Source organism: Canis lupus, unplaced genomic scaffold (genome assembly GCF_011100685.1).
Source record: "Canis lupus familiaris isolate Mischka breed German Shepherd unplaced genomic scaffold, alternate assembly UU_Cfam_GSD_1.0 chrUn_S2201H2401, whole genome shotgun sequence".
NCBI lineage: Eukaryota > Metazoa > Chordata > Mammalia > Carnivora > Canidae > Canis > Canis lupus.
Window position 1 is genome coordinate 1 of NW_023331084.1, and position 51,395 is coordinate 51,395.

Genomic DNA, 51,395 nt, shown 5'->3' on the forward strand with positions numbered 1-51,395 from the left:
ACAGCAGTCCCCCGGCCCGACTCGGAGCGTCGCGCCCCCGGACCCGCCCCGCCCCCGCCCCCGCCCCGCGGGGATGGCGGCGGGAGAAGACGCCCGACACGGCAAGCAGGGCTGCGCGAGCGAGCCGGAGGCCCCGCGCCGGGGATGGGCCGCGGCGGGCGGCGGGGGCGGGGGCGGCGGGGCCGGACGCCGGCAGCAGGGTGCGCGCCCCGGGAAGGGGGAGGGGGCGGCGGCGAGGACCGCGGCGAGGGCGGCGGCGCCAGCAGAGTCAGTCGGCGGGCCGTTGGCCTCGTCGACCGGGACGCGAGTCCCGTCCGTCCGTCCGTCCGTCCGTCCGTCGCGCACCCACACGGCCGCCAGCCAGCTCCGGGGTCGGCGCCGGGTCCCAGCCAGGCGAGCGGCGGCGCGCCCAGGCCCGCCGTCAGGATGGCCGAGCGGTCTAAGGCGCTGCGTTCAGGTCGCAGTCTCCCCTGGAGGCGTGGGTTCGAATCCCACTCCTGACACGCCCACCTTTTGGCCCGCCCAACGCGGGCTCTCCGCACCCGGGCCTGGACGACGCCCTGTCTGTCCCGCCTTACACGCCGCTGCGGGCTGCGGGCTGCGGCTGGGGCTGCGGGCTGGCGGCGCCCTGGCACACGTGGCCCGGGACCCACGCAGCTGCAGCGCCTCGGCCCTCCCGGCCACAGGCTTGGCGCCCCCGCCCTCCCTCCCCCGCCACCTCCCGCGCCTCTCCCTCCTCCTCATCCCACGGCGGCCGCGGGCCTCGGCAACTCGGCAAGTCGGCGGCACGGCTCTCCGGGGGCTCCGTTTGCCCTCTTCCTTCCCGCCGCCGCCCCCTGCAGGCCAGCCGCGGGCCGAAATGCCGGCAGCCCCCGCGGGCCGGGCCACGCTCCCACTGAGGGGCGCGCCTCGCTCGCCTCCTCGCTCTCCCAGCCCCGCCCTACACCTCCCCCCGCCCGCCCGCCGGGAGCGCGGGGTCCCCACGGCCTGTCCTTTCCGCCGGCCCCCATTCATTCCGTGGTCTCCACCCCCTCCGTCCCCGGGGCGCCCACGAGGCGTGGCCACCCGGAGGCCTCACCACGGCCACACGCCCGCCAGGCGGGCAGCCGAGCCCTCCGCGCGCCAGCCAGAGACGGGACCCCCGCCCCGTTCGCTGGGCCTGGCCCGGGGGGCGGGGTGGGGTCCACCCCGCCGTGGTGGCTCCGGGGAGCCCTGAGCGCAAGGCAGCCCTGCCTCCCCGGGCCCCCTCCGCGCCGGAAGCCGCTGCGGGGCCGGGGCTCCAGGACGCCAGCGCGCTCCCTCACCGCGCCGCCCGCCAGCCAGCCAGCCGGCGGCCGCTCCGCCCAAGCGCACCTGCCGGCCTCACCCCCACCGCAGCCCAGCCGGCCCCGACGGAGAGCTGCGGGCAGAGCTCACACGCCTTTCTTTGGCCTCTTGGCTTGGGCGCTACTCGGCGGCCCCCATCTCCGACGACGACACCGACGCCGACACGCACACACGCGCACCCACCTCCCCCCCCCCCCCCCCGCGGCACCCCGGGAGCGCACACAATCCGAGCTCCGGGCCCCAGCCGGCCCCCGCCGGCGCGCACTGCACGGGCCGGAGAGCCATCCGCCCATGGGCCTTCGGGGGGGCGCCGGGAGGGAAGGGAAGGTCCGCGCTGAGCTGCGCCGGCCACAGACGCCCCGCGCTGCCTGGGAATCGGGCGCGGGTCAGGCTTGGCCAGGCTGCTCCTCCCGGCAGGACAGTGTCTGGCGGCGGCCCCGCCCCAGGGAGAGGGCGCAGGGTGAGCCGAGTCCGCCTCGGGGCCTCGCTGGGACCGTGGGCGCCGCGCGCCGGCCCGAGCCCGAGCCCGAGCCCGAGCCCGAGCCCTCGGCGCATCTGCACGGGCGCGGAGCCTGTCTTGCAGACCGCGGGCCCGCCGCCCGCCCCCGCGCAGCGGGTGCTCACCACTGGCCGTGCCGGGACGACGACGAGCGCCGCTGGGGAAGCCGTCTGGTGGCCGCCGCCACCGGTGCATGGGTGGTTCAGTGGTAGAATTCTCGCCTGCCACGCGGGAGGCCCGGGTTCGATTCCCGGCCCATGCAGCGCGCCGCCCCCTTTTGGCCGCGCGCGCCCGGCTTCCTCGCGCACGCGCTCAAGCCACAGGGCCTGAGCCTGAACCAGCTGTGCTCACGCCGGGGGCCCTGCCCTCCTGCCCCGCCCCGCTTCCCCCTGCCGACTTGTCTGTTCTGGTCTCTCGCCCGTGGCCGCCAGCCCTGGCCGCCACGCTCCACCCGGCTGCCCGCCCCCTGCCGCCCGACGTGGCCCAGGTCCCTTGCCCGGCCCCACGTTGTCCTTGCCCTTTTTCTCTCCATGACCCTGACCCGGACGGCGCTTCGCTCACCCACGTCACTTCAAGCAATGCTTCCAAGCACCGCCCGCGCCCGCCCGGGCACAGCCCACCTGCATGCTTTTCACATTCCCTCCCTCAATGGCTCATTCTACCCACACTCCCCAAACCCTCCTCTCTTTGCACGTCGACCGACCACCAACCATCTTGCCACCCCTCCTCTGGAGGGGCCCTCAGCCACTCCTTGGAGCGCGCCAGGGAGCCCCGTTTCACGGCCCGACATCCTCCCGTTGGCAGCCCCGGGATGCTCTCTATGGCCACCTGGCCGCGGTCTCCTTCAAACACGGGCCACTCCCCACTGCTAAAGTCACCGCGAGCACCAGGTCCATGCAGCCTAGCCAGCACCGGCGCCAGCACACCCAGCCTCGAGGGACAGCGCCACCGCCACGGCTGTCACCAGCACGTCGGGTCCACGAACGGCGGCGCACCAGCATGGGCATCACGGCCAAGGGCACGGAGGTCACCTCCCCCCCTCGCCCGGCCTCCACGACCCCCGCAGCACTTGGTCCACCACCAACCCCCAGGACCACCATCCCCACACCAGCACCAGCACCAGCACCAGCACCAGGACTACCACCACCATGCCAGAAGCAGTTGTACCAGCAGCAGCAGCAGCAGCAGCAGCAGCAGCAGCAGCGGCGTGCCCACCGCCAGCAGGCCAGCGTAGGCATGATCGCCAACAGACTGAAGTCCTCCGCGGTCACCGCCACCACCGAGGCCACCATCAGCACACCGGCACGGGTAGCATGGCCCACGGCCCTGAAGTCCTCCACCCTCCCTCACCACCACCCCACCAGCACCGAGTCGCCACCAAGCCCCAGGACCACCAGCACACCACCACCGCGATAGCAGCAGCAGCAGGACCGAGGCCAGCGCACGGGCAAGGGCATCGCCGGCGGCGGCACCGAAGGCCTTCCCGGACCCCCGACCCCCATCGCTCACCGAGTCCACCGTTACACCGGGGCCCCGGGGGACGCCGTCACCAACAGCGCCAAAGTTCGCCACCACCATCACCGGCGGCGGCGGAGGCAGCGGCGGCAGCAGCAGCACACGAGTACCAGCGCCGCTGGCCCCTCCACCCCCACCAGCCCCTCTTGCCCGAACGACCCCACCCCTGTCACCCCCTCCCCGTGCCCTCCTTTCCCAGTCCTCATTTGTCGATGATCGTGCGTTGCGTCTGTCCCTTTGGCCTCCCTGAATCTCAAGCCCAGGACGACACCTGACACCTGAGACGTGGCTGGTGGTCCCCATGACGATGACGGGGAATGGTCATCTCCGGGGCGGTGGAATTCCTCACCCCGTGGGAACAGCTCCGACACCCGGTCCCTCCCTCCCTCCCTCTCTCTCTCTCTTTGCCTCGCCCGGCCGCCGCGCAGCTGCCTGCTTGCCACCCCCGCCCCCTGCACCTCGCTCGCTCGCTCGCTCGCTCGCTCACCCCTCTCGTCTGCCCGGCCACCCTGCAGCGCAGCCCAGCGCAGCCCGCAGCCCAGCGCAGCCCAGCGGCCTCCCGGCACCTCTCCCGCCGCCGTCCACCGCCACCACGGGGTCTCCCAGCCCTCTGGCACCGGGACCCACTCCCCACCGCCACCCACCCCCACGTGCCACGTGCCGCTCCTTCCAGCCTCCAGGCTCAAACCCTCCATCTACCACCGACCCCTTGGACCCCACACCCACGTCCTACACTCAAGGCCGGCAGTCCCGGTCTCCCACAGGCTCCTCAGGCACACGCCCAGCGTGTCCCGTCCCCTACCTCACAGCTCGCCCGCCCGCACAGGTGCACAGGTGCAGGAGAGGCGCCGGGCAGGGTGCCCTGCCGCACCCGAGCCCCCGCAGACACCCTGCCTCAGTGGCCAGCCCCACTCTCGGCCAGTGCCCGCCGGCGCCACACGTCCCGGGCCCTCACTCCACGCACACACCCGGTACTCCTTCTCCCACTGCCCGGCTCGGTCCGCTCCTGGCCCTCCCCTCTTTCCGGGACGCTTTGCGCCTGTGCCCTGACCCCCGTGGGAGGCGACGCGCGGGGGAGAACACCCTCGTCCCGCGCTATCCCCCACCGTCGCGGACTCCCCGCACCCCCACCCCCACCCATACAGCCAGAGGGAGAGGCGAGGGCGCTGAGGGAACTGCCCGTGCTGACGGGAAGCACCCGGAGGCCCACGGGCGCTCCTCTCCACCGCCGCCCGACCGTGGCCCAATCCAGCCAGCGAGCCGCGGAAGGCTCACGCAGAGCGCGGGCCGGCCTCTGCGCCTCCGACGGAGACAGACGGTCTCTGGACACACAGCAAAGCCTTGGAGGGCCGGCGTGCAAGCGTTGGCAGGAAGGAGGCCGGGCGCTGCGGTTCACCTGCAGGAGCAGCGGCGCCAGGAGACCCGCACCCGGGCGGAGACAGGGCTGCAGGCTCTCCTGCCTAGGTGGGCGCTAAGGCGCCAAGGGGAACGCCTTCCGAGCGGCATCCAGCTGGGGCGCCGGCCACGTGGGGCTGGGGCCGGGGCCGGGCCGGGGGCGTGGGGTGGAGGAAGCTGTGTCGGGGAACACGCCTGCCCCTCTGCCCCAGGATTCGGGGTAGCGGTCGTGCAGTTGGACTGACCCGGGGCCTCCAAGGGCACCCCGTCTGTCCCCCGGGTGCCTCCGCCCCCTCCCACCTGCCCGGCCCGCGGGTTAGCCCCACTGGCCTCCTGCATCTATCTCCCTGCTCTCTGGCCTCCACTGCCTGGTGGTCCGGCCACCGGGACACGCCCACAACCGCTTTCCAACCACCGCCTGCCCGGGCGGGGGCGGCGGGGGCCGGCGCTCTGCTCCCATCCCCGCCCAAGCCCAAGACCACCACCCACGTGCGCCGCCATCGCTGGCGGTTGCCGGGCCGACGGCCGAGAGAAGGCACCCCGGGGGCTCCAGCAAGTGACCCCCGACTCAGAGAGAGACAGGTGGCTCACCCTCCCCACACCCGGCCCCCTCTGCCTCGGCCCGCCGCCCCCACATGCCCCCAGCGCGGCCGCCGCCAAGTAGCACCTCACCAAGAGCCAGCGGGGGGCCGGGGGTGGGGGGCGCTGCGAGCCGCCACGACCTTTCTCCCGGCGGCAGGGGTGCTGCGGGAGAGTCCAAGCACCCACGGAGGCCCGAGGCGCCCGGCCTGTCGGTGGCCTCGGCTGGGGTCGGACGGCGTCCCGGACTGTCGGGCCTGGGGCGGAGCGAGACGGGGAGCCAGGCGAGCGTCCGGGGGAGGCGGCCGCGGAGACGCCGAGACCTCCAGTCGGCCCACCTGCCGGCCAGCCAGCCAGCGAGGCCAAAAGGCTTGGGCCGGCCCGACGGAGCCCGCCAGGCAAGCCAGCCTTGGGCTCGACGGGGCGGGTGGCCTCGTGCGCACGCGCAGCCTCGGTCAGCTCGGGGCCAGGGAGACGCACGAGCGAGCTTCGGCTAAAGGGGTGTGCGCGGCGGTCTTGCGAGAGGAAGAAGAAAGGCTTCCCTGACCTGGGAATCGAACCCGGGCCGCGGCGGTGAGAGCGCCGAATCCTAACCACTAGACCACCAGGGAGCGTCAGGCTGCGCGCCTGGCCCGTGCGCCCTGGACCCGGCGCCTCCCTCCCTACCGCCCACTCGCCTCTGCTTGGCCTCCAGGGCCCCCGCCGGGCCACGCGCAGCGCCCGCCGGCCCCGCCGAGCCACCTGGCCGGACCGCCCGCCCGCCGCGCCGTCAAAACGCTGCGCGCCTCCTCCTCCTCCTCCTCTCTCTCTCTCTCCTCTCACACACACACACACACACAACACACACACGCACTCAGCGTCGCGCCCGGCTCCGGCTCCCATCGGGCCTGAGCACCGGGGCCCTGGAGCCGCGCAAAACGTTGGCCAGCTGCGTTGGCCGGGAATCGAACCCGGGTCAACGCTTGGAAGGCCAGCTATGCTCACCACTATACCACCAACGCTGCACAGCCCGGGCCGCCCCCGGACGCCGGCCCAGGCTCCGCACCAGCGCCTCCTCGCCCTCTCGCCACCGCCTCCGCCGCCTGCCGCAGCCCTGCCCCGACGTGCCGGCCGGCCGCAGCTCTGCGCCGTCGCGGGCGCCACCAGCGGCCGCCCGGCGCCCCACCCGCGCCACCCCCACGCAGCCCTGGCTGCTCCGCAGGCCGCCTCCGCCGCCCAGCCTCTGGGGGCGCTCTCGCCGCCTGCGGCTCCCGGGCCCTCGGCTGCCCGCAGATGCGCCGAGGGCTCGGGCTCGGGCTCGGGCCGGCGCGCGGCGCCCCACGGTCCCCAGCGAGGCCCCGAGGCGGACTCGGCTCACCCTGCGCCCTCTCCCTGGGCTGGGCCGCCGCCAGACACTGTCCTGCCGGGAGGAGCAGCCTGGACAAGCCTGACCCGCGCCCGATTCCCAGGCAGCGCGGGGCGTCTGTGGCCGGCGCAGCTCAGCGCGGACCTTCCCTTCCCTCCCGGCGCCCCCCCGAAGGCCCATGGGCGGATGGCTCTCCGGCCCGTGCAGTGCGCGCCGGCGGGGGGCCGGCTGGGCCCGGAGCTCGGATTGTGTGCGCTCCCGGGGTGCCGCGGGGTGGGGGGGGGGGGGGGAGGTGGGTGCGCGTGTGTGCGTGTCGGCGTCGGTTTCGTCGTCGGAGATGGGGGCCGCCGAGTAGCGCCCAAAGCCAAGAGGCCAAAGAAAGGCGTGTGAGCTCTGCCCGCAGCTCTCCGTCGGGGCCGGCTGGCTGCGGTGGGGGGTGAGGCCGGCAGGTGCGCTTGGGCGGAGCGGCCGCCGGCTGGCTGGCTGGCGGGCGGCGCGGTGAGGGAGCGCGCTGGCGTCCTGGAAGCCCCGGCCCCGCAGCGGCTTCCGGCGCGGAGGGGGCCGCGGGGAGGCAGGGCTGCCTTGCGCTCAGGGCTCCCCGGAGCCACCACGGCGGGGTGGACCCCACCCCCGCCCCCCCCGGGCCAGGCCCAGCGAACGGGGCGGGGGTCCCGTCTCTGGCTGGCGCGCGGAGGGCTTCGGCTGCCCGCCTGGCGGGCGTGTGGCCGTGGTGAGGCCTCCGGGTGGCCACGCCTCGTGGGCGCCCCGGGGACGGAGGGGGTGGAGACCACGGAATGAATGGGGGCCGGCGGAAAGGACAGGCCGTGGGGACCCCGCGCTCCCGGCGGGCGGGCGGGGGGAGGTGTAGGGCGGGGCTGGGAGAGCCGAGGAGGCCGAGCGAGGCGCGCCCCTCAGCTGGGAGCGTGGCCCGGCCCGCGCGGGGCTGCCGGCATTTCGGCCCGCGGCTGGCCTGCAGGGGGCGGCGGCGGGAAGGAAGAGGGCAAACGGAGCCCCCGGAGAGCCGTGCCGCCGACTTGCCGAGTTGGCCGAGGCCCGCGGCCGCCGGGATGAAGGAGGAGGGAGAGGCGCGGGAAGGTGGCGGGGGAGGGAGGGCGCGGGGGCGCCAAAGCCTGTGGCCGGGAGGGCCGAGGCGCTGCAGCTGCGTGGGTCCCGGGCCCACGTGTGCCAGGCGCTCCGCCAGCACCGCAGCCCGCAGCCCGCAGCCCGCAGCCCGCAGCGGCGTGTAAGTGCGGGACAGACAGGGCGTCGTCCAGGCCCGGGTGCGGAGAGCCCGCGTTGGGCGGGCCAAAAGGTGGGCGTGTCAGGAGTGGGATTCGAACCCACGCCTCCAGGGGAGACTGCGACCTGAACGCAGCGCCTTAGACCGCTCGGCCATCCTGACGGCGGGCCTGGGCGCGCCGCCGCTCGCCTGGCTGGACCCGGCGCCGACCCCGGAGCTGGCTGGCGGCCGTGTGGGTGCGCGACGGACGGACGGACGGACGGACGGACGGGACTCGCGTCCCGGTCGACGAGGCCAACGGCCCGCCGACTGACTCTGCTGGCGCCGCCGCCCTCGCCGCGGTCCTCGCCGCCGCCCCCTCCCCCTTCCCGGGGCGCGCACCCTGCTGCCGGCGTCCGGCCCCCCGCCGCCCCCGCCGCCCCCCGCCGCCCGCGCGCCCCATCCCCGGCGCGGGGCCTCCGGCTCGCTCGCGCAGCCCTGCTTGCCGTGTCGGGCGTCTTCTCCCGCCGCCATCCCCGCGCGGCTGGGCGGGGGCGGGGGCGGCGGCGGGTCCGGGGCGCGACGCTCCGAGTCGGGCCGGGGGACTGCTGTGCGCGCTGACGCGGCGGCCGGGGGGTCGGGCCGGGTGGGCCGTGGCCCGGGGCACGTGGCGGGCGCACTGGCAGGACGGGCGCAGCGGGATCGTCGAGGGGCCCGGGTGGGCGTGGTGCGGCAGGCAGGAGGCCGGCGGGCCGGGCGGGCGGGCGGAGAGGGGTCGGGCGCCCGGGCCGGGCCGCCGCCGCCGTCCTCGTTAGTATAGTGGTGAGTATCCCCGCCTGTCACGCGGGAGACCGGGGTTCGATTCCCCGACGGGAGGCGAGACACGCCCTCTTTTGGTCGCGGGCGCCGCCGCCGCGCTGCCCAAACGTACGCCGGCCCCCAGGGCCCTCCTTGTCCTCCTTCTCCTCCTTCTTCCTCCTTGTCCTGCTTCTCCTCCCTCGTGCCTCCGCCCGGCCCCGTGCGGCCAGAGGCGCGGGGCGACCGCGGGGGACCCGTCCGCCCGCGTTCGACCCGACCCCCCGCACCCCCCTGCCCTTCCTCGTCGGCCCTGGCGCCCTGGCGCCCTGGCGCGTGCGGGCTCGGCCCAGCCCAGCCGGGACCTCCTGACGGGAGGCTGGGCCGCCACGGGCTCCTCGCTCACGCGACGGACAGCTGCCCGGCTGCCGGGCTGCCCGTGGAGGTGGCCGTGGGGGCCGGGCCGACTGTGCGGGGCGGGGCGGGGCGGGGGCGGGGCGGGGCGCGGGTGGCGGGAGGGAAGGGAAGGGAAGGGAAGCGCGCGCCGGGGGCAGGGGCAAGGGGCGGGGCTCCCGGCGGGCAGCCGAGGGCCCGGGAAGCCGCAGGGCGGCGAGAGCGCCCCCCAGAGGCGGGCGGCGGAGGCGGCGGGCGGTCGTGCCTGCGGAGCAGCCAGGGCTGCGTGGGGGTGGCGCGGGTGGGGCGCCGGGCGGCCGCTGGTGGCGCCCGCGACGGCGCAGAGCTGCGGCACGGCCGGCACGTCGGGGCAGGCTGCGCAGGCGGCGAGGCGGTGGAGAGAGGGCGAGGAGGTCGCTGGTGCGGAGCCTGGGCCGGCGTCCGGGGGCGGCCCGGGCTGTGCAGCGTTGGTGGTAAATAGTGGTGAGCATAGCTGCCTTCCAAGCAGTTGACCCGGGTTCGATTCCCGGCCAACGCAGCTGGCCAACGTTTTGCGCGGCTCCAGGGCCCCGGTGCTCAGGCCCGATGGGAGCCGGGAGCCGGGCGCGACGCTGAGTGCGTGTGTGTGTGTGTGTGAGAGAGAGAGAGAGAGAGAGAGGAGGAGGAGGAGGAGGCGCGCAGCGTTTTGACGGCGCGGCGGGGGGCGGTCCGGCCAGGTGGCTCGGCGGGGCCGGCGGGCGGCTGCGCGTGGCCCGGCGGGGGCCCTGGAGGCCAAGCAGAGGCGAGTGGGCGGTAGGGAGGGAGGCGCCGGGTCCAGGGCGCACGGGCCAGGCGCGCAGCCTGACGCTCCCTGGTGGTCTAGTGGTTAGGATTCGGCGCTCTCACCGCCGCGGCCCGGGTTCGATTCCCGGTCAGGGAAGCCTTTCTTCTTCCTCTCGCAAGACCGCCGCCGCACACCCCTTTTAGCCGAAGCTCGCTCGTGCGTCTCCCTGGCCCCGAGCTGACCGAGGCTGCGCGTGCGCACGAGGCCACCCGCCCGTCGAGCCCAAGGCTGGCTTGCCTGGCGGGCTCCGTCGGGCCGGCCCAAGCCTTTTGGCCTCGCTGGCTGGCTGGCCGGCAGGTGGGCCGACTGGAGGTCTCGGCGTCTCGCGGCCGCCTCCCCCGGACGCTCGCCTGGCTCCCCGTCTCGCTCCGCCCCAGGCCCGACAGTCCGGGACGTCCGACCCCAGCCGAGGCCACCGACAGGCCGGGCGCCTCGGGCCTCCGTGGGTGCTTGGACTCTCCCGCAGCACCCCTGCCGCCGGGAGAAAGGTCGTGGCGGCTCGCAGCGCCCCCACCCCCGGCCCCCCGCTGGCTCCTTGGTGAGGTGCTACTTGGCGGCGGCCGCGCTGGGGGCATGTGGGGGCGGCGGGCCGAGGCAGAGGGGGCCGGGTGTGGGGAGGGTGAGCCACCTGTCTCTCTCTGAGTCGGGGGTCACTTGCTGGAGCCCCCGGTGCCTTCTCTCGGCCGTCGGCCCGGCAACCGCCAGCGATGGCGGCGCACGTGGGTGGTGGTCTTGGGCTTGGGCGGGGATGGGAGCAGAGCGCCGGCCCCCGCCGCCCCCGCCCGGGCAGGCGGTGGTTGGAAAGCGGTTGTGGGCGTGTCCCGGTGGCCGGACCACCAGGCAGTGGAGGCCAGAGAGCAGGGAGATAGATGCAGGAGGCCAGTGGGGCTAACCCGCGGGCCGGGCAGGTGGGAGGGGGCGGAGGCACCCGGGGGACAGACGGGGTGCCCTTGGAGGCCCCGGGTCAGTCCAACTGCACGACCGCTACCCCGAATCCTGGGGCAGAGGGGCAGGCGTGTTCCCCGACACAGCTTCCTCCACCCCACGCCCCCGGCCCGGCCCCGGCCCCAGCCCCACGTGGCCGGCGCCCCAGCTGGATGCCGCTCGGAAGGCGTTCCCCTTGGCGCCTTAGCGCCCACCTAGGCAGGAGAGCCTGCAGCCCTGTCTCCGCCGGGTGCGGGTCTCCTGGCGCCGCTGCTCCTGCAGGTGAACCGCAGCGCCCCCTCCTTCCTGCCAACGCTTGCACGCCGGCCCTCCAAGGCTTTGCTGTGTGTCCAGAGACCGTCTGTCTCCGTCGGAGGCGCAGAGGCCGGCCCGCGCTCTGCGTGAGCCTTCCGCGGCTCGCTGGCTGGATTGGGCCACGGTCGGGCGGCGGTGGAGAGGAGCGCCCGTGGGCCTCCGGGTGCTTCCCGTCAGCACGGGCAGTTCCCTCAGCGCCCTCGCCTCTCCCTCTGGCTGTATGGGTGGGGGTGGGGGTGCGGGGAGTCCGCGACGGTGGGGGATAGCGCGGGACGAGGGTGTTCTCCCCGCGCGTCGCCTCCCACGGGGGTCAGGGCACAGGCGCAAAGCGTCCCGGAAAGAGGGGAGGGCCAGGAGCGGACCGAGCCGGGCAGTGGGAGAAGGAGTACCGGGTGTGTGCGTGGAGTGAGGGCCCGGGACGTGTGGCGCCGGCGGGCACTGGCCGAGAGTGGGGCTGGCCACTGAGGCAGGGTGTCTGCGGGGGCTCGGGTGCGGCAGGGCACCCTGCCCGGCGCCTCTCCTGCACCTGTGCACCTGTGCGGGCGGGCGAGCTGTGAGGTAGGGGACGGGACACGCTGGGCGTGTGCCTGAGGAGCCTGTGGGAGACCGGGACTGCCGGCCTTGAGTGTAGGACGTGGGTGTGGGGTCCAAGGGGTCGGTGGTAGATGGAGGGTTTGAGCCTGGAGGCTGGAAGGAGCGGCACGTGGCACGTGGGGGTGGGTGGCGGTGGGGAGTGGGTCCCGGTGCCAGAGGGCTGGGAGACCCCGTGGTGGCGGTGGACGGCGGCGGGAGAGGTGCCGGGAGGCCGCTGGGCTGCGCTGGGCGCTGGGCTGCGCTGGGCTGCGCTGCAGGGTGGCCGGGCAGACGAGAGCGGGTGAGCGAGCGAGCGAGCGAGCGAGCGAGGTGCAGGGGGCGGGGGTGGCAAGCAGGCAGCTGCGCGGCGGCCGGGCGAGGCAAAGAGAGAGAGAGAGGAGGGAGGGAGGGACCGGGTGTCGGAGCTGTTCCCACGGGGTGAGGAATTCCACCGCCCCGGAGATGACCATTCCCCGTCATCGTCATGGGGACCACCAGCCACGTCTCAGGTGTCAGGTGTCGTCCTGGGCTTGAGATTCAGGGAGGCCAAAGGGACAGACGCAACGCACGATCATCGACAAATGAGGACTGGGAAAGGAGGGCACGGGGAGGCGGGTGACAGGGGTGGGGTCGTTCGGGCAAGAGGGGCTGGTGGGGGTGGAGGGGCCAGCGGCGCTGGTACTCGTGTTGCTGCTGCTGCCGCCGCTGCCTCCGCCGCCGCCGGTGATGGTGGTGGCGAACTTTGGCGCTGTTGGTGACGGCGTCCCCCGGGGCCCCGGTGTAACGGTGGACTCGGTGAGCGATGGGGGTCGGGGGTCCGGGAAGGCCTTCGGTGCCGCCGCCGGCGATGCCCTTGCCCGTGCGCTGGCCTCGGTCCTGCTGCTGCTGCTGCTATCGCGGTGGTGGTGTGCTGGTGGTCCTGGGGCTTGGTGGCGACTCGGTGCTGGTGGGGTGGTGGTGAGGGAGGGTGGAGGACTTCAGGGCCGTGGGCCATGCTACCCGTGCCGGTGTGCTGATGGTGGCCTCGGTGGTGGCGGTGACCGCGGAGGACTTCAGTCTGTTGGCGATCATGCCTACGCTGGCCTGCTGGCGGTGGGCACGTCCCGCTGCTGCTGCTGCTGCTGCTGCTGCTGCTGCTGGTACAACTGCTTCTGGCATGGTGGTGGTAGTCCTGGTGCTGGTGCTGGTGCTGGTGCTGGTGTGGGGATGGTGGTCCTGGGGGTTGGTGGTGGACCAAGTGCTGCGGGGGTCGTGGAGGCCGGGCGAGGGGGGGAGGTGACCTCCGTGCCCTTGGCCGTGATGCCCATGCTGGTGCGCCGCCGTTCGTGGACCCGACGTGCTGGTGACAGCCGTGGCGGTGGCGCTGTCCCTCGAGGCTGGGTGTGCTGGCGCCGGTGCTGGCTAGGCTGCATGGACCTGGTGCTCGCGGTGACTTTAGCAGTGGGGAGTGGCCCGTGTTTGAAGGAGACCGCGGCCAGGTGGCCATAGAGAGCATCCCGGGGCTGCCAACGGGAGGATGTCGGGCCGTGAAACGGGGCTCCCTGGCGCGCTCCAAGGAGTGGCTGAGGGCCCCTCCAGAGGAGGGGTGGCAAGATGGTTGGTGGTCGGTCGACGTGCAAAGAGAGGAGGGTTTGGGGAGTGTGGGTAGAATGAGCCATTGAGGGAGGGAATGTGAAAAGCATGCAGGTGGGCTGTGCCCGGGCGGGCGCGGGCGGTGCTTGGAAGCATTGCTTGAAGTGACGTGGGTGAGCGAAGCGCCGTCCGGGTCAGGGTCATGGAGAGAAAAAGGGCAAGGACAACGTGGGGCCGGGCAAGGGACCTGGGCCACGTCGGGCGGCAGGGGGCGGGCAGCCGGGTGGAGCGTGGGCGGCCAGGGCTGGCGGCCACGGGCGAGAGACCAGAACAGACAAGTCCGGCAGGGGGAAGCGGGGCGGGGCAGGAGGGCAGGGCCCCCGGCGTGAGCACAGCTGGTTCAGGCCTCAGGCCCTGTGGCTTGAGCGCGTGCGCGAGGAAGCCGGGCGCGCGCGGCCACAAAGGGGGCGGCGCGCTGCATGGGCCGGGAATCGAACCCGGGCCTCCGCGTGGCAGGCGAGAATTCTACCACTGAACCACCCATGCACCGGTGGCGGCGGCCACCAGACGGCTTCCCCAGCGGCGCTCGTCGTCCGTCCCGGCACGGCCAGTGGTGAGCACCCGCTGCGCGGGGGCGGGCGGCGGGCCCGCGGTCTGCAAGACAGGCTCCGCGCCGTGCAGATGCGCCGAGGGCTCGGGCTCGGGCTCGGGCTCGGGCTCGGGCCGGCGCGCGGCGCCCACACGGTCCCAGCGAGGCCCCGAGGCGGACTCGGCTCACCTGCGCCCTCTCCCTGGGGCGGGGCCGCCGCCAGACACTGTCCTGCCGGGAGGAGCAGCCTGGCCAAGCCTGACCCGCGCCCGATTCCCAGGCAGCGCGGGGCGTCTGTGGCCGGCGCAGCTCAGCGCGGACCTTCCCTTCCCTCCCGGCGCCCCCCCGAAGGCCCATGGGCGGATGGCTCTCCGGCCCGTGCAGTGCGCGCCGGCGGGGGCCGGCTGGGGCCCGGAGCTCGGATTGTGTGCGCTCCCGGGGTGCCGCGGGGTGGGGGGGGGGGGGTGGGTGCGCGTGTGTGCGTGTCGGCGTCGGTGTCGTCGTCGGAGATGGGGGCCGCCGAGTAGCGCCCAAGCCAAGAGGCCAAAGAAAGGCGTGTGAGCTCTGCCCGCAGCTCTCCGTCGGGGCCGGCTGGGCTGCGGTGGGGGTGAGGCCGGCAGGTGCGCTTGGGCGGAGCGGCCGCCGGCTGGCTGGCTGGCGGGCGGCGCGGTGAGGGAGCGCGCTGGCGTCCTGGAGCCCCGGCCCCGCAGCGGCTTCCGGCGCGGAGGGGGCCCGGGGAGGCAGGGCTGCCTTGCGCTCAGGGCTCCCCGGAGCCACCACGGCGGGTGGACCCCCACCCCGCCCCCCGGGCCAGGCCCAGCGAACCGGGGCGGGGTCCCGTCTCTGGCTGGCGCGCGGAGGGCTCGGCTGCCCGCCTGGCGGGCGTGTGGCCGTGGTGAGGCCTCCGGGTGGCCACGCCTCGTGGGCGCCCCGGGGACGGAGGGGGTGGAGACCACGGAATGAATGGGGGCCGGCGGAAAAGGACAGGCCGTGTGGGACCCCGCGCTCCCGGCGGGCGGGCGGGGGGAGGTGTAGGGCGGGGCTGGGAGAGCGAGGAGGCGAGCGAGGCGCGCCCCTCAGTGGGAGCGTGGCCCGGCCCGCGCGGGGCTGCCGGCCATTTCGGCCCGCGGCTGGCCTGCAGGGGGCGGCGGCGGGAAGGAAAGAGGGCAAACGGAGCCCCCGGAGAGCCGTGCCGCCGACTTGCCGAGTTGCCGAGGCCCGCGGCCGCCGTGGGATGAGGAGGAGGGAGAGGCGCGGGAGGTGGCGGGGGAGGGAGGGCGCGGGGGCGCCAAGCCTGTGGCCGGGAGGGCCGAGGCGCTGCAGCTGCGTGGGTCCCGGGCCACGTGTGCCAGGGCGCCGCCAGCCCGCAGCCCGCAGCCCGCAGCCCGCAGCCCGCAGCGGCGTGTAAGGCGGGACAGACAGGGCGTCGTCCAGGCCCGGGTGCGGAGAGCCCGCGTTGGGCGGGCCAAAAGGTGGGCGTGTCAGGAGTGGGATTCGAACCCACGCCTCCAGGGGAGACTGCGACCTGAACGCAGCGCCTTAGACCGCTCGGCCATCCTGACGGCGGGCCTGGGCGCGCCGCCGCTCGCCTGGCTGGGACCCGGCGCCGACCCCGGAGCTGGCTGGCGGCCGTGTGGGTGCGCGACGGACGGACGGACGGACGGACGGACGGGACTCGCGTCCCGGTCGACGAGGCCAACGGCCCGCCGACTGACTCTGCTGGCGCCGCCGCCCTCGCCGCGGTCCTCGCCGCCGCCCCCTCCCCCTTCCCGGGGCGCGCACCCTGCTGCCGGCGTCCGGCCCCCCCCCGCCCCCCCCCCCCCCTCCTCCCCTCTTCCCCGCCGCTCCTCCTCTCTCTCTCTCGCCCCTGCTTCCTTCCTCTCCCGCCTCCCCCGCCCTCGGGCGGGGGCGGCGGCGGCGTCCTGGGGCGCGACGCTCCGAGTCGGGCCGGGGGACTGCTGTGCGCGCTGACGCGGCGGCCGGGGGGTCGGGCCGGGTGGGCCGTGGCCCGGGCACGTGGCGGGCGCCTGGCAGGACGGGCGCGCGGGACGTCGAGGGCCGGGTGGGCGTGGGCAGGCAGGCAGGCCGGCGGGCGGGCGGGCGGCGGAGGGGTCGGGCGCCCGGGCGGCCGCCGCCGCCGTCCTCGTTAGTATAGTGGTGAGTATCCCCGCCTGTCACGCGGGAGACCGGGGTTCGATTCCCCACGGGAGGCGAGCACGCCCTCTTTTGGTCGCGGGCGCCGCCGCCGCGCTGCCCAAACGTACGCCGGCCCCCAGGGCCCTCCTTCTCCTCCTTCTCCTCCTTGTCCTCCTTCTCCTCCCTCGTGCCTCCGCCCGGCCCCGTGCGGCCAGAGGCGCGGGGCGACCGCGGGGGCCCGTCCTGCCCGCCGTCGACCCGACCCCCCGCACCCCCTGCCCTTCCTCGTCGGCCCTGGCGCCCTGGCGCCCTGGCGCGTCGCTCGGCCCAGCCCAGCCGGGACCTCCTGACGGGAGGCTGGCCGCCACGGGCTCCTCGCTCACGCGACGGACAGCTGCCCGGCTGCCGGGCTGCCCGTGGAGGTGGCCGTGGGGGCCGGGCCGACTGTGCGGGGGCGGGCGGGGCGGGCGGGGCGGGGCGCGGGTGGCGGGAGGGAAGGGAAGGGAAGGGAAGCGCGCGCCGGGGGCAGGGGCAAGGGCGGGGCTCCCCGGCGGGCAGCCGAGGGCCCGGGAGCCGCAGGGCGGCGAGAGCGCCCCCCAGAGGCGGGCGGCGGAGCGGCGGGCGGTCGTGCCTGCGGAGCAGCCAGGGCTGCGTGGGGGTGGCGCGGGTGGGGCGCCGGGCGGCCGCTGGTGGCGCCCGCGACGGCGCAGAGCTGCGGCCGGCCGGCACGTCGGGGCAGGGCTGCGGCAGGCGGCGGAGGCGGTGGCGAGAGGGCGAGGAGGCGCTGGTGCGGAGCCTGGGCCGGCGTCCGGGGGCGGCCCGGGCTGTGCAGCGTTGGTGGTATAGTGGTGAGCATAGCTGCCTTCCAAGCAGTTGACCCGGGTTCGATTCCCGGCCAACGCAGCTGGCCAACGTTTTGCGCGGCTCCAGGGCCCCGGTGCTCAGGCCCGATGGGAGCCGGGAGCCGGGCGCGACGCTGAGTGCGTGTGTGTGTGTGTGTGTGTGAGTGTGAGGAGAGAGAGAGAGAGAGAGAGGAGGAGAGGCGCGCAGCGTTTTGACGGCGCGGCGGGCGGGCGGTCCGGCCAGGTGGCTCGGCGGGGCCGGCGGGCGGCTGCGCGTGGCCCGGCGGGGCCCTGGAGGCCAAGCAGAGGCGAGTGGGCGGTAGGGAGGGAGGCGCCGGGTCCAGGGCGCACGGGCCAGGCGCGCAGCCTGACGCTCCCTGGTGGTCTAGTGGTTAGGATTCGGCGCTCTCACCGCCGCGGCCCGGGTTCGATTCCCGGTCAGGGAAGCCTTTCTTCTTCCTCTCGCAAGACCGCCGCCGCACACCCCTTTTAGCCGAAGCTCGCTCGTGCGTCTCCCTGGCCCCGAGCTGACCGAGGCTGCGCGTGCGCACGAGGCCACCCGCCCCGTCGAGCCCAAGGCTGGCTTGCCTGGCGGGCTCCGTCGGGCCGGCCCAAGCCTTTTGGCCTCGCTGGCTGGCTGGCCGGCAGGTGGGCCGACTGGAGGTCTCGGCGTCTCGCGGCCGCCTCCCCCGGACGCTCGCCTGGCTCCCCGTCTCGCTCCGCCCCAGGCCCGACAGTCCGGGACGCCGTCCGACCCCAGCCAGGCCACCGACACCCGCCTCCGGCCTCTTTGCTTGGACTCTCCCGCAGCACCCCTGCCGCCGGGAGAAAGGTCGTGGCGGCTCGCAGCGCCCCCACCCCCGGCCCCCCGCTGGCTCCTTGGTGAGGTGCTACTTGGCGGCGGCCGCGCTGGGGGCATGTGGGGGCGGCGGGCCGAGGCAGAGGGGGCCGGGTGTGGGGAGGGTGAGCCACCTGTCTCTCTCTGAGTCGGGGGTCACTTGCTGGAGCCCCCGGTGCCTTCTCTCGGCCGTCGGCCCGGCAACCGCCAGCGATGGCGGCGCACGTGGGTGGTGGTCTTGGGCTTGGGCGGGGATGGGAGCAGAGCGCCGGCCCCCGCCGCCCCCGCCCGGGCAGGCGGTGGTTGGAAAGCGGTTGTGGGCGTGTCCCGGTGGCCGGACCACCAGGCAGTGGAGGCCAGAGAGCAGGGAGATAGATGCAGGAGGCCAGTGGGGCTAACCCGCGGGCCGGGCAGGTGGGAGGGGGCGGAGGCACCCGGGGGACAGACGGGGTGCCCTTGGAGGCCCCGGGTCAGTCCAACTGCACGACCGCTACCCCGAATCCTGGGGCAGAGGGGCAGGCGTGTTCCCCGACACAGCTTCCTCCACCCCACGCCCCCGGCCCGGCCCCGGCCCCAGCCCCACGTGGCCGGCGCCCCAGCTGGATGCCGCTCGGAAGGCGTTCCCCTTGGCGCCTTAGCGCCCACCTAGGCAGGAGAGCCTGCAGCCCTGTCTCCGCCGGGTGCGGGTCTCCTGGCGCCGCTGCTCCTGCAGGTGAACCGCAGCGCCCGGCCTCCTTCCTGCCAACGCTTGCACGCCGGCCCTCCAAGGCTTTGCTGTGTGTCCAGAGACCGTCTGTCTCCGTCGGAGGCGCAGAGGCCGGCCCGCGCTCTGCGTGAGCCTTCCGCGGCTCGCTGGCTGGATTGGGCCACGGTCGGGCGGCGGTGGAGAGGAGCGCCCGTGGGCCTCCGGGTGCTTCCCGTCAGCACGGGCAGTTCCCTCAGCGCCCTCGCCTCTCCCTCTGGCTGTATGGGTGGGGGTGGGGGTGCGGGGAGTCCGCGACGGTGGGGGATAGCGCGGGACGAGGGTGTTCTCCCCGCGCGTCGCCTCCCACGGGGGTCAGGGCACAGGCGCAAAGCGTCCCGGAAAGAGGGGAGGGCCAGGAGCGGACCGAGCCGGGCAGTGGGAGAAGGAGTACCGGGTGTGTGCGTGGAGTGAGGGCCCGGGACGTGTGGCGCCGGCGGGCACTGGCCGAGAGTGGGGCTGGCCACTGAGGCAGGGTGTCTGCGGGGGCTCGGGTGCGGCAGGGCACCCTGCCCGGCGCCTCTCCTGCACCTGTGCACCTGTGCGGGCGGGCGAGCTGTGAGGTAGGGGACGGGACACGCTGGGCGTGTGCCTGAGGAGCCTGTGGGAGACCGGGACTGCCGGCCTTGAGTGTAGGACGTGGGTGTGGGGTCCAAGGGGTCGGTGGTAGATGGAGGGTTTGAGCCTGGAGGCTGGAAGGAGCGGCACGTGGCACGTGGGGGTGGGTGGCGGTGGGGAGTGGGTCCCGGTGCCAGAGGGCTGGGAGACCCCGTGGTGGCGGTGGACGGCGGCGGGAGAGGTGCCGGGAGGCCGCTGGGCTGCGCTGGGCTGCGCTGGGCTGCGCTGGGCTGCGCTGCAGGGTGGCCGGGCAGACGAGAGCGGGTGAGCGAGCGAGCGAGCGAGCGAGCGAGCGAGGTGCAGGGGGCGGGGGTGGCAAGCAGGCAGCTGCGCGCGGCGGCCGGGCGAGGCAAAGAGAGAGAGAGAGGGAGGGAGGGAGGGACCGGGTGTCGGAGCTGTTCCCACGGGGTGAGGAATTCCACCGCCCCGGAGATGACCATTCCCCGTCATCGTCATGGGGACCACCAGCCACGTCTCAGGTGTCAGGTGTCGTCCTGGGCTTGAGATTCAGGGAGGCCAAAGGGACAGACGCAACGCACGATCATCGACAAATGAGGACTGGGAAAGGAGGGCACGGGGAGGCGGGTGACAGGGGTGGGGTCGTTCGGGCAAGAGGGGCTGGTGGGGGTGGAGGGGCCAGCGGCGCTGGTACTCGTGTTGCTGCTGCTGCCGCCGCTGCCCTCCGCCGTGATGGTGGTGGCGAACTTTGGCGCTGTTGGTGACGGCGTCCCCCGGGGCCCCGGTGTAACGGTGGACTCGGTGAGCGATGGGGGTCGGGGGTCCGGGAAGGCCTTCGGTGCCGCCGCCGGCGATGCCCTTGCCCGTGCGCTGGCCTCGGTCCTGCTGCTGCTGCTATCGCGGTGGTGGTGTGCTGGTGGTCCTGGGGCTTGGTGGCGACTCGGTGCTGGTGGGGTGGTGTGAGGGAGGGTGGAGGACTTCAGGGCCGTGGGCCATGCTACCCGTGCCGGTGTGCTGATGGTGGCCTCGGTGGTGGCGGTGACCGCGGAGGACTTCAGTCTGTTGGCGATCATGCCTACGCTGGCCTGCTGGCGGTGGGCACGTCCCGCTGCTGCTGCTGCTGCTGCTGCTGCTGCTGCTGGTACAACTGCTTCTGGCATGGTGGTGGTAGTCCTGGTGCTGGTGCTGGTGCTGGTGCTGGTGTGGGGATGGTGGTCCTGGGGGTTGGTGGTGGACCAAGTGCTGCGGGGGTCGTGGAGGCCGGGCGAGGGGGGGAGGTGACCTCCGTGCCCTTGGCCGTGATGCCCATGCTGGTGCGCCGCCGTTCGTGGACCCGACGTGCTGGTGACAGCCGTGGCGGTGGCGCTGTCCCTCGAGGCTGGGTGTGCTGGCGCCGGTGCTGGCTAGGCTGCATGGACCTGGTGCTCGCGGTGACTTTAGCAGTGGGGAGTGGCCCGTGTTTGAAGGAGACCGCGGCCAGGTGGCCATAGAGAGCATCCCGGGGCTGCCAACGGGAGGATGTCGGGCCGTGAAACGGGGCTCCCTGGCGCGCTCCAAGGAGTGGCTGAGGGCCCCTCCAGAGGAGGGGTGGCAAGATGGTTGGTGGTCGGTCGACGTGCAAAGAGAGGAGGGTTTGGGGAGTGTGGGTAGAATGAGCCATTGAGGGAGGGAATGTGAAAAGCATGCAGGTGGGCTGTGCCCGGGCGGGCGCGGGCGGTGCTTGGAAGCATTGCTTGAAGTGACGTGGGTGAGCGAAGCGCCGTCCGGGTCAGGGTCATGGAGAGAAAAAGGGCAAGGACAACGTGGGGCCGGGCAAGGGACCTGGGCCACGTCGGGCGGCAGGGGGCGGGCAGCCGGGTGGAGCGTGGCGGCCAGGGCTGGCGGCCACGGGCGAGAGACCAGAACAGACAAGTCGGCAGGGGGAAGCGGGGCGGGGCAGGAGGGCAGGGCCCCCGGCGTGAGCACAGCTGGTTCAGGCTCAGGCCCTGTGGCTTGAGCGCGTGCGCGAGGAAGCCGGGCGCGCGCGGCCAAAAGGGGGCGGCGCGCTGCATGGGCCGGGAATCGAACCCGGGCCTCCCGCGTGGCAGGCGAGAATTCTACCACTGAACCACCCATGCACCGGTGGCGGCGGCCACCAGACGGCTTCCCCAGCGGCGCTCGTCGTCGTCCCGGCACGGCCAGTGGTGAGCACCCGCTGCGCGGGGGCGGGCGGCGGGCCCGCGGTCTGCAAGACAGGCTCCGCGCCCGTGCAGATGCGCCGAGGGCTCGGGCTCGGGCTCGGGCTCGGGCTCGGGCCGGCGCGCGGCGCCCACGGTCCCAGCGAGGCCCCGAGGCGGACTCGGCTCACCCTGCGCCCTCTCCCTGGGCGGGCCGCCGCCAGACACTGTCCTGCCGGAGGAGCAGCCTGGCCAAGCCTGACCCGCGCCCGATTCCCAGGCAGCGCGGGGCGTCTGTGGCCGGCGCAGCTCAGCGCGGACCTTCCCTTCCCTCCCGGCGCCCCCCCGAAGGCCCATGGGCGGATGGCTCTCCGGCCCGTGCAGTGCGCGCCGGCGGGGGCCGGCTGGGGCCCGGAGCTCGGATTGTGTGCGCTCCCGGGGTGCCGCGGGGTGGGGGGGGGTGTGGGTGCGCGTGTGTGCGTGTCGGCGTCGGTGTCGTCGTCGGAGATGGGGGCCGCCGAGTAGCGCCCAAGCCAAGAGGCCAAAGAAAGGCGTGTGAGCTCTGCCCGCAGCTCTCCGTCGGGGCCGGCTGGGCTGCGGTGGGGGTGAGGCCGGCAGGTGCGCTTGGGCGGAGCGGCCGCCGGCTGGCTGGCTGGCGGGCGGCGCGGTGAGGGAGCGCGCTGGCGTCCTGGAGCCCCGGCCCCGCAGCGGCTTCCGGCGCGGAGGGGGCCCGGGGAGGCAGGGCTGCCTTGCGCTCAGGGCTCCCCGGAGCCACCACGGCGGGGTGGACCCCACCCCGCCCCCCCGGGCCAGGCCCAGCGAACGGGGCGGGGGTCCCGTCTCTGGCTGGCGCGCGGAGGGCTCGGCTGCCCGCCTGGCGGGCGTGTGGCCGTGGTGAGGCCTCCGGGTGGCCACGCCTCGTGGGCGCCCCGGGGACGGAGGGGGTGGAGACCACGGAATGAATGGGGGCCGGCGGAAAGGACAGGCCGTGGGGACCCCGCGCTCCCGGCGGGCGGGCGGGGGAGGTGTAGGGCGGGGCTGGGAGAGCGAGGAGGCGAGCGAGGCGCGCCCCTCAGTGGGAGCGTGGCCCGGCCCGCGCGGGGCTGCCGGCATTTCGGCCCGCGGCTGGCCTGCAGGGGGCGGCGGCGGGAAGGAAGAGGGCAAACGGAGCCCCCGGAGAGCCGTGCCGCCGACTTGCCGAGTTGCCGAGGCCCGCGGCCGCCGTGGATGAGAGGAGGGAGAGGCGCGGGAGGTGGCGGGGGAGGGAGGGCGCGGGGGCGCCAAGCCTGTGGCCGGGAGGGCCGAGGCGCTGCAGCTGCGTGGGTCCCGGGCCACGTGTGCCAGGGCGCCGCCAGCCCGCAGCCCGCAGCCCGCAGCCCGCAGCGGCGTGTAAGGCGGGACAGACAGGGCGTCGTCCAGGCCCGGGTGCGGAGAGCCCGCGTTGGGCGGGCCAAAAGGTGGGCGTGTCAGGAGTGGGATTCGAACCCACGCCTCCAGGGAGACTGCGACCTGAACGCAGCGCCTTAGACCGCTCGGCCATCCTGACGGCGGGCCTGGGCGCGCCGCCGCTCGCCTGGCTGGGACCCCGCCGACCCCGGAGCTGGCTGGCGGCCGTGTGGGTGCGCGACGGACGGACGACGGACGGACGGACGGACGGACTCGCGTCCCGGTCGACGAGGCCAACGGCCCCCGCTGACTCTGCTGGCGCCGCCGCCCTCGCCGCGGTCCTCGCCGCCGCCCCCTCCCCCTTCCCGCGCGCACCCTGCTGCCTCGCCTCCCCCCCCCCCCCCGCCGCCGCCCGCCGCGGCCCATCCCCGGCGCGGGGCCTCCGGCTCGCTCGCGCAGCCCTGCTTGCCGTGTCGGGCGTCTTCTCCCGCCGCCATCCCCGCGCGGCTGGGCGGGGGCGGCGGCGGGTCCGGGGGCGCGACGCTCCGAGTCGGGCCGGGGGACTGCTGTGCGCGCTGACGCGGCGGCCGGGGGGCGGGCCGGGTGGGCCGTGGCCCGGGGCACGTGGCGGGCGCCTGGCAGGACGGGCGCGCGGGACGTCGAGGGCCCGGGTGGGCGTGGGCAGGCAGGCAGGCCGGCGGGCGGGCGGGCGGGCGGAGAGGGGTCGGGCGCCCGGGCGGCCGCCGCCGCCGTCCTCGTTAGTATAGTGGTGAGTATCCCCGCCTGTCACGCGGGAGACCGGGGTTCGATTCCCCGACGGGGAGGCGAGACACGCCCTCTTTTGGTCGCGGGCGCCGCCGCCGCGCTGCCCAAACGTACGCCGGCCCCCAGGGCCCTCCTTCTCCTCCTTCTCCTCCTTGTCCTCCTTCTCCTCCCTCGTGCCTCCGCCCGGCCCCGTGCGGCCAGAGGCGCGGGGCGACCGCGGGGGCCCGTCCTGCCCGCCGTCGACCCGACCCCCCGCACCCCCTGCCCTTCCTCGTCGGCCCTGGCGCCCTGGCGCCCTGGCGCGTGCGGGCTCGGCCCAGCCCAGCCGGGACCTCCTGACGGGAGGCTGGCCGCCACGGGCTCCTCGCTCACGCGACGGACAGCTGCCCGGCTGCCGGGCTGCCCGTGGAGGTGGCCGTGGGGGCCGGGCCGACTGTGCGGGCGGGGCGGGGCGGGGCGGGGCGGGGCGCGGGTGGCGGGAGGGAAGGGAAGGGAAGGGAAGCGCGCGCCGGGGGCAGGGGGCAAGGGGCGGGCTCCCCGGCGGGCAGCCGAGGGCCCGGGAGCCGCAGGGCGGCGAGAGCGCCCCCCAGAGGCGGGCGGCGGAGGCGGCGGGCGGTCGTGCCTGCGGAGCAGCCAGGGCTGCGTGGGGGTGGCGCGGGTGGGGCGCCGGCGGCCGCTGGTGGCGCCGGCGCAGAGCTGCGGCCGGCCGGCACGTCGGGGCAGGGCTGCGGCAGGCGGCGGAGGCGGTGGCGAGAGGGCGAGGAGGCGCTGGTGCGGAGCCTGGGCCGGCGTCCGGGGGCGGCCCGGGCTGTGCAGCGTTGGTGGTATAGTGGTGAGCATAGCTGCCTTCCAAGCAGTTGACCCGGGTTCGATTCCCGGCCAACGCAGCTGGCCAACGTTTTGCGCGGCTCCAGGGCCCCGGTGCTCAGGCCCGATGGGAGCCGGGAGCCGGGCGCGACGCTGAGTGCGTGTGTGTGTGTGTGTGTGTGTGTGTGAGAGAGAGAGAGAGAGAGAGGAGGAGGAGGAGGCGCGCAGCGTTTTGACGGCGCGGCGGGCGGGCGGTCCGGCCAGGTGGCTCGGCGGGGCCGGCGGGCGGCTGCGCGTGGCCCGGCGGGGCCCTGGAGGCCAAGCAGAGGCGAGTGGGCGGTAGGGAGGGAGGCGCCGGGTCCAGGGCGCACGGGCCAGGCGCGCAGCCTGACGCTCCCTGGTGGTCTAGTGGTTAGGATTCGGCGCTCTCACCGCCGCGGCCCGGGTTCGATTCCCGGTCAGGGAAGCCTTTCTTCTTCCTCTCGCAAGACCGCCGCCGCACACCCCTTTTAGCCGAAGCTCGCTCGTGCGTCTCCCTGGCCCCGAGCTGACCGAGGCTGCGCGTGCGCACGAGGCCACCCGCCCGTCGAGCCCAAGGCTGGCTTGCCTGGCGGGCTCCGTCGGGCCGGCCCAAGCCTTTTGGCCTCGCTGGCTGGCTGGCCGGCAGGTGGGCCGACTGGAGGTCTCGGCGTCTCGCGGCCGCCTCCCCCGGACGCTCGCCTGGCTCCCCGTCTCGCTCCGCCCCAGGCCCGACAGTCCGGGACGCCGTCCGACCCCAGCCGAGGCCACAGGCCGCGCCTCGGGCCTCCGTGGGTGCTTGGACTCTCCCGCAGCACCCCTGCCGCCGGGAGAAAGGTCGTGGCGGCTCGCAGCGCCCCCACCCCCGGCCCCCCGCTGGCTCCTTGGTGAGGTGCTACTTGGCGGCGGCCGCGCTGGGGGCATGTGGGGGCGGCGGGCCGAGGCAGAGGGGGCCGGGTGTGGGGAGGGTGAGCCACCTGTCTCTCTCTGAGTCGGGGGTCACTTGCTGGAGCCCCCGGTGCCTTCTCTCGGCCGTCGGCCCGGCAACCGCCAGCGATGGCGGCGCACGTGGGTGGTGGTCTTGGGCTTGGGCGGGGATGGGAGCAGAGCGCCGGCCCCCGCCGCCCCCCCCGGGCAGGCGGTGGTTGGAAAGCGGTTGTGGGCGTGTCCCGGTGGCCGGACCACCAGGCAGTGGAGGCCAGAGAGCAGGGAGATAGATGCAGGAGGCCAGTGGGGCTAACCCGCGGGCCGGGCAGGTGGGAGGGGGCGGAGGCACCCGGGGGACAGACGGGGTGCCCTTGGAGGCCCCGGGTCAGTCCAACTGCACGACCGCTACCCCGAATCCTGGGGCAGAGGGGCAGGCGTGTTCCCCGACACAGCTTCCTCCACCCCACGCCCCCGGCCCGGCCCCGGCCCCAGCCCCACGTGCCGGCGCCCCAGCTGGATGCCGCTCGGAAGGCGTTCCCCTTGGCGCCTTAGCGCCCACCTAGGCAGGAAGCCTGCAGCCCTGTCTCCGCCCGGGTGCGGGTCTCCTGGCGCCGCTGCTCCTGCAGGTGAACCGCAGCGCCCGGCCTCCTTCCTGCCAACGCTTGCACGCCGGCCCTCCAAGGCTTTGCTGTGTGTCCAGAGACCGTCTGTCTCCGTCGGAGGCGCAGAGGCCGGCCCGCGCTCTGCGTGAGCCTTCCGCGGCTCGCTGGCTGGATTGGGCCACGGTCGGGCGGCGGTGGAGAGGAGCGCCCGTGGGCCTCCGGGTGCTTCCCGTCAGCACGGGCAGTTCCCTCAGCGCCCTCGCCTCTCCCTCTGGCTGTATGGGTGGGGGTGGGGGTGCGGGGAGTCCGCGACGGTGGGGGATAGCGCGGGACGAGGGTTTCTCCCCCGCGTCGCCTCCCACGGGGGTCAGGGCACAGGCGCAAAGCGTCCCGGAAAGAGGGGAGGGCCAGGAGCGGACCGAGCCGGGCAGTGGGAGAAGGAGTACCGGGTGTGTGCGTGGAGTGAGGGCCCGGGACGTGTGGCGCCGGCGGGCACTGGCCGAGAGTGGGGCTGGCCACTGAGGCAGGGTGTCTGCGGGGGCTCGGGTGCGGCAGGGCACCCTGCCCGGCGCCTCTCCTGCACCTGTGCACCTGTGCGGGCGGGCGAGCTGTGAGGTAGGGGAACACGCTGGGCGTGTGCCTGAGGAGCCTGTGGGAGACCGGGACTGCCGGCCTTGAGTGTAGGACGTGGGTGTGGGGTCCAAGGGGTCGGTGGTAGATGGAGGGTTTGAGCCTGGAGGCTGGAAGGAGCGGCACGTGGCACGTGGGGTGGGTGGCGGTGGGGAGTGGGTCCCGGTGCCAGAGGGCTGGGAGACCCCGTGGTGGCGGTGGACGGCGGCGGGAGAGGTGCCGGGAGGCCGCTGGGCTGCGCTGGGCTGCGCTGGTGCGCTGGGCTGCGCTGCAGGGTGGCCGGGCAGACGAGAGCGGGTGAGCGAGCGAGCGAGCGAGCGAGCGAGCGAGGTGCAGGGGGCGGGGGTGGCAAGCAGGCAGCTGCGCGGCGGCCGGGCGAGGCAAAGAGAGAGAGAGAGGGAGGGAGGGAGGGACCGGGTGTCGGAGCTGTTCCCACGGGGTGAGGAATTCCACCGCCCCGGAGATGACCATTCCCCGTCATCGTCATGGGGACCACCAGCCACGTCTCAGGTGTCAGGTGTCGTCCTGGGCTTGAGATTCAGGGAGGCCAAAGGGACAGACGCAACGCACGATCATCGACAAATGAGGACTGGGAAAGGAGGGCACGGGGAGGCGGGTGACAGGGGTGGGGTCGTTCGGGCAAGAGAGGGCTGTGGGGGTGGAGGGGCCAGCGGCGCTGGTACTCGTGTTGCTGCTGCTGCCGCCGCTGCCTCCGCCGCCGCCGGTGATGGTGGTGGCGAACTTTGGCGCTGTTGGTGACGGCGTCCCCCGGGGCCCCGGTGTAACGGTGGACTCGGTGAGCGATGGGGGTCGGGGGTCCGGGAAGGCCTTCGGTGCCGCCGCCGGCGATGCCCTTGCCCGTGCGCTGGCCTCGGTCCTGCTGCTGCTGCTATCGCGGTGGTGGTGTGCTGGTGGTCCTGGGGCTTGGTGGCGACTCGGTGCTGGTGGGGTGGTGGTGAGGGAGGGTGGAGGACTTCAGGGCCGTGGGCCATGCTACCCGTGCCGGTGTGCTGATGGTGGCCTCGGTGGTGGCGGTGACCGCGGAGGACTTCAGTCTGTTGGCGATCATGCCTACGCTGGCCTGCTGGCGGTGGGCACGTCCCGCTGCTGCTGCTGCTGCTGCTGTGCTGCTGCTGGTACAACTGCTTCTGGCATGGTGGTGGTAGTCCTGGTGCTGGTGCTGGTGCTGGTGCTGGTGTGGGTGGTGGTCCTGGGGTTGGTGGTGGACCAAGTGCTGCGGGGGTCGTGGAGGCCGGGCGAGGGGGGGAGGTGACCTCCGTGCCCTTGGCCGTGATGCCCATGCTGGTGCGCCGCCGTTCGTGGACCCGACGTGCTGGTGACAGCCGTGGCGGTGGCGCTGTCCCTCGAGGCTGGGTGTGCTGGCGCCGGTGCTGGCTAGGCTGCATGGACCTGGTGCTCGCGGTGACTTTAGCAGTGGGGAGTGGCCCGTGTTTGAAGGAGACCGCGGCCAGGTGGCCATAGAGAGCATCCCGGGGCTGCCAACGGGAGGATGTCGGGCCGTGAAACGGGGCTCCCTGGCGCGCTCCAAGGAGTGGCTGAGGGCCCCTCCAGAGGAGGTGGCAAGATGGTTGGTGGTCGGTCGACGTGCAAAGAGAGGAGGGTTTGGGGAGTGTGGGTAGAATGAGCCATTGAGGGAGGGAATGTGAAAGCATGCAGGTGGGCTGTGCCCGGGCGGGCGCGGGCGGTGCTTGGAAGCATTGCTTGAAGTGACGTGGGTGAGCGAAGCGCCGTCCGGGTCAGGGTCATGGAGAGAAAAAGGGCAAGGACAACGTGGGGCCGGGCAAGGGACCTGGGCCACGTCGGGCGGCAGGGGGCGGGCAGCCGGGTGAGCGTGGCTGGCCCACGGGCGAGAGACCAGAACAGACAAGTCGGCAGGGGGAAGCGGGGCGGGGCAGGAGGGCAGGGCCCCCGGCGTGAGCACAGCTGGTTCAGGCTCAGGCCCTGTGGCTTGAGCGCGTGCGCGAGGAAGCCGGGCGCGCGCGGCCAAAGGGGCGGCGCGCTGCATGGGCCGGGAATCGAACCCGGGCCTCCCGCGTGGCAGGCGAGAATTCTACCACTGAACCACCCATGCACCGGTGGCGGCGGCCACCAGACGGCTTCCCCAGCGGCGCTCGTCGTCGTCCCGGCACGGCCAGTGGTGAGCACCCGCTGCGCGGGGGCGGCGGCGGGCCCGCGGTCTGCAAGACAGGCTCCGCGCCCGTGCATATGCGCCGAGGGCTCGGGCTCTGGGCTCGGGCTCGGTCTCGGCCGCGCGCCCACGGTCCCACGAGGCGGCGGCCGAGGCACTCCTCACCCCTCGCCCTCTCCCGCCGCCCGCCAGACACTGTCCTGCCGGGAGGAGCAGCCTGGCCAAGCCTGACCCGCGCCCGATTCCCAGGCAGCGCGGGCGTCTGTGGCCGGCGCAGCTCAGCGCGGACCTTCCCTTCCCTCCCGGCGCCCCCCCGAAGGCCCATGGGCGGATGGCTCTCCGGCCCTGCAGTGCGCGCCGGCGGGGGCCGGCTGGGGCCCGGAGCTCGGATTGTGTGCGCTCCCGGGGTGCCGCGGGGTGGGGGGGGGGGGTGGGTGCGCGTGTGTGCGTGTCGGCGTCGGTGTCGTCGTCGGAGATGGGGGCCGCCGAGTAGCGCCCAAGCCAAGAGGCCAAAGAAAGGCGTGTGAGCTCTGCCCGCAGCTCTCCGTCGGGGCCGGCTGGGCTGCGGTGGGGGTGAGGCCGGCAGGTGCGCTTGGGCGGAGCGGCCGCCGGCTGGCTGGCTGGCGGGCGGCGCGGTGAGGGAGCGCGCTGGCGTCCTGGAGCCCCGGCCCCGCAGCGGCTTCCGGCGCGGAGGGGCCCGGGGAGGCAGGGCTGCCTTGCGCTCAGGGCTCCCCGGAGCCACCACGGCGGGGTGGACCCCACCCCGCCCCCCCGGCCAGGCCCAGCGAACGGGGCGGGGTCCCGTCTCTGGCTGGCGCGCAGGGCTCGGCTGCCCGCCTGGCGGGCGTGTGGCCGTGGTGAGGCCTCCGGTGGCCACGCCTCGTGGGCGCCCCGGGGACGGAGGGGTGGAGACCACGGAATGAATGGGGGCCGGCGGAAAGGACAGGCCGTGGGGACCCCGCGCTCCCGGCGGGCGGGCGGGGGGAGGTGTAGGGCGGGGCTGGGAGAGCGAGGAGGCGAGCGAGGCGCGCCCCTCAGTGGGAGCGTGGCCCGGCCCGCGCGGGGCTGCCGGCATTTCGGCCCGCGGCTGGCCTGCAGGGGGCGGCGGCGGGAAGGAAGAGGGCAAACGGAGCCCCCGGAGAGCCGTGCCGCCGACTTGCCGAGTTGCCGAGCCCGCGGCCGCCGTGGGATGAGGAGGAGGGAGAGGCGCGGGAGGTGGCGGGGGGGAGGGCGCGGGGGCGCCAAGCCTGTGGCCGGGAGGGCCGAGGCGCTGCAGCTGCGTGGGTCCCGGGCCACGTGTGCCAGGCGCCGCCAGCCCGCAGCCCGCAGCCCGCCCGCAGCCCGCGCAGCGGCGTGTAAGGCGGGACAGACAGGGCGTCGTCCAGGCCCGGGTGCGGAGAGCCCGCGTTGGGCGGGCCAAAAGGTGGGCGTGTCAGGAGTGGGATTCGAACCCACGCCTCCAGGGGAGACTGCGACCTGAACGCAGCGCCTTAGACCGCTCGGCCATCCTGACGGCGGGCCTGGGCGCGCCGCCGCTCGCCTGGCTGGACCCGGCGCCGACCCCGGAGCTGGCTGGCGGCCGTGTGGGTGCGCGACGGACGGACGGACGGACGGACGGACGGGACTCGCGTCCCGGTCGACGAGGCCAACGGCCCGCCGACTGACTCTGCTGGCGCCGCCGCCCTCGCCGCGCCTCGCCTCGCCGCCCCCCCTCCCCCTTCCCGGCGCGCACCCCTGCTGCCGGCGTCCCCCCCCGCCGCCCCCGCCCCCGCCCCCCATCCGCGGCCTCCGGCTCGCTCGCGCAGCCCTGCTTGCCGTGTCGGGCGTCTTCTCCCCGCCGCCATCCCCGCGCGGCTGGGCGGGGGCGGCGGGGGTCCGGGGGCGCGACGCTCCGAGTCGGGCCGGGGGACTGCTGTGCGCGCTGACGCGGCGGCCGGGGGGGCGCCGGGTGGGCCGTGGCCCGGGGCACGTGGCGGCGCCTGGCAGGACGGGCGCGCGGGACGTCGAGGGCCCGGGTGGGCGTGGGCAGGCAGGCAGGCCCGGGCGGGCGGGCGGGCGGAGAGGGGTCGGGCGCCCGGGCGGCCGCCGCCGCCGTCCTCGTTAGTATAGTGGTGAGTATCCCCCCTGTCACGCGGGAGACCGGGGTTCGATTCCCCGACGGGGAGGCGAGACACGCCCTCTTTTGGTCGCGGGCGCCGCCGCCGCGCTGCCCAAACGTACGCCGGCCCCCAGGGCCCTCCTTCTCCTCCTTCTCCTCCTTGTCCTCCTTCTCCTCCCTCGTGCCTCCGCCCGGCCCCGTGCGGCCAGAGGCGCGGGGCGACCGCGGGGGCCCGTCCTGCCCGCCGTCGACCCGACCCCCCCACCCCCACCCTGCCCTTCCTCGTCGGCCCTGGCGCCCTGGCGCCCTGGCGCGTGCGGGCTCGGCCCAGCCCAGCCGGGACCTCCTGACGGGAGGCTGGCCGCCACGGGCTCCTCGCTCACGCGACGGACAGCTGCCCGGCTGCCGGGCTGCCCGTGGAGGTGGCCGTGGGGGCCGGGCCGACTGTGCGGGCGGGGCGGGGCGGGGCGGGGCGGGGCGCGGGTGGCGGGAGGGAAGGGAAGGGAAGGGAAGCGCGCGCCGGGGGCAGGGGGCAAGGGGCGGGGCTCCCCGGCGGGCAGCCGAGGGCCCGGGAGCCGCAGGGCGGCGAGAGCGCCCCCAGAGGGGGCGGGCGGCGGCGGGCGGGGGTTCGTGCCTGCGGAGCAGCCAGGGCTGCGTGGGGGTGGCGCGGGTGGGGCGCCGGGCGGCCGCTGGTGGCGCCCGCGACGGCGCAGAGCTGCGGCCGGCCGGCACGTCGGGGCAGGGCTGCGGCAGGCGGCGGAGGCGGTGGCGAGAGGGCGAGGAGGCGCTGGTGCGGAGCCTGGGCCGGCGTCCGGGGGCGGCCCGGGCTGTGCAGCGTTGGTGGTATAGTGGTGAGCATAGCTGCCTTCCAAGCAGTTGACCCGGGTTCGATTCCCGGCCAACGCAGCTGGCCAACGTTTTGCGCGGCTCCAGGGCCCCGGTGCTCAGGCCCGATGGGAGCCGGGAGCCGGGCGCGACGCTGAGTGCGTGTGTGTGTGTGTGTGAGAGAGAGAGAGAGAGAGAGAGGAGGAGGAGGAGGCGCGCAGCGTTTTGACGGCGCGGCGGGCGGGCGGTCCGGCCAGGTGGCTCGGCGGGGCCGGCGGGCGGCTGCGCGTGGCCCGGCGGGGGCCCTGGAGGCCAAGCAGAGGCGAGTGGGCGGTAGGGAGGGAGGCGCCGGGTCCAGGGCGCACGGGCCAGGCGCGCAGCCTGACGCTCCCTGGTGGTCTAGTGGTTAGGATTCGGCGCTCTCACCGCCGCGGCCCGGGTTCGATTCCCGGTCAGGGAAGCCTTTCTTCTTCCTCTCGCAAGACCGCCGCCGCACACCCCTTTTAGCGCCAAGCTCGCTCGTGCGTCTCCCTGGCCCCGAGCTGACCGAGGCTGCGCGTGCGCACGAGGCCACCCGCCCGTCGAGCCCAAGGCTGGCTTGCCTGGCGGGCTCCGTCGGGCCGGCCCAAGCCTTTTGGCCTCGCTGGCTGGCTGGCCGGCAGGTGGGCCGACTGGAGGTCTCGGCGTCTCGCGGCCGCCTCCCCCGGACGCTCGCCTGGCTCCCCGTCTCGCTCCGCCCCAGGCCCGACAGTCCGGGACGCCGTCCGACCCCAGCCGAGGCCACCGACAGGCCGGGCGCCTCGGGCCTCCGTGGGTGCTTGGACTCTCCCGCAGCACCCCTGCCGCCGGGAGAAAGGTCGTGGCGGCTCGCAGCGCCCCCACCCCCGGCCCCCCGCTGGCTCCTTGGTGAGGTGCTACTTGGCGGCGGCCGCGCTGGGGGCATGTGGGGGCGGCCCGAGGCAGAGGGGCCGGGTGGGGAGGGTGAGCCACCTGTCTCTCTCTGAGTCGGGGGTCACTTGCTGGAGCCCCCGGTGCCTTCTCTCGGCCGTCGGCCCGGCAACCGCCAGCGATGGCGGCGCACGTGGGTGGTGGTCTTGGGCTTGGGCGGGGATGGGAGCAGAGCGCCGGCCCCCGCCGCCCCCGCCCGGGCAGGCGGTGGTTGGAAAGCGGTTGTGGGCGTGTCCCGGTGGCCGGACCACCAGGCAGTGGAGGCCAGAGAGCAGGGAGATAGATGCAGGAGGCCAGTGGGGCTAACCCGCGGGCCGGGCAGGTGGGAGGGGGCGGAGGCACCCGGGGGACAGACGGGGTGCCCTTGGAGGCCCCGGGTCAGTCCAACTGCACGACCGCTACCCCGAATCCTGGGGCAGAGGGGCAGGCGTGTTCCCCGACACAGCTTCCTCCACCCCACGCCCCGGCCCGGCCCCGGCCCCAGCCCCACGGCCGGCGCCCCAGCTGGATGCCGCTCGGAAGGCGTTCCCCTTGGCGCCTTAGCGCCCACCTAGGCAGGAGAGCCTGCAGCCCTGTCTCCGCCGGGTGCGGGTCTCCTGGCGCCGCTGCTCCTGCAGGTGAACCGCAGCGCCCCCTCCTTCCTGCCAACGCTTGCACGCCGGCCCTCCAAGGCTTTGCTGTGTGTCCAGAGACCGTCTGTCTCCGTCGGAGGCGCAGAGGCCGGCCCGCGCTCTGCGTGAGCCTTCCGCGGCTCGCTGGCTGGATTGGGCCACGGTCGGGCGGCGGTGGAGAGGAGCGCCCGTGTGGCCTCCGGGTGCTTCCCGTCAGCACGGGCAGTTCCCTCAGCGCCCTCGCCTCTCCCTCTGGCTGTATGGGTGGGGGTGGGGGTGCGGGGAGTCCGCGACGGTGGGGGATAGCGCGGGACGAGGGTGTTCTCCCCGCGCGTCGCCTCCCACGGGGGTCAGGGCACAGGCGCAAAGCGTCCCGGAAAGAGGGGAGGGCCAGGAGCGGACCGAGCCGGGCAGTGGGAGAAGGAGTACCGGGTGTGTGCGTGGAGTGAGGGCCCGGGACGTGTGGCGCCGGCGGGCACTGGCCGAGAGTGGGGCTGGCCACTGAGGCAGGGTGTCTGCGGGGGCTCGGGTGCGGCAGGGCACCCTGCCCGGCGCCTCTCCTGCACCTGTGCACCTGTGCGGGCGGGCGAGCTGTGAGGTAGGGGACGGGACACGCTGGGCGTGTGCCTGAGGAGCCTGTGGGAGACCGGGACTGCCGGCCTTGAGTGTAGGACGTGGGTGTGGGGTCCAAGGGGTCGGTGGTAGATGGAGGGTTTGAGCCTGGAGGCTGGAAGGAGCGGCACGTGGCACGTGGGGGTGGGTGGCGGTGGGGAGTGGGTCCCGGTGCCAGAGGGCTGGGAGACCCCGTGGTGGCGGTGGACGGCGGCGGGAGAGGTGCCGGGAGGCCGCTGGGCTGCGCTGGGCTGCGCTGGGCTGCGCTGGGCTGCGCTGCAGGGTGGCCGGGCAGACGAGAGCGGGTGAGCGAGCGAGCGAGCGAGCGAGCGAGCGAGGTGCAGGGGCGGGGGTGGCAAGCAGGCAGCTGCGCGGCGGCCGGGCGAGGCAAAGAGAAGAGAGAGGGAGGGAGGGAGGGACCGGGTGTCGGAGCTGTTCCCACGGGGTGAGGAATTCCACCGCCCCGGAGATGACCATTCCCCGTCATCGTCATGGGGACCACCAGCCACGTCTCAGGTGTCAGGTGTCGTCCTGGGCTTGAGATTCAGGGAGGCCAAAGGGACAGACGCAACGCACGATCATCGACAAATGAGGACTGGGAAAGGAGGGCACGGGGAGGCGGGTGACAGGGGTGGGGTCGTTCGGGCAAGAGGGGCTGGTGGGGGTGGAGGGGCCAGCGGCGCTGGTACTCGTGTTGCTGCTGCTGCTGCGCGCCGCTGCCTCCCGCCGCCGGTGATGGTGGTGGCGAACTTTGGCGCTGTTGGTGACGGCGTCCCCCGGGGCCCCGGTGTAACGGTGGACTCGGTGAGCGATGGGGGTCGGGGGTCCGGGAAGGCCTTCGGTGCCGCCGCCGGCGATGCCCTTGCCCGTGCGCTGGCCTCGGTCCTGCTGCTGCTGCTATCGCGGTGGTGGTGTGCTGGTGGTCCTGGGGCTTGGTGGCGACTCGGTGCTGGTGGGGTGGTGGTGAGGGAGGGTGGAGGACTTCAAGGCCGTGGGCCATGCTACCCGTGCCGGTGTGCTGATGGTGGCCTCGGTGGTGGCGGTGACCGCGGAGGACTTCAGTCTGTTGGCGATCATGCCTACGCTGGCCTGCTGGCGGTGGGCACGTCCCGCTGCTGCTGCTGCTGCTGCTGCTGCTGCTGCTGGTACAACTGCTTCTGGCATGGTGGTGGTAGTCCTGGTGCTGGTGCTGGTGCTGGTGCTGGTGTGGGGATGGTGGTCCTGGGGGTTGGTGGTGGACCAAGTGCTGCGGGGGTCGTGGAGGCCGGGCGAGGGGGGGAGGTGACCTCCGTGCCCTTGGCCGTGATGCCCATGCTGGTGCGCCGCCGTTCGTGGACCCGACGTGCTGGTGACAGCCGTGGCGGTGGCGCTGTCCCTCGAGGCTGGGTGTGCTGGCGCCGGTGCTGGCTAGGCTGCATGGACCTGGTGCTCGCGGTGACTTTAGCAGTGGGGAGTGGCCCGTGTTTGAAGGAGACCGCGGCCAGGTGGCCATAGAGAGCATCCCGGGGCTGCCAACGGGAGGATGTCGGGCCGTGAAACGGGGCTCCCTGGCGCGCTCCAAGGAGTGGCTGAGGGCCCCTCCAGAGGAGGGGTGGCAAGATGGTTGGTGGTCGGTCGACGTGCAAAGAGAGGAGGGTTTGGGGAGTGTGGGTAGAATGAGCCATTGAGGGAGGGAATGTGAAAAGCATGCAGGTGGGCTGTGCCCGGGCGGGCGCGGGCGGTGCTTGGAAGCATTGCTTGAAGTGACGTGGGTGAGCGAAGCGCCGTCCGGGTCAGGGTCATGGAGAGAAAAAGGGCAAGGACAACGTGGGGCCGGGCAAGGGACCTGGGCCACGTCGGGCGGCAGGGGGCGGGCAGCCGGGTGGAGCGTGGCGGCCAGGGCTGGCGGCCACGGGCGAGAGACCAGAACAGACAAGTCGGCAGGGGGAAGCGGGGCGGGGCAGGAGGGCAGGGCCCCCGGCGTGAGCACAGCTGGTTCAGGCTCAGGCCCTGTGGCTTGAGCGCGTGCGCGAGGAAGCCGGGCGCGCGCGGCCAAAAGGGGGCGGCGCGCTGCATGGGCCGGGAATCGAACCCGGGCCTCCCGCGTGGCAGGCGAGAATTCTACCACTGAACCACCCATGCACCGGTGGCGGCGGCCACCAGACGGCTTCCCCAGCGGCGCTCGTCGTCGTCCCGGCACGGCCAGTGGTGAGCACCCGCTGCGCGGGGGCGGGCGGCGGGCCCGCGGTCTGCAAGACAGGCTCCGCGCCCGTGCAGATGCGCCGAGGGCTCGGGCTCGGGCTCGGGCTCGGGCTCGGGCCGGCGCGCGGCGCCCACGGTCCCAGCGAGGCCCCGAGGCGGACTCGGCTCACCCTGCGCCCTCTCCCTGGGGGGGGGCCGCCGCCAGACACTGTCCTGCCGGGAGGAGCAGCCTGGCCAAGCCTGACCCGCGCCCGATTCCCAGGCAGCGCGGGGCGTCTGTGGCCGGCGCAGCTCAGCGCGGACCTTCCCTTCCCTCCCGGCGCCCCCCCGAAGGCCCATGGGCGGATGGCTCTCCGGCCTGCAGTGCGCGCCGGCGGGGGCCGGCTGGGCCCGGAGCTCGGATTGTGTGCGCTCCCGGGGTGCCGCGGGGTGGGGGGGGGGGTGTGGGTGCGCGTGTGTGCGTGTCGGCGTCGGTGTCGTCGTCGGAGATGGGGGCCGCCGAGTAGCGCCCAAGCCAAGAGGCCAAAGAAAGGCGTGTGAGCTCTGCCCGCAGCTCTCCGTCGGGGCCGGCTGGGCTGCGGTGGGGGTGAGGCCGGCAGGTGCGCTTGGGCGGAGCGGCCGCCGGCTGGCTGGCTGGCGGGCGGCGCGGTGAGGGAGCGCGCTGGCGTCCTGGAGCCCCGGCCCGCAGCGGCTTCCGGCGCGGAGGGGGCCCGGGGAGGCAGGGCTGCCTTGCGCTCAGGGCTCCCCGGAGCCACCACGGCGGGGTGGACCCCACCCCGCCCCCCCGGGCCAGGCCCAGCGAACGGGGCGGGGGTCCCGTCTCTGGCTGGCGCGCGGAGGGCTCGGCTGCCCGCCTGGCGGGCGTGTGGCCGTGGTGAGGCCTCCGGGTGGCCACGCCTCGTGGGCGCCCCGGGGACGGAGGGGGTGGAGACCACGGAATGAATGGGGGCCGGCGGAAAGGACAGGCCGTGGGGACCCCGCGCTCCCGGCGGGCGGGCGGGGGAGGTGTAGGGCGGGGCTGGAGAGCGAGGAGGCGAGCGAGGCGCGCCCCTCAGTGGGAGCGTGGCCCGGCCCGCGCGGGGCTGCCGGCATTTCGGCCCGCGGCTGGCCTGCAGGGGGCGGCGGCGGGAAGGAAGAGGGCAAACGGAGCCCCCGGAGAGCCGTGCCGCCGACTTGCCGAGTTGCCGAGGCCCGCGGCCGCCGTGGGATGAGGAGGGGGAGAGGCGCGGGAGGTGGCGGGGGAGGGAGGGCGCGGGGGCGCCAAGCCTGTGGCCGGGAGGGCCGAGGCGCTGCAGCTGCGTGGGTCCCGGGCCACGTGTGCCAGGGCGCCGCCAGCCCGCAGCCCGCAGCCCGGCCCGCAGCCCGCAGCGGCGTGTAAGGCGGGACAGACAGGGCGTCGTCCAGGCCCGGGTGCGGAGAGCCCGCGTTGGGCGGGCCAAAAGGTGGGCGTGTCAGGAGTGGGATTCGAACCCACGCCTCCAGGGGAGACTGCGACCTGAACGCAGCGCCTTAGACCGCTCGGCCATCCTGACGGCGGGCCTGGGCGCGCCGCCGCTCGCCTGGCTGGGACCCGGCGCCGACCCCGGAGCTGGCTGGCGGCCGTGTGGGTGGGCGACGGACGGACGGACGGACGGACGGACGGGACTCGCGTCCCGGTCGACGAGGCCAACGGCCCGCCGACTGACTCTGCTGGCGCCGCCGCCCTCGCCGCGGTCCTCGCCGCCGCCCCCTCCCCCTTCCCGGGGCGCACCCTGCTGCCGGCGTCCGCCCCCCGCCGCCCCCCGCCCCCCGCGCCTCCCCCGCCGCCGCGGCCCATCCCCGCGCGGGCCTCCCTCTCTCTCGCAGCCCTGCTTGCCGTGTCGGGCGTCTTCTCCCCCGCCATCCCCGCGCGGCTGGGCGGGGGCGGGGGCGCGGCGGGTCCGGGGGCGCGACGCTCCGAGTCGGGCCGGGGGACTGCTGTGCGCGCTGACGCGGCGGCCGGGGGTCGGGCCGGGTGGGCCTGGCCCGGGGCACGTGGCGCGCCTGGCAGACGGGCGCGGCGGGACGTCGAGGGCCCTGTGGGCGTGGGCAGGCAGGCCCCGCGGGCCGGAAGGGGTCGGCGCCCGGGCCCGCCGCCGCCGTCCTCGTTAGTATAGTGGTGAGTATCCCCGCCTGTCACGCGGGAGACCGGGGTTCGATTCCCCGACGGGGAGGCGAGACACGCCCTCTTTTGGTCGCGGGCGCCGCCGCCGCGCTGCCCAAACGTACGCCGGCCCCAGGGCCCTCCTTGTCCTCCTTCTCCTCCTTCTCCTCCTTGTCCTGCTTCTCCTCCTCCCTCGTGCCTCCGCCCGGCCCCGTGCGGCCAGAGGCGCGGGGCGACCGCGGGGGCCCGTCCTGCCCGCCGTCGACCCGACCCCCCGCACCCCCTGCCCTTCCTCGTCGGGCCCTGGCGCCCTGGCGCCCTGGCGCGTGCGGGCTCGGCCCAGCCCAGCCGGGACCTCCTGACGGGAGGCTGGCCGCCACGGGCTCCTCGCTCACGCGACGGACAGCTGCCCGGCTGCCGGGCTGCCCGTGGAGGTGGCCGTGGGGCCGGGCCGGGCCGACTGTGCGGGCGGGGCGGGGCGGGGCGGGGCGGGCGCGGGTGGCGGGAGGGAAGGGAAGGGAAGGAAGCGCGCGCCGGGGGCAGGGGGCAAGGGGCGGGCTCCCCGGCGGGCAGCCGAGGGCCCGGGAGCCGCAGGGCGGCGAGAGCGCCCCCCAGAGCGGGCGGCGGAGGCGGCGGGCGGTCGTGCCTGCGGAGCAGCCAGGGCTGCGTGGGGTGCGCGGGTGGGCGCCGGGCGGCCGCTGGTGGCGCCCGCGACGGCGCAGAGCTGCGGCCGGCCGGCACGTCGGGGCAGGGCTGCGGCAGGCGGCGGAGGCGGTGGCGAGAGGGCGAGGAGGCGCTGGTGCGGAGCCTGGGCCGGCGTCCGGGGGCGGCCCGGGCTGTGCAGCGTTGGTGGTATAGTGGTGAGCATAGCTGCCTTCCAAGCAGTTGACCCGGGTTCGATTCCCGGCCAACGCAGCTGGCCAACGTTTTGCGCGGCTCCAGGGCCCCGGTGCTCAGGCCCGATGGGAGCCGGGCCGGGCGCGACGCTGAGTGCGTGTTTGTGTGTGTGTGTGAGAGAGAGAGAGAGAGAGAGAGAGGGAGGAGGAGGAGAGGAGGCGCGCAGCGTTTTGACGGCGCGGGGGCGGGCGGTCCGGCCAGGTGGCTCGGCGGGGCCGGCGGGCGGCTGCGCGTGGCCCGGCGGGGGCCCTGGAGGCCAAGCAGAGGCGAGTGGGCGGTAGGGAGGGAGGCGCCGGGTCCAGGGCGCACGGGCCAGGCGCGCAGCCTGACGCTCCCTGGTGGTCTGTGGTTAGGATTCGGCGCTCTCACCGCCGCGGCCCGGGTTCGATTCCCGGTCAGGGAAGCCTTTCTTCTTCCTCTCGCAAGACCGCCGCCGCACACCCCTTTTAGCCCAAGCTCGCTCGTGCGTCTCCCTGGCCCCGAACTGACCGAGGCTGCGCGTGCGCAGTTGGTTTATATTTGGAAGGCTATTTGGGGCTGCTGTGCACCTCCGCCAGGATATACTCCCCCTTTCTCTCACCCTTATGCCAGTTTCCTGTGCGAGTGCTTCTCCAGCCAAATCACACCCGTCCTTTTGTGAAGTCTGCATTCCATTCAGATGTGTATTCTATTACCAGTATGTAACACGTCCATATACTAGGTTTGTCTTTCCCTCCTTCCGTTTCTGTCCTATCTTTGACGACCTTTGGAAGGCTACTCCCTTTGGAAGAATGCTTTTTTTTTCCGTATTCACTCTACTTGTTATTTTGTGGCCGTGCTGGCAGGAATCAAAAATTCCTGTTTTTTTAGGTGATCCTGCAGAACACTCCCCGACTGCTTAGGCATTTAGCCTCTTGTTGTGGGAATGTCCACTCTCATAGTAATACCTATCTATATTCTGAAATTAATGGGTTCTTTAGTATAGGATGTTGATCATAAGACCCTGGTAAGAAAATGTAAAGAGAATCCAAACTCTTTTGGCCCGTGCCCAGTGGTCTGCTGTTACCCCTGTGCGTGTAACTAATTTGGTCTGTGATTTTTTTTTTTTTTTTATGAAAACCTTTGATTCAACCCCAAAGGTGTCCAGGAGGAATCAATGTGTTTCAGTGTTACCTGCTTCAATGTCTAGCATAGAAACTCCGTGCTACTATGTTCTGTTTTATGAAGACGACTTTGATCAGGTTTTAGAAGCAGGATGAACTACCTTGTTTACATTTAGCAAACTCTCCATATTAAGTGTACCAGTATTGGTGTTTTTCTGAGTTTAAGCATTGTAATGGACGATCTGGGCTTCTTTAGCCAGCGTCTCCGAATGGCAGCACATCTACCATGAAATGCCAGAAGTTTTGGTAAAATGCAAATGCCCTTGCTGTTAAAAAAATCCTGAAAAGTTAATGTTCTTACAATTCATAGAACCGGTCAAATTACTTTTATTACTAAAAGTTTATTTCCCTGATTTAGAGTAACTTGCCAGTTTGTTTTCACATTTCAGTGTAAAAATGTATGGTTTACTCATAAATTAGTAATTCTCTATGGAGTTTCCAGAGCCCCTTTGGGCGATGTTTTTGAATCACTATGAAGGGAGTACTGGTAGGTGTTCAATCTACCCTGTATCTCAGGTCTCCAGATGCTGTTTTGCCTCCCCACGGAATATTTAGGACTGCTCGAGAGTCACATTCAGGAGGAACTTTGGACATCACTGTCGTTTTTAGTTAAGTATTTTAATAATGCTGGAACAGCTGGTTTAAAATTCACAAAGAGGTAATGTGACTGATATTCCTAAAAGCTTAGGGAAAGAAGAACATCAGGGTGGTTTCCCAACCTGGGATGTTAGTTCAAATCACCGCAAGCTGTTTCCCCCCGCACTCCCCCTCCCTGTGCCGGTTCCTCTCCCTCCCCCATTCTCAAGTTCCTCCGGTGCTGAATTTGTCTCCTTCTGTGCAGGTCTCAACTTTGGGAGAAAGAAGCAGCCACTGCCTGCTGGTGCCAAGAAATTGGGAAGAAAAGAAGCAAGGACCCTAGTGTCGCACAACTGGGGTGGTTTATGATCTGGCTTTTAGAACCACGCAACTGGGATCTACTTGCAATCTCAAGGTGAAAAAAAAAAAAGGAGTCTCACAGGTATACTAGTGTCTCATTAATAATCTATAAATACGACCTGCAAGAGCAGGCAAAGAAGGCGTAGTCTCTGTGGCGCAATCGGTTAGCGCGTTCGGCTGTTAACCGAAAGGTTGGTGGTTCGATCCCACCCAGGGACGACTGAAGTTTCAGTTTTCCTTTTTTTCCTATTAAACATCAAGTTCCACTTCTAATCCAATATTCTACGAATCAGTTTAGTAAAGAACATCTAGTATGTTTCTCTAGTAAGAGATATTCCCCAGGTCCTGCATCCCATGAGATCAGGAGCTATCTACGGCCAAACTAGAGACACGGTACTTCTTTTCCTTCTGGAAGCTAAACCTTTCATAGCTGTATTTTCTGCAGAATTCCATAGCCAGTGGGCCTCTGCAAATGAGTGGTGCTAATACTAAAATCGGTTAAGGCTCTTTCACATCTGTTTATTCTTGCAGCGAATGCTAAGCTCCTGGAGAAATTCAATGATCCCTGGACAAGTTTAAAAGGGATTGAAGTTTAGCATTTCATGCATTGATGTGCTCTAATTTGTCCTACTACCTACTCATAGTTGGGCAACTGCCCTTATACATAGGGCTACAGTGAAGGTCCTAGAAATAATCTTTTAAGGGCTTTGCCTGTGACTCCCAACTCTTTTCCTTTCGTATTACACTCTTTTGGTGATCCTGTCAACTTTCAAATTTGTGTCTCCAGAACTTCTCCCGAATTCTAAACCCAGCCACGCGTCCACCTGCCTGCCTCATGACCCCTTCCTTAGGGTCATCCTCTTCCTAACTGAGTCCAACTTCTCCCCAGTCCCTAGGCAGGAGTCTTTTCCAGGATTTCCACTCCTAGGGAATTGATGGCAGTGCCATCACCTTTAGGGAAAACAAGCCAGATAGCAACGAGACTTCCTTGACTTCGCCCAGCAAATCCATGGGTCATCAGGTTCTTGCTATTTTAACTTCTTTGCCTTCCCTTCCACTGCCAGTTTCCTTGGGAAGTGGACCCAGCTCAGCCTGAAAAGTCCTGGTTTAGTATGAGGTACGTGTTGCCAGAACTCGGGTTTTGGTTTGTTCCCACTCGAGGGAACTGCAGGGAGCTGGACTCCACTTCAGCTTTTAGAAGAACAAAATCCTGCCTTGTCCCTAGTCTCTGCCTATGTACCTGTTATTCATCTACTTGTTTATGCACACACGCGTTCATTCATCAAAACATATGTTGACAACTGTCATGTGCCGGGCACTCTGCAAGGACCTGCAAATAAAATGATGAGCAGAAAACAGATACAGTTATCATATTTATTCAGTTCATAACTGCTTTCTATAAGGCCTGACGACAAGAACTGTGTGATCCAGTTGTGCTCTCTGGGAGAATTTCTAGTACAAAGGGGGCTCCCTGGTCCCTGATTCTTTCTCCTGCCGTTTACAAAGCTAGGGAGGCTAGAGAGCTATGCCATCCACTTGCCCTGTATTGGCTGAAGGGAATTGGCTTGGGGGATCATCCAAACCTGTTGTGCTGCTGGTTTTCAGGCTCAGGAGAGTAGAGCAGGGCCTTTGGCTGCATAGAGTCAAGCTCCCCAAAGTGCTGCAGTTACCTTGGTGCTTGGCCACAAGTCATTCAATAGGAACTGCCAGTCCATGACTCTACCCGATGTTTCTAGTGTCATGAGTTAGACTTTCTGCTCTCAGGTTGAAGCTTGGTGGTTCACAGTACCAAGTGGTTCACCCAGATTGCTGTCCTTTGAGCCACAAGCTTCGTTCCTTTGCCCCCAGAACTCCCGTGTTCTCCATTCTTTCGTAAGCTCCTTATCTCCTTTCTGAATAATTTCTGGTATACGTGAGGCTCCTTGGGCAGTTTCTTTCTGTCTGTCTGTCTTTTTTTTTTTTTTTTTTTTTCCTTTTTTTTAATCTTAAGCAGCCTCCATGCCCAACGTGGAGCCCAATGATGCGGAGCTCCAACTTATGACCCTGAGATCATGATCTGAGCTGAAATCATGAGTCAGATGCTCAACCAAATAAGCTTGAACAGTTTCTTCTTGGACAAAAGACTTTTGTTGCTCGCTTCGGCAGCACCTATACTAAAACTGCTCAAAAGACTTTTGAGTAAGAAATGCCTGGGTGACTCAGTGATTGAATGTCTGCCTTCAGCTTGGGGCGGGATCCTGGGATCCCGGAGTTCCAGAATCAAGTTCTACATCGGGCTCCCTGCAGGGAGCCCGCTTCTCCCTCTGCCTGTGTCTCTGCCTCTCTCCTCTCTCTCTCTCTCTCTCTCTCTCTCTCTTTCTCGGTGTCTCTCGTGAATAAATAAAATCTTTTTTTTTTTTTAAATAATAAAACTCAGTAACAGAAAAATATAGGAATCTCAAAGGGCTTTGTTGGGGTGGAAGGCAGACAGGATATTGTGAATATTCTGGAAAGCGAATCCAACAACCCAAGGTCTGCTGTATAGCAAGTTAATGGTCATCTATTGTCATCTAGGAATCTGCATTGCTAATGACTTAAGACTTTGTCACAGAGGGGAGAAATTTAAAGACTCAGAAAGTCTCCTTAAAAGAAAATGGTGTGATCACTTCCCTACATTTTCAATTTATGGCACAGGTTAAAATGAAGAGACTTCAGTGAAACTCCAAAAAGTGTATACAAAATTGTTCCACCTTCTTTTTAACAGTTTATTGTTTAACATACAACAACCTGCCCATATTTAAAATAGACAGTATGATGTTTTGACATAGGTACACACTAGTGAAGCCATCATTGTAATCGAAATAATGAATATATCCTTCATCCCCAGAAGTTTCCTTATAGCTTTCGATAAGGCTTCCCTTCTGACCCTCACTAAGTCATGCCCCCCGACCTGTGCATCTTGAGCAAATACTAATCTGCTCATGGTCACTGTAGATTAGTTGGCATTTTCCTTTTTTTTTTCTTTTTCCTTTTTTTGAACATTTATATCCATTTATTTGGGATAGCTGGCATTTTCTAGAGTTTTACGTAAATGGAGCCATATAGTAAGTCCTCTTTTGTTTGGCACCCTGAGACTTTTTAAACTTTCATCATTCTAGCACATGGGTAGTGTTATGTTCATACCCACTAGGATGGCTATCATTTTAAAAATAACAACAAAAGAAAATAAAAAGTGTGAGCAGGAAGGAGAAATTAGAACCACCAAGCATTGCTGGTGAGAATGTACATGACCCAGCAATTTCACTACAAGGTATGTGCCCAAAATAGTTAAAACCAGATACTCAAAACTAGTCCTTGCCCACGAATGTTCAGAGCTGCACTGTTCACAGCAGTCGGAAGGTGGAAACAACCCAAATGTCCATCAGTGGATGAATACATTAACAGCATGTGGCACATACATAGGGTGCAATATTATTCAGCCATAAAAAAAATGAAGTACTGATCCATGCCACAGCTTGGATGAACTCAACAGTACACTAAGTGAAAGAAGCCAGAGACAAATCACATAGTGTGTGATTCCATGCATACGAAATATCTAGAGTTAGTTATCTCCAGAGGAACAGAAAGCAAGCTGATGGCTTCTAGGAGCTGGGAGGAGTGTGTATGAAGGATCGCTTCATGGATGCAGGGCTTTATTTTGGGATGCTGAACATGTTTTGGAACTAGACAGTTAAGGTAGTCACACAGCTTTAAGAATGTACTAAATGCCACTGAATTGTTCACTTTAAAATAGCTAAACTTAAAAAAATAAAAAATAAATAAATAAATAAATAAATAGCTAAACTTAGGGATGCCTGGGTGGCTCAGTGGTTGAGCATCTGCCTTCGGCTCAGGGCGTGACCCTGGAGTCCTGGAATCGAGTCCCGCATCGGGCTCCCTGCATGGAGCCTGCTTCTCTCTCTATGTCTCTGCCTCTGTGTATGTGTATCTCTCATGAATAAATAAATAAATAAAATCTTTTTTAAAAATAATAAAAATAAAATAGCTAAACTTATATGCATAAGTTTAAATTTTAAAAAGATAACTCAGCATGGTCCCTGAAGTCCAGTGGTCCGCAGGTTTGATCATAAGTCAGTATATTGGTGGTTCAAGTCCCCCAGGGGAGGTGTGTTGCTAACCTACTCTTCCCCAGCCCTCCTGCTTCTCTGCCAGAAGGGACTTTTTCCTTCTTAATTCATCCCTGTTTTGTGACCAGATGAGGCATCTTTGCTTTATACCCAGTGAGGGCAAAAGCTCTGAAAAAACAATTACCCTAAACTGAAGCCTACCTAACCAAGGCGGCTTTCTCTTCTGTGTGCTTCATATAAGGAGCCGCTTCTGGGACATTTAATTTTGTGTGTCAACTTGACTGGGTTGTGGGGTGCCCAGATATTTGGTCAAACATGATTTGGAACGTTGCTGTGAGGATGTTTTTGGCTGGGATGAACATTTAAATCAATAGATTGAATAAAGTATATTGCCCTCCCTAACGTGGGTGGGCCTCGCTCAATCAGGTGGTGGCTGGAAGAGACTAAAAATACCACCTGCTCTCTCTCCAGTAAGAGAGAACTATCTGCTGGGTTGCCTTTGAGCAGGGACATCGGGTTCTTCCTGCTTTGGGGCTTTTCCTAGGTCTCCAGCCTGCTGGCCTTGATCTTTGGGCTTGAAATGCAGTAGCAACTCCCGTGGTGCTCAGGCCTTCAGGCTCCAACTGGAACCAAGCCATCAAACCGTCATCCCTCCTGGGTCTCCAGCTTGCCAACCCACTCTGCAGCTTGGGACTCCATAATCACGTGGTCTGCAGAGACAGCTACAGGTGTACAGTATGTCTTCTATTGGTTCCGTTTCTCTGGAGAGCTCTAAGACCCGTCCCACGCGGGTCCCCTCTTCTCCTTCCTCGCATTAAGTCCTAGCAGAAAATCTGAGGGCTCTTCAGATTACAGGAAACGGAAACAGCCTCATCATTTTTTTTTTTAATTGGAAACATGCTACTGAATGCAATTTTAAGGAGAAAATGCATACCTGTTAGCCTACTACCTTCAATCCATGTGGGAGCTGCTGCTAGGGCTGCTGAGGTGAAACACTCCCCAGAGGACTTGTCCATCCTAGAGGGAAAGCCATGGAGGTTAGTACGGGAAAACTGTATGCTTAAGGAATATGCTGGGTAGGAAAAGTTCCAAGCTCATTCCCAAGGGTGCTGTGATTCAACTAGGGTGGGGTCTGGGGAAAGGTTCCTGGTGGGTGGGATGGAGGGATGACTCAGTTTGGGAGAGCATGACCTTGGCTCCAAGGTGTGGGGCGAGGGCCTCTATACAGGAGTGGGCCTGGAAGCTCGGAGAAGTAGGAGCGCCTGGTATTTGTAGCTGTGGGGAATAGTACAAAGGGAAGGCCGCATACCACATTAAATAAAATTTAATATTTTAAATTTCTCAAGCTAGGAAAGAGTAAAATACAATAAGATCTTCCCACCCACCTTGACAAAAGTAGGTCTTAAAGGACCTATGAGGCCAGATGTGTATTTAGAATCCGGTGGACTCAGCTCTGTGCCTGAGCACCGGGCTGGGGGAGGACCCTCCTCTCAATTCTAGCTCCTTCCAGCAGGGAGAGTGGTCTTGCGCACCCGTACGGGCACCTCACCTCCCACTACCAGGCTCTGACCCCTGCAAGCAGCCCTTTTTTGGCCACCTGCTGATCCTTCCCAGCTCACACATGGTGGGGGTGGGGGTGGGTGAGAGGGCATCCTAACCCACCCCTGCAACACTGACCGGGGGGGGGGGGGGGGGGGGGGGGGGGGGGGGGGGGGGGCACTCTAACCAAACTTCAGGCCTTTGCGAGGGTCATTCCGGGTCCCACCTAACAGCATGGCCTAGAGGAGGGGTGCAGCGAAAATGTAGGAAAAATTGTCCTCTTCCCTGGCTTGACTTGTGACAGTCTTTCTTGTGACCTTTCTGCCACTTAAAGTCTCCTTCCAGCCCCTGACCCAAGTGGCAGTCACATCATCCCACCACCCCCCCCCTCAAAACACTTTCCAGACATTTCTAAAGATCTCCAACAGGTGCCTGCATCATTCTCAAGATCCTATTCCAAGAGACGCGGCCCTGGCGTCCCCCACACCCCTCCCTGGTGGTCTAGTGGTTAGGATTCGGCGCTTTCACCGCCGCGGCCCGGGTTCGATTCCCGGTCAGGGAAGCTTGTCCTTTTCCGCCCCACAAGTGGGCGGGGCTCCGGATTCTCGCCCACAGGCCAAGCTCCGGTCGTGTGTATCTGCTATTTTAGTAGGATCGGTCCTCATCTATTTACCATAGTTCCTGTCTTACAGGTAAAGCGAACTAATTACCATATAGAAATATATTCTGGTTTTTACAAAAGACCAAGCAGCAGAGGATCTGGTAAAATCACGTACGTGCGTTGTCTCCACCCCTGGAATGTGACTTAAGGTTTCCCTGAACGTGGGGGGGGGGGGGGGGGACACATGCCTCCATTGCTGGGAGCCTGCCTGCACCAGCCAAACCCTAAGAGCTGTCACAGTCATTTGACACAACTCCCTTGTGTCGGGTAGAAATGTTCTCCTAGGAAAAGAATGACTCCGTATTTTCCAACAAAGGGGGGCCGAGGCAAGTTTGAATCCCCACGAGGACTTTCTCATTCTTCACAGGGCCCTTGTCCCTTCAACACCGGTGACACGACCTGAGGGCCTCGGGAAAGAGCCTCGGTTTAAAACGGAGTCACTCGGAGCAACAGTAGGTGAGCAGAAAGAAAACAGGCTTCCCTGACCGGGAATCGAACCCGGGCCGCGGCGGTGAAAGCGCCGAATCCTAACCACTAGACCACCAGGGAGGAGCGCCTGGTGGGGTCCGGCAGCACCTTGTGACAAAGGATCTTAGGACCCAGTCAAGCCTGCGGTAGAAACTTCAGATGTCTGAAGAGTATCCCGGAAATTTTAAATAATCTTGAACGTGTTCCTCCTAACTGGAGTCCAGAGGGGCAGTGGAGCCTGCGTATGAGCAGAGAAGCTACTGGGAATATTCGTGAACACCGTCCTTGCTGCCATTTGCATGTAGCGTTTGCTAGTTGGTTGCACACAGAATTCCAGAAGGACCCGGGAGGCAGGCAGTGGGCGTCCCAAGACTTGGTGAAGCATGAAGTGAGCCCCTGGCCTCCGTGAGGACCTGCCGGCCCAGAGGCCACACTGGCCAACCCACGCAGAATTTGCTTCCAAGGCAAAAAGGAAAGGCCTTCTAAGAAAAACCAAGGCCAAGGAATGCTCTCCCAGCCTGTCTCAGTGACTTCCGGGTTAGCCAGCCGCTGGGGGGCGGGGGGGGGGGGGGGGCAATGACACAGGAGGAAAAGCAAAGTGAGCACAGGCCAGTGTCTTCTCCTTTCCGTCCTTCCTTCCTTCCTTAGCAGCAAGCCCAAGGGAGGAAACGGCGTAGAACGTGCGCGCTTAGAAGTAAACCAAACCCAGTGGGTCAGCTCTGCGCCTCGGCCCGGCCGGTCTGGTCGGGACAACCACCCCTGCGGCCCCAGCGGCTGTGAGACGGGGACTGCGTGGTTCAGTGGTGCTGCCTGAGTTGAACGCTTTTATATGTGACCTGTCAACTAAACACAAATCCAGACTTAGAAAAGGAGAGACTTCTCGAAAAGGAGGGCATGGCCCCAGCTCAGAAATCTGCAAACGTCTCAAATCAAACAGCACAGGGTGATTCTTTCTCAGGGAAGGGCAAGCAGAGCTTAGCAGAACTTTTAGGGGAAGTTGAGGCAGTGGGGGAGAGAACAGAGCGTGATGAGAGCAGCTACCCAGGAAATGGGTTTCGCTTCGGTCAACGGAGAGTCCAATAAGCTAGTAAATGGGACACGCTCTGCATATTTGCTGGATCTTGGGGACACGCCACGGCCCGAGGGCCTGTGGGGAGGAGAGAAGCTCCACGACGGTTAACTCAAGCTAAGGCAGAGGCTGAGAAATGGGCCCTGCCCTTCTGATGAGAACTGGTAAAATCCACGCTAATTATTTTAATGTTTCTTTACATAGAACGACATTAATAGCAATAAAAAGCCACCCCGACGAGCTGGGAGGGAAGGCTCAGGAAGGGGAGAAGCTTTACGTTTCACTACCCCTAGCAGCACATTTCTGCTGACGGGCTCGTCTCCCACTGAGCCCCACAGCGCTTGTCCTTGTCGCTGATCCGAGGACCAGATGGTAAGTTGAGTACAAATACATTTGCATTTTCATGGTTTGAGGCTTCTTTCTCAAGCGTCCCAGCTGGAGTGGGAGGCTCGGTTTGGTTGGCCATCCTCCCCGTCCTGCGTCTCGAGCAAGCGGCCGAAGACCTGCGGACACCCGGGCTGCACCTGCCAGGCAGGCCTCGGCTGTCCCCCAGGTGATTTTGCCTGTGGGACAGGGGACAGACGTCCACAGACGGTCGGTTCTCACGATGGCCTGCTGCCCTCTCCTCCGGCGGGAGCCCAGCAGGGCAGGCCTCCTCCCAGAGCCTGCAGTTGGATTTTGCTGCCCCGTTGCTTCTGCAAGGCCGAGCCTCACCCCTGCTCGCCCACTCCCACGCGGGGCCCGGCAGCCTCACCCCTCCCAGCAACCTCTGCATCCACGGTGGGAAGAGGGGCTGGCTATGACCCCCAACCACAAACCCTGGGGGCGCAGGTGGCCTGGGCGGGGGAGGGGCGGAAAGCCAGCGATGTTTCTGACGTTCTCCTCCACCTGTCACGGGGCGGTAGCCTGGAGCTGGGGCACAAGAGCAACCAAAGCCCTGTAGCTCGTTGGTCTCCTTCCTCATTAGCGAGCGTAGTGGTGACTCATTCCCATCTTATTCCCATAAGAGACCAGGGTTTAGTAACTCCCAGCCACTGAACTGATTTGTTACGTCACTGCTTCTGCTTACTCCTCTTATTTCCAAGCTTACACGTAAAATCAAGCAGTTAGTTACCATATAGGATACACCTGTTTTACAAGAAATCCAAAGGGATGAAGGTGGCATTCTGATCCTGCAAGCCCGGTGGGGTATTTGCCTGGCTCTGGACTTGCCTGCCAGGTGCCAGCCACCAGGGGGAAGACCGAAAATAAAATTCCTGGGCCGCCTAGAACTCCAATTTTAAACCATTTTAAGGATTTCAAAGTGAGAGAGTTTCATAGTTACTTATACTGTGCTTCCATTGACATAGATATGGACCTAAACCTTTCTAGATTTAGCAGATATCTGAATTGCTGTGCATGTTTCCGAGTGAAAGTGTAATAACAGCTCAGTGACTTTCCGGGGAGGAGGAGCATTCTGGAATCACTGGAAGGACATCTTAAGTCTCCACAGCCTGCCTGGACCTCAGGTGCTGATCAGCCCAGCAACCGGGTGTTTGACTCTGCCCTTTGTCTCTCTTGAGAATCACAGCTAGAAGGACTCACATCATCTTTTTTTAACATTTTATGTATTAAAAAATTTTCTTAAATAAGAAAAAAAGATGTTATGTATCTATTCATGAGAGACACAGGCAGAGACAGAAGCAGGCTCCACTGCAGGGAGCCCGATGCAGGACTCGATCCCAGGACCCCAGGATCATGCCCTGAACTGAAGGCAGACACTGAACCACTGAACCACCCAGGCTTCCCATGACTCACATTCTTAATTCACACCTTTGAGTAAAGGATCAGCATCTTACTTTTAAAATATATTTCAAAAGAAATGAACTATATAATATATAATGAAATAATTAAAAAGAAATGAAACGGGCTCGCAGGAGAGGTTGCAGAGAGGCTGTTGACATCAGGCTAAGGTGCTCACGGATGGGAGCCCCCTGCACCCCACCCTGCTGCCCCCTCCCTCAGCCCAAGGGTCCCTCCACCAGCCCAAGTCCACTTTACTTTATTTTTAATAAGACTTTATTTATTTGACAGAGAGAGGAAGAGAGAGCCAAGAGACAAGCAGGGGAACAGCAGAGGGAGAGGGAGAAGCAGGCTCCCTGCTGGGCTGGGAGCCCAGGCCCGGGGATCATGACCTGAGCCAAAGGCAACCGCTCCACCCACGACCGAGCACCCAGCGCCCCTCAGGGTCCCCTTTAATTCTTGACTCAGGGCGGTCTCGACTCGGGTGTGAAGGAAGCAGTGGCCTTTCCCTCCGGCTGGAGCGGGGCTTTGGGAGAGATGAAGCAAGTTCTGGGCTCCCGAAGTGGCGTGGGTTTGATTCCGAGTCTGGCTTCTGGAATCACCCACGGCCGACCTGCTACCAGCTCGGGATCACAGCGCTGGGGGGGGGCCGGGCGGTGGCAAGCTGGGTGCTGGGCCCAGCAGGTGGCCAGCACCTGGGTGAGACTCACCTGGGAACGGAGCAGGCGGGCACCTGGGGTGCGCTGGTTGGCCGCCTTCGCCTTTTATCCAGCCTCGTTGGTGCCATCCTATCCCCCCGGAAGCCTTCCTGAGCCGAGTGTCCTGCTGAGCTCTGCGCTTTGGAGTGCTTCATTCACACCGTTCTCCAACTTTCTAAGCCTTAGTTGGGTCTCCACTGAGAGCCCCAACTCCTCCGCACCCCCCCCAGAGCCCCCGCATAGGTAATATGATCTTGTGATTTA

General features: G+C 68.7%; 3 protein-coding genes and 28 non-coding genes across 31 annotated transcripts; 16 read left to right on the top strand and 15 right to left on the bottom strand.

Annotated features, from left to right (window-relative positions):
• The first annotated feature begins 420 nt into the window (after positions 1 to 420).
• On the top strand, positions 421 to 503 carry TRNAL-CAG. Its single transcript has one exon. It is a non-coding gene; the product is annotated as a tRNA-Leu (tRNA).
• Positions 504 to 2,016: 1,513 nt separating this feature from the next.
• TRNAG-GCC lies at positions 2,017 to 2,087 on the top strand. Its single transcript has one exon. It is a non-coding gene; the product is annotated as a tRNA-Gly (tRNA).
• A 3,765-nt stretch (positions 2,088 to 5,852) lies between these two features.
• On the bottom strand, positions 5,853 to 5,925 carry TRNAE-CUC. The gene has a single exon. It is a non-coding gene; the product is annotated as a tRNA-Glu (tRNA).
• A 318-nt stretch (positions 5,926 to 6,243) lies between these two features.
• TRNAG-UCC lies at positions 6,244 to 6,315 on the bottom strand. The gene has a single exon. It is a non-coding gene; the product is annotated as a tRNA-Gly (tRNA).
• A 1,255-nt stretch (positions 6,316 to 7,570) lies between these two features.
• Positions 7,571 to 12,772, bottom strand: LOC119878995 (basic proline-rich protein-like). The gene is made up of 8 exons (XM_038589501.1): positions 12,701 to 12,772; positions 12,384 to 12,592; positions 11,749 to 11,973; positions 11,518 to 11,662; positions 9,952 to 10,360; positions 9,265 to 9,441; positions 8,281 to 8,795; positions 7,571 to 8,017 (listed from the first exon to the last, which is right to left on the bottom strand). Exons 1-8 carry the CDS (start codon positions 12,770 to 12,772, stop codon positions 7,571 to 7,573), a joined length of 2,199 nt encoding a protein of 732 aa, XP_038445429.1.
• Positions 7,979 to 8,061, bottom strand: TRNAL-CAG. The gene has a single exon. It is a non-coding gene; the product is annotated as a tRNA-Leu (tRNA).
• On the top strand, positions 8,684 to 8,759 carry TRNAD-GUC. The gene has a single exon. It is a non-coding gene; the product is annotated as a tRNA-Asp (tRNA).
• On the top strand, positions 9,531 to 9,604 carry TRNAG-UCC. Its single transcript has one exon. It is a non-coding gene; the product is annotated as a tRNA-Gly (tRNA).
• Positions 9,914 to 9,985, top strand: TRNAE-CUC. Its single transcript has one exon. It is a non-coding gene; the product is annotated as a tRNA-Glu (tRNA).
• A 977-nt stretch (positions 12,773 to 13,749) lies between the features above and the next one.
• Positions 13,750 to 13,819, bottom strand: TRNAG-GCC. The gene has a single exon. It is a non-coding gene; the product is annotated as a tRNA-Gly (tRNA).
• A 1,522-nt stretch (positions 13,820 to 15,341) lies between these two features.
• Positions 15,342 to 15,424, bottom strand: TRNAL-CAG. The gene has a single exon. It is a non-coding gene; the product is annotated as a tRNA-Leu (tRNA).
• Positions 15,425 to 16,829: 1,405 nt separating this feature from the next.
• TRNAG-UCC lies at positions 16,830 to 16,901 on the top strand. The gene has a single exon. It is a non-coding gene; the product is annotated as a tRNA-Gly (tRNA).
• A 313-nt stretch (positions 16,902 to 17,214) lies between these two features.
• TRNAE-CUC lies at positions 17,215 to 17,286 on the top strand. Its single transcript has one exon. It is a non-coding gene; the product is annotated as a tRNA-Glu (tRNA).
• Positions 17,287 to 20,071: 2,785 nt separating this feature from the next.
• On the bottom strand, positions 20,072 to 24,143 carry LOC119878996 (basic proline-rich protein-like). The gene is made up of 5 exons (XM_038589502.1): positions 23,813 to 24,143; positions 22,726 to 23,702; positions 21,116 to 22,661; positions 20,818 to 20,873; positions 20,072 to 20,500 (listed from the first exon to the last, which is right to left on the bottom strand). The coding sequence occupies exons 1-5, from the start codon at positions 24,141 to 24,143 to the stop codon at positions 20,072 to 20,074; spliced, it is 3,339 nt and encodes a 1,112-aa protein (XP_038445430.1).
• TRNAG-GCC lies at positions 21,043 to 21,113 on the bottom strand. The gene has a single exon. It is a non-coding gene; the product is annotated as a tRNA-Gly (tRNA).
• TRNAL-CAG lies at positions 22,617 to 22,698 on the bottom strand. The gene has a single exon. It is a non-coding gene; the product is annotated as a tRNA-Leu (tRNA).
• TRNAD-GUC lies at positions 23,291 to 23,362 on the top strand. Its single transcript has one exon. It is a non-coding gene; the product is annotated as a tRNA-Asp (tRNA).
• Positions 24,119 to 24,190, top strand: TRNAG-UCC. Its single transcript has one exon. It is a non-coding gene; the product is annotated as a tRNA-Gly (tRNA).
• A 314-nt stretch (positions 24,191 to 24,504) lies between these two features.
• On the top strand, positions 24,505 to 24,576 carry TRNAE-CUC. Its single transcript has one exon. It is a non-coding gene; the product is annotated as a tRNA-Glu (tRNA).
• A 3,732-nt stretch (positions 24,577 to 28,308) lies between these two features.
• Positions 28,309 to 28,379, bottom strand: TRNAG-GCC. Its single transcript has one exon. It is a non-coding gene; the product is annotated as a tRNA-Gly (tRNA).
• Positions 28,380 to 29,866: 1,487 nt separating this feature from the next.
• On the bottom strand, positions 29,867 to 29,949 carry TRNAL-CAG. The gene has a single exon. It is a non-coding gene; the product is annotated as a tRNA-Leu (tRNA).
• Positions 29,950 to 31,368: 1,419 nt separating this feature from the next.
• Positions 31,369 to 31,440, top strand: TRNAG-UCC. Its single transcript has one exon. It is a non-coding gene; the product is annotated as a tRNA-Gly (tRNA).
• A 307-nt stretch (positions 31,441 to 31,747) lies between these two features.
• TRNAE-CUC lies at positions 31,748 to 31,819 on the top strand. The gene has a single exon. It is a non-coding gene; the product is annotated as a tRNA-Glu (tRNA).
• A 2,790-nt stretch (positions 31,820 to 34,609) lies between these two features.
• LOC119878997 (basic proline-rich protein-like) lies at positions 34,610 to 38,669 on the bottom strand (the record flags this gene model as incomplete). Its single annotated transcript, XM_038589503.1, has 6 exons — positions 34,610 to 35,038; positions 35,654 to 36,977; positions 37,033 to 37,199; positions 37,567 to 37,766; positions 38,033 to 38,255; positions 38,368 to 38,669. Coding segments are annotated over 6 exons (2,645 nt in total), but the record flags the coding sequence as incomplete, so codon positions are not given.
• On the bottom strand, positions 35,581 to 35,651 carry TRNAG-GCC. The gene has a single exon. It is a non-coding gene; the product is annotated as a tRNA-Gly (tRNA).
• TRNAL-CAG lies at positions 37,161 to 37,243 on the bottom strand. The gene has a single exon. It is a non-coding gene; the product is annotated as a tRNA-Leu (tRNA).
• TRNAD-GUC lies at positions 37,832 to 37,903 on the top strand. The gene has a single exon. It is a non-coding gene; the product is annotated as a tRNA-Asp (tRNA).
• Positions 38,670 to 38,676: 7 nt separating the features above from the next.
• TRNAG-UCC lies at positions 38,677 to 38,748 on the top strand. Its single transcript has one exon. It is a non-coding gene; the product is annotated as a tRNA-Gly (tRNA).
• A 2,205-nt stretch (positions 38,749 to 40,953) lies between these two features.
• On the top strand, positions 40,954 to 41,027 carry TRNAN-GUU. Its single transcript has one exon. It is a non-coding gene; the product is annotated as a tRNA-Asn (tRNA).
• A 5,916-nt stretch (positions 41,028 to 46,943) lies between these two features.
• On the top strand, positions 46,944 to 47,015 carry TRNAE-UUC. The gene has a single exon. It is a non-coding gene; the product is annotated as a tRNA-Glu (tRNA).
• Positions 47,016 to 47,591: 576 nt separating this feature from the next.
• On the bottom strand, positions 47,592 to 47,663 carry TRNAE-UUC. The gene has a single exon. It is a non-coding gene; the product is annotated as a tRNA-Glu (tRNA).
• Positions 47,664 to 51,395: the final 3,732 nt, after the last annotated feature.

Bases quoted from the DNA above. Each gene is read 5' to 3' on its own strand.
- LOC119878995 (XM_038589501.1), bottom strand. From the start codon at position 12,772: ATGATCGCCAACAGACTGAAGTCCTCCGCGGTCACCGCCACCACCGAG. The intron at 8,796-9,264 runs GCCCTCGGCTGC...ACGTTTGGGCAG, and splicing joins GCCGCCCTGCGGCTTCCCGG to CGCGGCGGCGGCGCCCGCGA. The intron at 8,018-8,280 runs GTGCGCGCCCCG...TTCAGGTCGCAG, and splicing joins GGCCGGACGCCGGCAGCAGG to TCTCCCCTGGAGGCGTGGGT.
- LOC119878996 (XM_038589502.1), bottom strand. From the start codon at position 24,143: ATGCTCACCACTATACCACCAACGCTGCACAGCCCGGGCCGCCCCCGG. The intron at 23,703-23,812 runs GCGCGCGCTTCC...CTCCACGGGCAG, and splicing joins CCCCTTGCCCCCTGCCCCCG to CCCGGCAGCCGGGCAGCTGT. The intron at 20,501-20,817 runs GTCCCTTGCCCG...TCCCGTTGGCAG, and splicing joins TGCCGCCCGACGTGGCCCAG to CCCCGGGATGCTCTCTATGG.